The following is a 72,089-nucleotide window of genomic DNA, read 5'->3' as shown; positions in this document are numbered from 1 at the left end:
TCGGATCTGAAAAATGGGCCAATGATTCCTTTGGAAGAAATGGCGGCCCAGACCAGTACTTTTTGAGGATGCAGGGACGATGGGACTGCAACATGGGGCTTTTCGGTTCTCCATATGCGCCAGTTCTGTTTATTGATGAAGCCGTCCAGGTAAAAATAAGCTTCGTCAGTAAACCAAATGCTGCCCACATGCATATCGCCGTCATCAATCCTGTGCACTATATCGTTAGCGAATGTCTCTCGTGCAGCAATGGTAGTGGCGCTGAGGGGTTGCCGCGTTTGAATTTTGTATGGATAGAGGTGTAAACTCTGGAGCATGAGACGATACGTGGACATTGGCGTCATTTGGACCGCAGCTGCAACAGGGCGAACGGAAACCCGAGGCCGCTGTTGGATCACCTGCTGCACTAGCTGCGCGTTGCCCTCTGTGGTTGCCGTACGCGGTCGCCCTATCTTTCCAGCACGTTCATCCGTCACGTTCCCAGTCCGTTGAAATTTTTCAAACAGATCCTTTATTGTATCGCTTTTCGGTCCTTTGGTTACATTAAACCTCCGTTGAAAACTTCGTCTTGTTGCAACAACACTGTGTTCTAGGCGGTGGAATTCCAACACCAGAAAAATCCTCTGTTCTAAGGAATAAACTATGTTGTCTACAGCACACTTGCACGTTGTGAACAGCACACGCTTACAGCAGAAAGACGACGTACAGAATGGCGCACCCACAGACTGCGTTGTCTTCTATATCTTTCACATCACTTGCAGCGCCATCTGTTGTTGAAAATTGTAACTACTGTAATTTCGAAAGTTTGTCCGCCTGAAAATGTACTGTTGTCCCAAGCATATTGCAACAAACGGTGTATTTCTATCGCTGCTCGTTTAGTTTTTATTGCCGTTTCAAATATACCGGTCATTTTTGAAACACCCTGTATATAGTACTCAGGAATTTTTGCTATCTGTTTCGGTGACCTGTTTAGCTTGCTCTGTAGTGTGGTATTCATCATTAATATACGAGTCTTTACCAAAATATACACATTTATTAAGAGTCCGTAGCCACAAAGTGGAGTTACGCCACTCCCTCATCTCATCATTTACATCCCCCTTGATGTATTCTTCTGTGATTGTGTAGACAAGGTCGCCTTTAGCAGGAGATGATATCGATACTCTATGCATAGTCAGGGCATGGAGTAGGATACCGGGTGCTCGTTTCCAAGCCAGCCAACTGAAAACGCGGTTTGACCTTTTCAGAAATTGGCCTTGATAGCTCAGTCGGTAAAAGCAGTGCCCACGGAAGGCCAGTTTCCGTGTTCAAGTCCCCGTTTGGTACACAGTGCTAATCAGCCACAAAGATTAAAACAGCACACGTACATGGCATGGACAAATTTTATCCTCTACAGCAGTGGTTTTCTCAACCTTTCCCTAATACGAAGTTCCCTATTCACTATACTGAGACAAGTATTTTGTAAGTGACATCAAAGATAGTAGGTGAAGGAAATTTGTCATTGCTGCATGGAAACGTGTTACAAATGAGAGGAAATGAAAGAGGCTGCCGTGAAGCAGTACGCATGTCCGAGAAATGTCAAAAACGTTCCATACGTTCTGGGAAGAGCACGAATCGACCTGAAAGGAATGTATCATTTGTTATACACAAAGATTGTATGATTCGTTGCACGCACTAAGACAAAAAATGGCCCACGACGAAGGATCTGTCACAATGGGAGGGCAATTGGTAGAAGAGTTCTGCATTACAAGAGAAACAAAAGATTACAATTTCAGAAAAATTTGATAGTTCATTCAGGAGAAAAAGATTCACAAAATAAGGAAGTCAATAACATGTGTTAGTCCCCCCCCCCCCCTGGCCCCCGATATTGGCTTTGGCATTTAATGATAGTGTTGTCAGATTACTCCTGAGGGATACCGTGCCAAATACTGTCCAATTGGCGCGTTGAATTGTCAAAATCCCGAGATGGTTGGAGTGCACTGCCAGAAATCCTCTGAACATTCTCAATTAGGAAGAGATCCGTTGACCTTGCCGGCCAACGTAGGGTTTCTACTGCTTACCTTCACGCTTACCAAACAGCACGAAAGCAAACAGTACAAACTGTCGCTGGGAACAAGTGGGCGTTCTCTTGCTGAAATGTAAGTCTACGATGGCTTACCATGAAGGGTAACATAATGGGTCGTAGAATATCGTCTGCGTACTGCTGTGTTGTAAGGACGCCGCGGATGACAAAAAAAGGGGTTCTGCTATACAAAAAGATGGCATCCCAGACCATCACTCTTGGTTGTCGGGCCGCATGGTGGGCGACATTCAAGTTTGTATCCCATCGCAGTCCGCGGCGTCTGCAGCCACACCTACGCTCTGGAATCTCATTCACTGGAGTAGAATTGTGTTCAGTGATGAGCCCTGCTTGGAACTGAGCCCTGACGACGACGAATGTTTCTACTACAATGTCGCCAGATCCCGCCCCACTTGAGAACGTTCGGAGTATTGAGGACGAGGCCCTCCAGTCGTCTCGGGATTTTGAGGACTTAACGCGCAAGTTGGACAGAATTTGAGGTGATATCCTTTCTAGTGTTTGTAGACTTAGAGAAAGCTTTTGGCGATGTTGACTGGAATACTCTCTTTCAAATTCTGATGTCAGGGGTAAAATACAGGGAGCGAAAGGCTATTTACAATTTGTATAGAAACCAGATGGTAGTTATAAAGAGTCGAGGGGCCTGAAGAGGAAGCAGTGGTTGGGAAGGGAGTGAGACAGGGTTGTAGCCTATCCCCGCTCTGTATATTGAGCAAGCAGTAAAGGAAACAAAAGAAAAATTCGGAGTAAGAATTAAAATCCATGGAGAAGAAACAAAAACTTTGAGGTTCGCAGATGACACTGTAATTCTGTCAGAGACAGCAAAGGGCCTGGAAGAGCAGCTGAACGGAATGGACAGTGTCTTGAAAGAAGGATACAGGATGAACATCAACAAAAGCAAAACGAGGATAATGGAATGTAGTCGAATTAAATCGGGTGATGCTGAGGGAATTAGATAAGGAAATGAGACGTTTAAAACAATAAATGAGTTTTGCTATTTGGGGAGCAAAATAACTGATGATGGTCGAAGTAGAGAGGATATAAAAAGTAGACTAGCAACGGCAAGTGAAGCGTTTCTGAGGAAGAGAAATTTGTTAACATGGAGTATAGATTTAAGTGTCAGGAAGTCTTTTCTGAAAGTATTTGTATGGAGTGTAGCCATGTATGGAAGTGAAACGTGAACTACAAATACTTTAGACGAAAAGAGAATAGAAGCTTTCGAAATGTGGTGCTACAGAAGAATGGGTAGATCACATAACTAATGAGGAGGTATTGAATAGAATTGGGGAGAAGAGAAATTTGTGGCACAACTTGACAAGAAGAAGGGTCGGTTGGTAGGACATATTGTGAGCCATCAAGGGACCACCAATTTAGTATTGAAGGGCAGCGTGGAGGGTAAAAATCGTAGAGGGAGCCCAAGAGATGAATACACTAAACAGATTCAGAAGGATGTAGGTTGCAGTAGGTACTGGGAGATGAAGAAGCTTGCACGGGATAGAGTAGCATGGAGAACTGCATCAAACCAGTCTCTGGACAGAAGACCACAACAACTACAACATCCATCAGGAAGACAATTAACAACAGTATCAATCAGTGCCATGCCAAGTAGCTGTTTGCACAAGACCCTGGTGTGGACCAACGCGTTATATACTTTCCTTAGTGGCTAGTACCCTCAGCGATGTATATATCGCTTCTCTCTCTCTCTCTCTCTCTCTCTCTCTCTCTCTCTCTCTGTCTCTCTCTTCGGTGCATCTGTTCGTTCCTAGTTATTCCAGAACACCGAATTCGATGACGGATGTGTCACTGAAGCCATGTTGCGATCTTCCATCAAAAGACGGCAGGCATATCCCCTGCAGATGGCTAAGAGCTGCTGCGTAGAAATATTGTAAAACAGTTGTGGCAATGTTCTACGCAAAACGTTTATTACATTGAGGAAATCATTAAATGGGTAAAATATTATCACTGTCCCTGAAAAACCTGTTTAGTATTCGATTAGTAAATGCCGTGTAAAACGGTTAGTTGGGGCATGGAAACAAACTGATAATCAAATTATTTCGGCACACAACACAGCTAGAAACACCTTTTGCACTTTTTCAATCTCTGCGTTCTACACAGCGTAGCATATAAAATTTTATTTATTTATTTATTTTTGACTTTAGAAGCTTTAAAATATAGTACGGTTTTACATAAACATTTTTGTGTGTATTTACGAGTTTCATGATGATTGCAAACATTTTATTACATCCAATGAGTGTTACGTAGAGTGTAGGAAAAAGGTTAACTACCGCAGTTTTTGCAGACAGAATCATGAGTTCTCATACTCGTTTATTTGTGTAACCAAGAAAATTATTACTGACTAACGATCACCGTAAACCAAAAGACACCCAATAACTCAACAATACTGTTATTTCGATGATCCAGTAAACGTTTAAGTATATCGCACTTTGAAAATTGAAACTTTTGGTATAGAGACATATCCCTTCGACATAGAACTCCCTTGCGAATACATCTTTGAGCTAGGTTTGAGTATATTTTAGAACTGTAAAAAATATCTAAAGCAGTATCATAAAAAATTCATATTCAAAGCTGTACAGGTGCTTATATCGCTACGGTGAACAGAGTAAGACCGAAATAACTGTTGTCTACACCAGAAGCAGAAGTGGTTTATCGGCATTAAGACAATACTAATGGGCAGCTGGCTGTCAATCTCACGTCACATTCCGCTCAACTGCTTGACCTCAATTGGAGTAACTGGCACTAATTGCTTGATGGTCCTGAAACAACGTGTAGGCTTTGAAGAGGCGAAACCCGAGCGCCGTCTCGTTGAGTTGTTTCCCAGCTGCCATCTGCGAGGTACTCGGAGTAGCGTCCACTAGGCGTGTTAACTTTGTACAACGGACGTCTAAGACGTTCTCTTATTTACAACGCACTGGTAATTCATAGGCAAGGATATGAATACACATCTATTTTTGTGTCGATGATAGCACTACTGACAGTTCAAAGGTCTCTGCAAGAGCCCGTTTCACGGCACAACCTCAACCTTGAGAGCCGTACTTGTGGCATCCTCTCGATTTCAATTATGTTCTGAATCAAATTCCATGCCGGTAAGGTGGTGCTGTTCTCTTTTTTTCTGCGACAATATTGTGCAATGGAACTCTTTTACATTTGACAAATAAACATAATGCAAGCAACTTGTGCTCTGCACCTTTATTACGAATTCTTTCACGTTTGACAGATTAATGGAACGGACTTGTGCTCTGCATCTTTATTATGATTTATTTTAAGTCACTTTGTGTTGATATGTATACCACGTGCGTCCTATTTAACCCATAGTACTCTCCGTTATCATATTTCCTTCCCCAACCCTTATGGAGCGATTGTGTTTATGGGAATGCACATTTGTCTGGGTTATAAGGGGTACGTTATCTTTGTGCCTTCCGTCTACTATCGCTGCCGGTCTTCTGCTTTGGTGCAGGGTAACTAACTTTGGGGTCCTGTCAGTAAACAAAGAGGTTTATCTTCACTATCCTAGGGTAATCTTTATGTCAAGTAGGTGGTGGAAGACACTTAGATCACTTCCGTTTGCCTGTGGGCTCCATCCCAGCGGCTGTGCTGAAGGCACTCTATCCTGTGCTTCTGGTGAGTTCGCTTCGTAGTCGTTAAACGCGGTTTCGGACTTGTTGATTTCAATTCCGAAATGTGTAAGTTCGCTTCAAACTAACTGAAATGGCCTAATGCTCTCTACAAGTTATTAAGAATGAAGCTTTGTGCTCATCCATTTGAGGGCAATTTTAGGAGTAATAGATTTAATAATTACTTCGAAGTCGCATTGTTCTTTCAGAACAACGTGTCTCGAAGCGCGGCCAAGTACGTTGTGAGTAGGACGGGACGATCTAAGGCCTTCTTCGGTTCTATGAATGTGAGACCAGTTGTGTCTTGGTAAGAATGCGCTATATCTGTTCTTTTTCTGATTTCTGTTCGTGTTTGCGATGCGGATAAGTGTTTACCAGCTGATCTGCTTCCACGTGTGTTTTGTAACGAGCCCTTAGCTCAGAACTCATTTACTGAATGAGTAATCTCTTTCTTGTATTTAAAGATTCCACGAGGGGTGTCTATTTTACAATCTCCCTGGGTGATAATCTGCATGACTTGTTCGCGATTAGCGATTCCCTTTGTTAGTGAGAACCGCGTGACATTCACTCGGCGAACCCTCAGCTATCGGCTATTTAAGTGTAGAAATTCACAAATAGTTAAAAATTAGAATGAGATTTTCACTCTGCAGCGGAGTGTGCGCTCATATGAAACTTCCTGGCAGATTAAAACTGTGTGCCCGACCGAGACTCGAACTCGGGACCTTTGCCTTTCGCTGGCAAGTGCTCTACCAACTGAGCTACCGAAGCACGACTCACGCCCGGTACCCACAGATACTGGCAGAAGTAAAGCTGTGGGTACCGGGCGTGAGTCGTGCTTCGGTAGCTCAGTTGGTAGAGCACTTGCCCGCGAAAGGCAAAGGTCCCGAGTTCGAGTCTCGGTCGGGCACACAGTTTTAATCTTCCAGGAAGTTTCAATTAAAAATTAGTTTGGTTTTCTGTTGTAGTTGGCGTTTGCGCACACATTTTACCGTCTTTTCATTTCAATCGCGTTTTCTTGGATCTGTTGTACTTTCAGCAGGAACTCATATGTTTTTCCCTATGTACCGCATTGTGTTCAGATTATCTTCTTTTCGATTAAAATTTACAGTTAACTCCTCAGTCGGCACAAACTTCCTTGCCGTAGTTCCAGTAATGTAGCTTTGTTGGAGGTCTCCAAGCGTGTCTTATTCTGTATGTCTGTGAATGAATGTGCGATCCGTCCCCTCCATTTACTCACTAGTTTAATGAATAGATTATGAAATTGTTCACGATTAAATTATCGTGTAATTCTGTGTTCAAGCATCAACAAAAATTTTTGTACACATTTTTTTCCTTGGCTTCATTAATAAATAATTTCATTAAAGTTTAATCTCCATGTTTTCCGCGTATCCAGCCAAAGCTTCTTTACTGAATCGTTTTATTTGAAATTATTCCCTTTTATTTACTCTGTGTGGCTTCATGATTTAACCTTTGTTGATCGTTCGCATAAGGAACCTTGAAATCAATTACTGCACCTATGTAAATTTTCCCAGTCCAGATTTCTTTATTTTTACATATAGAGTAGAGTCTGCGGGGGGTGGCGAACGTGCAATTTTAATTTCGATCAAAATGTAACTTTCTTTCTGAGGAGTAGGAACACAGTAGTAGCACCTGCATATAGTATTATCTGTGGGGTCCGCAGCCGTAGCCGACATCAAGAACCAGTTGCAATGAAACGTCAAACAGTTATAACCTTTAACAGTTTGTGACATATTTTGATCTAGTATACCGACAGACATACTGTATGTATGCGAGAGACCCCGACAAAATTTGTTCTGGGATATTTTCTGTTGGCTCTTGCTCACTCGTTGCTTATAAGGTGCCTAAGTTCTCGGGATGCTACACAAAAATTCAAACAAATAACATTAATAGTTTTATTTCTATAAAGCAGCTTGACAATACTTAACTTTGGAATTACATCGGTGTCGAAAGTGACATGCAAACAGTAATAGTCTTTGCTATAGTCAGTCCAAGTAGGCAGTTGATACGGATCACTACGATCTGTCACCTGAAGATATGACATTTCTGTCTCTTTATATACTGCAATTGTTTTACTGTTCGAATATATATATATATATATATATATATATATATATATATATATATATATATATATATATATATATATATATATATATATATATATGCATTTATGGCGATGTATAATTGGTTTGATTTGTAAATATTATTTGTATTTTTACGTTGGGTCTTGACTAGGGAAAACTATGCTATCGAACGATTACATCGATACGTCGTGTGGAGAACCAAAGTGTTTAGGATCTTTGGTAGTGTTAACTCTGCCGCATGGAGCGCGGACAGAGTCTGGCTGGAGTAGGGCGGTGGAGAGGTGTGTTGTGTGACGCTCCCGCGAGTTGCCGCGCTTTCGGGGTTTGGTAACATGTAATTGCGCTCGACTTGCTATGATAGTTTCTGATAAGGTGTCACCGACGGGAAGCATTAGCTGGCGCACATCAAGAGCCCGTTTCGCCTGGTGACCGTGTCGAGAAGAAGGCGCGCCAACATCCAGCTTCCTCAACAGCGACAGCCGACAATGAGTGACTGTCGCCACCTGCCCGATCGACGACAGCAAACCTTCATTCATCCAACAAGAAAGACTAAAAACACGAAAAGTTTTTAGAACTGTATGGCAGACCTCATGTTTTCGAACTGTTACATCACAAAAATACAGCAACTTAGCATGAACCTTTGTTGCTCATTGTCCCAATTGCATTACCAAGCAGGGTTCCTTCCTTTTCTGGAATGAACTCGAGTGTCGTTGAAATTCATACGCCAATATTAAAGTAATATCATTCCATTTCACTGCTTTAATTTCAAAGTTCAGTTAAAGTATTCATAGCTGGCTACAATATTTAGGTTACACAAGCAGAAATTAAGAGTGGGAGTTTTGTTACCATATTTTAGCTTACCTGTGACTGCAGCTCAGCTTGTTACGTACTAAATTTTACTATTGTTAATTGTTCAGAATCATTTAATTCAATTTCAAAGTTAAATCTCTTATTTCTAAATTGAGTAGATTCAAGTAGCTTTTGAAATGATTGTTGAGGTAGCCCAAGACTAGCCTTATTTTATTGAATTTCGTAGTGCTTCTGAAACAGAGTTCACTATTAATTTCAGTCACTAAATTAACTTTCAATTTTCTGGTTTTATTAATTCTTTTGCTAAATTAAGTCAGAGTGTAGCGAAATTTATTACTTCTGGCAAACATTCAGTTTCCACACAACTAGTGTCAACCTTCAGTTGCCACGCTTTTAGTTATTATAGTAGTTGTCCATAGGACTGGCGACCGTAATTTTCCCCAAATCTCAAATATCTAGTTAAAGCCAATTATTTGATACCGTAACGACCGAACATTCACTTTCTTTATTAATTTTAGCCTTTTCTCAAAATTAATTTTCACCAGTTTCATTTGCATTTTTCCTTTCATTTAGATGTAACCCTTTCCTCCTTGTTTACCGACAAATTAACGTCAGTGACGATTGCTTTTCCCAAATTTCCATTAGGTGCACGTGGTTTAATTTTTTCACTGTCATTAAGGTGGATAAGCGAGGGGGAGATTACACGTGGCGACCTGGTGACAGGACAATCTTCACATTTGAGGTTATTCTGGACAGGAATTTTGCATTGTGCAAATCTCGTAACAAAGTACTGGTTACGAACAGGTCGTTACGTCAGCGAGAATAAGTAGTGGGAGGAATCCTAATTATATTTGAGATTTGTCATTTACATTGAAAATCGGTAAAATGAGTGAAGGCAACAAATACCAGAATTTGGTAGACTTGGGTACGGAACAATCGGTCGAACAGTGGGAAACGCGCACTGCGGAACCCATTGTTCAGGGGCAGGCGGCTAGCATGAAAGACGCGACCGCCGAAACGGAACAAAGAGCAAAAATGGAATTCAAACTTTAGAAAATATTTCGGAATCGGAAGTGAAAATCAAATCTGAACCAATTGATGAGGAATACGGGGGTACGATTAAAGAGGAACCCGCTATGGAAGTAAAACCGGTAGTTTCCGTGAATTTAACTGATTTATTGAATGTTTTGATTAACGAAATCAAGGCTCAGTCTAGCAAGATATAAACTCAATCGGCAGAAATTAAAGCTCAGGCTGCCAAGCAAGAAGCTCAGTCTGCCAATCAAGAGCTCAGTCTGAAAAAATTTAATGGAAGCTAGACAATCAGAACAAAGCTATTAATGTTGTTAACAACAATGTTGGAGTTGTTAACACAAAAGTTGATAAAATCAAAGAAGATGTTGTTGTGATTAATACCGAAATCGGTAATCTTAAACAGGAAATGATAGGCGTTCAGGCGGAAATTGCGAGCATAAATACTCGTTTTTATTCCGAAATTAGCAGAATCGAGAAAAGTGTAGGAGAAGCAGTTGCTCCGATCATCGAGAATAAGGTGACAGAACAAATTCAATTAGTGAAAAAAGAGGATCAAAAGAAGGTGGAAACATTAAAGGCTTTAGTATCCGAAGTAGATATCAAAGTGACGAAGCAGGCTAATACCTGCGAAGAGAAAAAGAGGGAAGTGTAAACGCTTGCGACAACCACTTGCCAAGTAATAACGAGAGTTTCGGAATTAGAAAAGAAACTTGAAGAAAAACAGAGCTATGTGCCAATCTGTGCACATAGTTAAGAATTGTTGACGAGAGGAGCGGTTCGAACCCTTGAAAAAAGGCGGTATACACGCGACGGATTTCATTAAAAATTGTGAAAGAGTTTTACCCAGATCATGGACTAATGAGAGAAAAATTAATGCGGTTATTGACGTGTTGGCTGGTGATGACAAGCGTTGGGGATTAAACCTCAACATCACGAACCTGACTATTGACGAGTTTAAAAATTTGTTTCTGGCTGAATACTGGTCAGAGCAAAAACAACAAAGTGTCTGGCGCGGATTTGTCGTATCGAGGCCTTTCGATGCGAATTCGCGTGGCTCGATGAAGGAGTTTTGTGAGGGCTGGATCCGCAAGTTGGAATATTTGCGTGATCGCCGCACGGAATCCGTAATAGTCTGGGAACTCTACAAGAAGCTTCCAGATGATACAAAACGCTACGTAGGAAGCAATTACAAGACAATCAATGAGTTCCTGGAAAGAGTTGAGGACGAGGACAATTGGCGCAATAATCGCGACAGTGGTAGAGGCCGTGGTAACAAAAACGGGAACCACAACAACGATAACCATGGGAGCAATAACAATAAAGGTTCGGACCGTAATAACAATCGGTACTATGCAAATAATAACAGGAATGACGGAAACCAGTATCATACTAACGTGATACGGGCTTCACAGAATAGTAATAACGCCAGAGGGTGCGATAAGCCGCCTCAGCAGCATCCTGGGAGCAGATCTGCTGGGACAAGACAGGGAAACCATTACCCGCGCCGGTGAGGGGCCGACCGGGCGTGGAGAAATATTGGAGGCCCAATAACAGGAGAAAACCCAGGTGTCGTCGTTATGAAAATTCCGTATGGTATAATCAACGGCGGGAGAGTGTGTCATTGTTAGGAGAAAGGAGTGCGCCCACAAGTAGTAGATCAGCTGTAGACATGGCAGCAGAAAATACATGCACTGTCAGTGAGAACAATTGAAGTAGTGTTCCGGAAATCGATTATAAAGTGGCAGCTGTAACACCCACAGCGGAACTCGAGATTGAGTTTAAGAATGATTCACAATTGTTGAGAGAAGATCAGATGTCGGATAACACGCCCGTCATCGAGCGAGGGGATGCAGAGAGGGATGAGGTCTGGTTAAGGCAGTTCGGTCGCTTATACGACGAACTAAGAGATTATAGGAGCCTGTACCGGAGAAGTGTTTATGGGGAGCGCGGGCAGGATTTGTCGCATCTCGTCCCACAGGAAGATTGTGAAGTGATAGAAAGTTCTGGCCCTAACCGGCAGACTTTACCGAAAGTTATAGTGGTAGAAGTAGCCGACCCATCCGACGCAAAACTCCAGTTTAAACATTGCGAAAGTATTAAGGAGAAAGATTACGAGAATTTTAGTGACAGACGGACACGATTGGTAGAAAATCACGTAGATTACAGCGTGTATGAGGTTAGAGCTGACGTTATACGGTCGGACGGTAGCAGTGTGGATTGCGCAGATCCAGAGGAAGTAATTGCAGATACTATTGGGCACATTCCTCCAGGTAGATTGTCAGATGAGATCAATCTGACCAAAGAGGAATCAACGAAGGTGACAATTAGTGAATTGATAGCAAAGCAACACACACTAGTTGACGAGTTACAGGAAAAGGTTTCGGTATTGGAGGCGAAGCTACAGACTAAGCCTCAGAACAAACGTGTTGAAATTAAAACTATATGTGAACAGAGGCTGAATAAGCCGCCAGATAAGCCGGATGTACGATCAAAGGCGGATGGTTTTTTCTGGAATGACCTGGATATAGACGAGGATTTACTGTGGGAAAATAAAGAAATAGTCGCGGACAAGTGTAGACAGATAGTAGTGTCTGTTAATATGCACGGCCTACAACTAAACGTGTTGATTGACACCGGTGTAGAATTGAGTGCTGTATCTGGAAAAATATTTCAGTTACTGAAAGACAGATCTGGTATCGTAGTTATGCCAGTAACGGGAGTGAAAATTATCGGTGCTACTGGGAAGGCCAGTAAACCGGTCACAAAACAGATTTTTGTCAACTTCGAGATATGTGGGGCACGATTTGAACAAGAGTTTGTCGTCGTGCCAGACTTAACTACGGAAGTAATTATCGGGTTAGACTGGCTATTAAAGTACCGTGCAGTGATTAATTGTGAAAGCAAAACTTTGACATGTACGTCACAAGATAAAACAATAGTAGTTAGTTTTGACGAGGCAGGAAATGGTGTGCACAGGCAATACCAGCCTATACACATTGTTAACTGGCCGGATGCCATTGACGTAGGTATGAATTTGAACTACTGTAACGTGAGGAATCTCGGCATTGACAATAGTGTAGAAAGTGAATTGGAAAGTACTGTAGACGGTGTGTCAAACGTAACACACGAACAAAGACGAGGCCTGTATGAAGTAATAATGAGGAATAAGAGTGTGTTTTCAGACAAAGCGGGACTTGTGGAAGAATATAAATGCAAGTTGCATGTAATTCCGCACGAACCATTCTTCGTAAGACCGTATGCTATACCGCTGTCCAAAAAGGAAGCAGTTCAACGGGAGATAGATAAGATGATCGAATGGGGAGTGATTGAAAGAAGTACGAGTGCTTACAATAACGGTTTAGTCATTGTAGCAAAACAGGATGGTAGTGTGCGTATTGTGATTGACGCACGCACGTTGAATAGAGTCGTTCAACGCGAGACAGACAGACCAGAGAGTATGGAGGAGATTTTGCAACGTTTTCATGACGTTAAGTTCATGACTAGCCTCGATCTGACGGCTAGTTACTGGCAAATAGAACCTGAAGAAGAATCTAGACCATACACCGCCTTCTTGTTTGCGGGCAGGTGTTATCAGTAGCCGGCCGAAGTGGCCGTGCGGTTAAAGGCGCTGCAGTCTGGAACCGCAAGACCGCTACGGTCGCAGGTTCGAATCCTGCCTCGGGCATGGATGTTTGTGATGTCCTTAGGTTAGTTAGATTTAACTAGTTCTAAGTTCTAGGGGACTAATGACCTCAGCAGTTGAGTCCCATAGTGCTCCGAGCCATTTGAACCATTTTTTTTATTATCAGTATAAAGTACTGCCATTTGGACTTAATATATCTGTGTCCGTATTCATCAGGGCCCTAGATAAAGATTAACTGTATATGTTGACGACCTATTGTTGGCCAATGCCACTTGGCATGACCATTGTGACCTGTTAGATGAAGTTTTTAGAGCATTGCGCCGTGGCGGAAAGACTCTAAAGCTAAAGAAATGCGAATTTGTGAAGCAGGAACTGAAATTTTTAGGGCATGTAATTACCACTGCTGGTATCACGTAAGACCCAGTGAAACTAGAGGCAATAAGGAATTGTCCTCCACCCAAGTCTAGGAAATAGTTAAAAAGTTTTCTAGGGCTCACAGGATTTTACCGTAAATTTGTAAAATGACAAGCGTTCAGTGATGAAAATTTGAATAACTTCTTACGCAAAAATGTTCCGTTTGTGTGGACTGACGGATGTCAGGCCGCTTTCGAGAGATTACATACTATTTCATCTTGATTTATCGCTACCCTTCCATCTGGGAACGGATTCGTCGAATTACGGGGTGGGGGTAGAACTGTTCCAAGAAGTCGGTAAAGGAGAGGATAAGTAACACCGGACGATATCATTCGCCAGTCGAACTTTATCAAAAAGTGAGCGAAACTACACGATTTCTGAGAAGGAGTGTCTAGCTATCGTATGGGGATTCAAGAAGTTCAAGGGTTACCTATGAGACCATAAGGTGATTATTCATACGGACCATAAGGCGCTCACTTATCTGAAGGATTGTAAACTACTCCACGAAAGACTGACTAGGTGGTCGCTGTATTTACAGCAATTTAATTATGACATCTGTTACTTAAAAGGGACCGACAATTGCGTAGCGGATGCGCTATCGCGGTTGCCCGAGTCTAATCAAGATGTATTGAAAGATGAGTCAGATGGAATGGTTAAATTATACTATTTTAAAGAAGTTGAGGAACGTAAATTAACAGTGAACATCTGTAAGAATCTACGTCGTCATCAGAACGAGGAATGTTCTTTAAATATGGTGAAAACCGGATACGACGAAAGGAGTCCAGAAGGAGAGAAATTAAGGAAGTATTACAAGATATACGATCATATCTTGTACATACGTAAGGGTGAAGATAGTAATAGTTGGCGGGTATGCTGGCCCATCAAATACGTCACGGAAATAATAGACTACTACCATTTGGCGTATGGTCACTGTGGACCAAAGAAATGTACGGAAAAGCTGAGTGAAGTAGTGCATTTTAACAACATGTTAAAACGCGTTACTGACAGAGTGAAAACTTGCGATTTATGTCAGAAGGTGAAGGTTACCAACTGTACGAGTCGTGGTCCTATGCAAAGTATAAGGCCTAAAGACACCATTGAATTACTGTGCGTGGACGTGTACGGACCTTTGCGCAAGTCATCAGGAAACTTTGCCTACATTTTAGTAGTGCTAGAAGCTTTTTCCAAGTTCATCAAACTATACCCGATTAGGAAAGCTACAGCCAAAGGGGTCTATAGCAAGCTTGTGAACGATTATTTTGTTCATATTGGTAAGCCCAAGGCGATTCTATCAGACAATGGGACACAATTTACTTCTAAGTTGCGGAATGAAGGCATGGCAAGTAATGGGGTCGAAGTGATCCATATTTCAGCTTACTGTCCGGCTGGAAATCCCGTTGAGGGGTATATGCGCGAGCTAGGCCGACTTTGCCGTACCTATTGTCACCACAACCGTAGGGCATGAGGCAAATATGTAGCAGAATTTGAGAGAATTATGAACACCTTGAGACATGAGTCTACGGGATTTTCTCCAGGGGAAATCCTGTTAGATGACAGAAGTAAAAGTTTAGTGGAAGAGATAATCAAACTCCATCCACGGATTGACATTAGTATTGGTGTGAAAAAAGATCGTTTCCGAGAAATAATGAAGCTAAAAGCCGATGCTCGCATACGTCGTCATGACGCTAAAGCGCGTTTTGCTAAGTTTGCAATCGGAGACTTAGTACTTGTAAAAGCTCATGAGAAATCGAGCGAGATAGACAATGAAATCTCTAAATTTAAGTTTGTTTATAATGGGCCATATAAAGTCATTGGTATACCTCACACAAATGCTTATTGCTTAGAGTATCCAAGCTCTGGAAAACTATTAGGTATACGGAACATTGTAGACTTGAAATTGTACCAACCTAGGATTGATTAATACCACAGAATGGGTAATTTGTACAGTATGTAAATATAGAGTGTAAGATTTAAGGATTTGCTAGATTGCCATGCTTTTGCCTGACCAAGAGGACATTAAATAAGCTGTAATTAATAAGTAATTAATTTTGACTAAATGATTTAAGAGTAACTGATTATTAATCAATTGAAAAATCCAAGCTGCTAGTTTAAGTTGTCTGCTGAGTCACTGTGGATTAAAGAATGTAAATATGATTTTGTAACTAGCTGTAATATTTCATAAATATGTATTTTACTAGTCATTGCCGATGTACTTAGACGCTGTTTTAAGTTTCAGGCTAGTACATGCGTGTGATGATGGACAGTGTTGAGTTATCCACTGTGATAGTATTAATGGACTCCTTGAGATTACTCGGGAGTGAGTTTTTCCGAAAGAATTCAGTGAAACGGACATTCTGGAAATGCCGTTACACAGGCGAGTGAGATCAAGCGCGCCGCACAGGTGGGCGCAACAGTACTGGCGACGCGGAGCCGCTGTCGTCTCTTGTGCCGGTCGGCATTCTTTGTACTTGCGGGTACGGAAGGCGGAGTTGTTTTTCTTCCCGGACAGCTGATGTGAAAGAATTCTGCTGTCAATATTTATGTTTTTTTCGATTTGCTGAATATTATTTTCTTGTTTAGCTTTAAGTGGACTCTCATGGCGAAAATATTAATTATGAAAAGGTTACATAAAAATGTGTATTCTATGTAATTAATTATTAATTTGCGTATTTTGATCTACCTGTTTTTATAACCATGTACTCTGAATAATTTTGTAAATAGTATTCCATTTCTTGATAGTTTACGAATTTTAATGATTCTGGAATAGCTAACCCATTTTCTATGTTTTCTATAAATTTTAATATGTTGTCAACCTGATTTATTTTGTGCAAGATGACAGAGTGGAATAAGTTTATGAGTGTCTCCACTCAATTATTATGGTCTAAAAATTTATATATGCTTAATTAGACGAATGCTAAATTTTGTTGATGTTTTGAGCATATGCATTTCCGCTGTTTCTATTTCGGAACATTTTCTGGTCCTCTTTAGGTTACACGAACATCCTCAGACAATGTGGGCCCCGTGTAACGCCGGAAATGCATATCCACCTATTTCCATCTATTGTACTATAAATTTTTCCCTTATTTTGTCACCTGAAGATATGACATTTCTGTCTCTTTATATATTGTAATTGTTTCACTGTTTGTATTGAAACGTCCCCTTTTAACAATTTTACACAAGACTGTGCTTTTACTGACACACAATATTTTTTAGCGCAACGCAATCTGACTTTCAACACACAATATTTTGTTAGCGCAACGCAATCTGACTTTCAAAATTCTCTACAAGAGAATGGCCCTGACTAACATTAAACTATACCTTTCACAAATCACTTACCTCACAAAAATCTTCGCTGCTCAAGCTACTGCAATACAGCGAGCGCCACTACTGCCAGCTAAATAAAAGATTCAAACTATGGAAGGCACTAACTACTGATAGGGATAGTTAGCAAATGAAAGATATTAATAGAGAACAAAGAATGTATTTACCTTGATATCATCATATATATAGCAGTTCATGACAAATTACAAAACTCCGCCATCTCTCTCCCCACATCCACCACTGCTGGCGGCTCACCTCCAACTGCGCAACGCTACGCGCTGTTCACAGCCAGCTGCCTAACACTACAATGGCCAGTATTACAACAATGCAAAGCAGCCACAGACTGCACACAGCACAGCCAGTGATTTTCATACAGAGGTGGCGTTACCAATAAAAAAAACCTAAACAGCCTACTTACATAGCCCCCATGCTCCCCACAAAAAATTTTACAAAATTTTTTTGGGCACTGGCCAATACATATTTGTTAAAATTTTTTTTTCACAATTACAATAACAAAGAAATCAAATGCACACACTTATTGATACAATGTTGGTCAAAAGCTCAAATTTTCTCACAGTCCATAAAGACAGTCCTGATCATTCATGACGGTAAAATAGCAGTGTTTTTCTCAAAGTCTGAGCAGTAAAAGAAAATGCACACGGAAGTAGTGGATTTCCATGCAGTCTTGAAGAAGTAGCGTTGTCCTTCCAACGGAAAGACAGTGCTGACTCTTGACATGCTGACAGGTAATGGGCCACAACAGAGCAAACCCACAGCGGAGTCAATCGAAGTTTTGAAGAATATCGTTTGGTAGGTCATCACAGAGCAGACCCACTGTAGTCTTGGTAGAGATTACGGTATTGGTGGGCCACCAGAGGCGCAGACCCACTGCAGTCCTTGCAGAAATAATGGTACTGGTGAGTCATCAAAGATGCAGACCCACTGTAGTCCTTGTAGAGATAATGGTACTGGTGGGCCACCAGAGGTGTAGACCCACTGCAGTCCTTGTAGAGATGGCCAGCAGCCATCTGTTGTGACTGTGCAGGTGCACAATCACCATTGAAGAGTCTTGCGGATAATATAGCAAGTCCATAAACCACCACTTGTGCACTCACAAAGTTTTCTTTATTGTCCTGAGAACCAGCAATGCTGTTAACCAGTCCCTTGCTGAATCATTAACACACGTGCAAACACTAACAGTCCCTACTTCTCACATATTGTCCATATACTATGACCAATAGAAACGTGTGCAGTGAAATGTAACTTACAAGTTACTTAATTTGATGACCTGGTGTCAATTACAGTTTTATAACAGAAGAATACAATTACAAGGGTACAAAATACATCATTAAAAACATAATAATACAGATAACATTTGTAGTAATATGGGCTTTACAAAAGAATCAAAATAACATCAATGTTACAGGAATTATGAGATAAGTAGATACATAAAAGTTCAGAATAACTTTCAAAACATCAACTTCACACATGAGCATTAAAATAAAACAAAATAAATAATGTCTAAGCATATTTACAAGGTAAATAACATATTATTAATGCCAATTATATTTGAGGATAACAGTATTCCTCATCATAGTGAATGTAGCTTTGTATTAGAAGAGAAAAAAATTCTATGAAACTACACAGAGACAGGAAGAAAACAAATACACAAGGGTACACAAACACATAGGGGGATAACACAATGGAAAGGACAGGGTTCGTTTTCAGTGTAACATTTGGTACTGCAGTCCAACCTAAAACTTCATTCCATAGGTCGTTCCTCTTAATTCGACATTTGCACCTGCCAAAAAAATCCTATCCAAGCATGCTTTCTATATTCTGTTCACATATTTCTTACCTCATTATTTATTTACCATTATCTTACCTCATCATTTATTTCCAAGAAAATCCTACCTAAACCTGTTGTCCCTAAACCCTACTTTTTTGGTTCATATCCTCTTTCAAAACACTATTTTGGCCAAACCATTTTCTTATAGCTTCTCAAAGCATTTCTTCCAATCCATCATAGCTAGTTTCTTATATAGTCTACCCCCTCTTAAGCTAACTTAAATCTACTGAGCTCAGATATATATACCAATGGACGAGGCAATGCAGCATCACATAAAACAATTAATATAAACAGCAATGAAAAAAGACGCAGATTTGCGAAGCAAGCTGCATTAAGAAATTAGCAAAGCAATTGTAATATTACAACTAATCTAAGGCAATGTGCAGCAATAAAACAATTAATATAAACAGCAATAAAAAAACGCAAATTTGCGAAGCAAGCAGCATTAAGAAATTAGCAAAGCAATTGTAATATTACAACTAATCTAAGGCAATGTGCAGCAAACAATAAAAATAAATCATTAGTAAAACTGGCTTAACAGAATAATACAAAGTCAAATTCAATAACACTATGCCTGGCAAACAGCAGCAACTTACACCTAAACATGACATAGCTCAAGCAGAAAAAATAGTACACTAAAGTCAACAATTCAGATAAGGGAAATGTATAATCACATCTTAATGTCTAAGTAATTAAAGTGGTGCACCACAAAAACTAATTCTACAAAAAATTACTCAGTAGTTGAAAAGAAAATTCCATATGGAATTCCTGTGAAGGGAAATATGTTTTTATGCTCCTTCGTTTTTTTGAATAGATCATAAAATTATTTACTGGATCTGTAGGCATAAAATATTTATATTAGTACATCTATAAAATTTTATTTTAACCAATGCTGCAATGCAGCTAGAAACTAGATATCAAATGAAATAAGCAACTATGTACAAAGCAAAGCATAAGAACATCGTTCAATAGCCATGTGGCATTTCATAAGTAGTAAAAAAAATATCTCATCTAGAAAGACAGTAGTCGTAATCAGGTGTGTAGACAAACTATTTCTTGTCATTTCATTAGGCATTTCAGTAAATATCAGAAAGTACAATATGTTTCCAAGTAATGAGTGTGTCGCATTTGCGATGCTTTCTACAAAGGAATGTCAATAGCGAGAATAATGGCCTCCCATTTTTTTTTCGTCTTTTCCACCTGCGCCACACACTAATGGCTTTTTCTCAAGGCGGCTGGCACACCTGGCCGCTCACAACGAATTACTTCATGGTCACTTACCTTTCTTAACGAAATATTTACGACAGCCGTTTTCGCTACAGTGACAGTCTCATATAAAAATTTCATAGGTCAAGAATTTGCGTTACAAATCTGTAGAAACAAAATCGTATGAATATAACAGTGTCCAAAAATTTTCGTCGGCATTGTAATACATTCACGCATTTACACACATTTCATAACTCTTAAAGTACGATTCTTGGTTTCCAACATCCTTTTTCACAAGTCAAGAGTCCCTAACCGCTACTCATTACTCCTTACCTATTTACACACACACACACACACACACACACACATATATATATATATATATATATATATATATATATATATATATATATATATTCGTCGACGCTTCCTTAATATTTCATTACATGAAATACGTAGCATAATCAAATTCCTCATATAGCATCAGCTTCTTGACCATAAACATACCTCAGCAGCATAATACACATCGTCGTCGTAAAAATAACATTATAACACCTCAGCCAACTCTCAAAATCGTCGTAGATTTCTCCAATAATTTCAAAACCTAAAAAAAATTCTCTGCTCATTTCAAAAGAGTTATCTACCTCAAACGTACTTCAAAAATCATGATCCCATACCAAATACCTCATTCAAAACTCTCATAGTATCACAATGGTTCCGAAAAAGTATGAACAGTTCACAAAGTACAGACAAAATGCAATTTCATACGTGTGAAATTATTCAACTGTGTAATTACGTAAACATCTGTCACTGATGTAGTAAAAAAAAATGTTTATCTCTCAGTTACATGATCAGATAGCTGTGTAATTTGTGTGTTAGAGAAATATGGTACCGATGTGTAAAGTTGTATAAGCAAATACCATATTAGCTAGGGTTCCTTGTGGTTGCCACACACATGGTACACAAAGTCAGCGTGTACCCCCCTGAGGATACGTGTCCTGTAGCGCTAAACTGTGCGACATGTTGTAAGATAATCTCTGTGGAAGTCTCGTAGTTATCGTCCTCCGAAAGCTAAGTTCTGCAGAAGTCAATGTACTTACCTGATGATACACAAAAGTGAAATGCTTTGCGTATAGATATCTTAGTTATTACACTTATTGTTGTGATGAAGAAAGTACTGTGCTGTAATGTATTGTTGTGCTACAGAAAAGGCTGCCTCATTATTGATATACCACAAAAGTTACTACTAAAACATGTTTTACTTTCCAGAAGAATTCAGAAAAACTGTGCAGATATAAAACAGATACACCGCAAAGGCAACAAGGTGAATTGTGTCACACATTAGTAGCGTCGTGATATAGTCGTGTAGCTGTCAAATAAACTAACCACTGTGTCACCTGGTATCTCTCAGAAAGCACCTTGAATCCATAATGTACTTGCAAGTAAACCAAAATGTTGCATTAAAATCTCATTAACAGTACTGGTCAATGTTCTAAGTATGTGAACCTTATAGTCGTTACATAATCGTGCAACAAACAAGCAAGAATGCACACACAATAACACTGTGTCATCTGTTCACTATAAGAATACATTCGTAACTACTGTGTAAATATGTATCCTAGGTTCTAGATTGAATAATTAACTTCAAACACTGTTGCATGTTAACAGTTTCTAAGTCTAACAAAGCATACTAGTAATGTAAAGTAAAAAATTTTATGGTAAAGACTAAGTTAAAAAGCAGATCATCTCTCAATAAGCGGTTTTATATGTGAAGTGTGGTGAAATCCTTTACTCTTCATAGTACTCAGAGTTTGAACTTTAATGCAATTATCGTGCGGTATACATCAGTAAAGAATACTGGAATTTTTCTCAAGGTTAGCGTCTGTGTTATTTTTCTCGGAGCCAGCCGGCGCAGGTGTCTGCCTGCGGTGCGGGTCATTGTCTGTTGTCTCTTGTTGGCGCGCGTCGTTAATGGGATTCGGAGACCGAACTTCTACAAATTCACCTTGCCGAGAGGGCCCTGCCGTGTTTAAATCCCGCCAGTTCTGATGCAATTCAGGTCTGTCGTTACGAATATATCGTCTGTCGTCATGTCGGTAGATTTCATAATTTCTTCCTTGTCCGTCACGTGGTGGAGAATTTCTCCCTGAATCGTCACTGTGCGCCGAACTGTTGCGTCTGAAGTTATTCTGCCGTTTCTTTTTTTTTCTTTTTAACAGCTTATAGTAAAAATCATTGTGTCGGCGAGTAGCATATCGGTCATTGTTACGTCGTGACGGCCGTTCCATCTCAAAATTCGGTGCACATTGCCAATTTCTTTCATAACTTCCGAAATGCCCTGTGTTATTATGTTGCGGCTTTTCCGTATTTCTATGTCCCTCTTCCCATGTTGGAGCGCGAGTGTCCTCTGAAATACGTAATTCTTGTATTACCTGTGTCAGCTGATCTTGTACTTCCCGGATTTGTCTTTGGTGTTGCGTATTAATTTGATTCAGATTTTGTTTCAGTTTCCTAATTTGTTCGCTCTCTTCTGTGTCATTAAAGACTACCGGTTTTGTGTCATTCAGATCATCATCTACCTTTGTAGATAAATTAGTGACCTGATCCGAAAGTTCGGCTACTTTCTCCGATAGTGAACACATTTCCTCAGTGTGTTTTTCTGAACCAAGTTTCACAGTGTCCATTTGTGTTGAAATCGAATCTACTGTGTCCTTCAAGTTTTCCTGAGTTTTTGCAAGTTGCGTAACCGAATCGGTAGATGCAACTGAGTCAATTTTAGCCCACAAGGTCTCATGATTTTCATGAACAATGGTTTGCAGTTCTTTTATGGCTGCTTCGTGATTCTGTAATGCATTTGCATGCCACGAAAAAATAGGTTGGAAATGCTCACAAATTTGTGTTTTTACGTCATTACAGACTTTTTGACATTTCGATTCAATGTTATGTAACTCAGCAGTTAAATCTTCACGTGTTTGTTCAAGTGTGGTGTGAAGATTTTATTCCATTCTGTCTAACTTTTGTAGCTGTTGCTGTATTTGTCTCTCATTTTGTTCCATTGTGTCTAATTTTTGAAGCTTTTGCTCCATTTGTTTCTGATTTTGTTCCATTTGTTGCATTAATTGCAATAATAATGTATTAGTGTCTGGAATCTGTTTCTCTACGCTTTTCGGCAGTGCATTTGCACCGGCAACATTCACATTTTGACAAGCAGAAAATGTGTTTTGACTTATTTGAGAAAACGGTGATGACCCAGAACCTGAATCTACAGTATTTGCGAAATTGTGTCCTGTCATTTCGGATTCCTGAGGCGAGCTGTTGCCGACCGACCGATCGATAATGCTTCCCTGCTCACTAATTGTTTCACTGTCTACGCCATTGTTTGCCGCCCGCTCCATTTCCGTATGCACAGTTACCAAATTACTACTTTGAATGTCTGTTAATTCATTACACAGTGGTGCTGGCAAGCTACGCTCGTCGTCACTATTATTTCTCAGAAGTAATTTGGAGCCTAGTGTTACGTTTTTCACACGCCATTATTGTCACAGTATTTCACACGATAACACAGAAAGACACAATTTGAAGAGCAAAAATAAGAGAACACATTAACATAACACTGAAAATAATATCTAGTTAATTGCAGCTGCGAAATACTTGGTGCAAATCTACATGCATGCCACAACTGTTTTACTGTACAACAATGAAAGACTGCAACTACAAAGGAGATTTTCTCTACAATTACGTGCTAGCAATAAACAAAAGCTACACTAAATACAAAAAATACAAGAAAAAAACAGAAGATTCCAGTGAGGTATCCTAGGCTAAGGGTCGACATATGAAACGTCCCCTTTTAACAATTTTACACAAGACTGTGCTTTTACTGACACACAATATTTTTTAGCGCAACGCAATCTGACTTTCAACACACAATATTTTGTTAGCGCAACGCAATCTGACTTTCAAAATTCTCTACAAGAGAATGGCCCTGACTAACATTAAACTATACCTTTCACAAATCACTTACCTCACAAAAATCTTCGCTGCTCAAGCTACTGCAATACAGCGAGTGCCACTACTGCCAGCTAAATAAAAGATTCAAACTATGGAAGGCACTAACTACTGATAGGGATAGTTAGCAAATGAAAGATATTAATAGAGAACAAAGAATGTATTTACCTTGATATCATCATATATATAGCAGTTCATGACAAATTACAAAACTCCGCCATCTCTCTCCCCACATCCACCACTGCTGGCGGCTCACCTCCAACTGCGCAACGCTACGCGCTGTTCACAGCCAGCTGCCTAACTCTACAATGGCCAGTATTACAACAATGCAAAGCAGCCACAGACTGCACACAGCACAGCCAGTGATTTTCATACAGAGGTGGCGTTACCAATAAAAAAACCTAAACAGCCTACTTACAATATATATATATATATATATATATATATATATATATATATATATATATGGCGATGTATAATTGGTTTGTTTTGTAAATATTATTTGTATTTTTACGTTGGGTCTTGACTGGGGAAAGCTATGCTATCGAACTATTACATCGATACGTCGTGTGGAGAACCAAAGTGTTTAGGATCTTTGGTAGTGTTAACTCTGCGGCATGGAGCGCGGACAGAGAGAGTCTGGCTGGAGTAGGGCGCGCTCGACTTGCTACGTTAGTTTCTGACACGGTGTCGCGGACGGGAAGCATTAGCTGGTGCACATCAAGAGCCAGTTTCGCCTGGTGACAGTGTCGAGAAGAAGACGCGCCAGCATCCAGCTTCTTCAACAGCGACGGCCGACAATGAGTGACTGTCGCCACCTCCTCGACCGACGACTTCAAACCTTCAATCAATCAACAAGGAAGACTGGAAGCACGTAAAGTTTTAGAACTGTATGGCAGACCTCAGCTTTTCAAACTATTCCATTAGCAAATTACAGCATCTTAGCATGAACATTTGTTGCTCATTGTCCCAATTGCATTACCAAGCAGGGTCCCTTCCTTTTCCGGAATGAACTCGGGAGTCGTCGAAATTCAAACGCCAGCATTAAAGTAATATCATTCCATTTCACATCGTAAATTTACCATCAATCACTGAAAACTACGGAAAGTTCGTCCAAGCTGTTAAAAGATCAGCAAGACTCAGCATACCTAGAGGCTGCAGAACACTCTACATTCCTGGAGTTTCCAACGACATGAAGCAAATATATAACGAATACCTGGAGCAGTACAGCATGGACCCTTTCAGTGAAGAAACCATAAAACTTGGGGATCAGCTAATTGAAACTATAAGCAAAGACAGACAAGAGTCCTGGAAACATACGTTGGAGAGTCTTGACATGAAGCACAGTAGCAGAAGAGCTTGGAACCTCATAAAGCGATTGTCCAGCGACCCGGCAGCCCCCAAGGATCAGGTTTCCGTAACAGCTAACCAAATCGCACATCAGCTCCTTTTGAATGGTAAACCAACCAGGAACAGTAAGACTGCCACCTCATATAAGAGGCCACAAGTGACAGAAATACCACCTGAGCCATACTTCACTTCAACAGAACTGGAAGCTGCTATCAGTTCCTTGAAACCCAGGAAGGCCGCGGGTCCCGACGACGTCATTAATGAATTTATACAGAACCTAGGGCCCATAGCTAAGGAATGGCTTTTAGAACTCTATAATCTCTGCTGGTCAAAGAAGACGATACCTAAGCTATGGTTGAAGGCCAAGGTAGTAGCTATCCCAAAGCCAGGTAAACCAAGAGATGATGCTAAGAACTATCGTCCAATATGGCTGCTGTGCTGCCCTTTCAAGCTATATGAACGTCTTATCTTGAATAAAATAGCACCACAACTAGAAAGGCAAATCATTCCACAACAAGCAGGATTCAGGCCAGGTAAATCTTGGACTGCCCAGGTCCTCTGCCTAACACAATACATAGAGGACGGTTTTGAGAAGGGAGAAAAAACTGGCGTGGTGTTTGTCGACTTATCAGCAGCTTACGACACGATAAACCACAAAATCCTCCTGGGAAAAATTTTCAAAATGACGGGAAACTACCACCTTACTGAAGTTGTGAGATCACTGATCTCCAACAGAAGATACTATGTGGAATTTCAAGATTAAAGAAGTCGCTGGAGGAACCAGAAGAACGGGCTCCCACAAGGTAGTGTTTTGTCCCCCCTACTTTTTAATCTGTATACAAATGACCAACCAGTTGGACCGACGACAAGAAGCTTTATCTATGCTGATGATATAGCCACTGCATGCCAATCTAGATTAATCAAACAGATTGAGAGAAACCTAACAGATGCCTTAGAAGAACTAACTGAATATTACAACGGGAACCAGCTTCGACTTAATCCAGCAAAGACGCAGACTTGTTTATTTCATCTAAACAACAAGGAAGCAAACAGGGAATTACAATTGGAATGGAACTCAGTTAAACTTCAACACTGCCCAAACCCAGTTTATCTTGGAGTCACGTTACATCGAACATTGTCTTACAAGAAACACGTAGAGAAAACTAGAGCGAAAGTCAACACACGGAACGGCATAATCCGTAAACTTACCAACTCACACTGGGGAGCAAACCCTGAAATTCCACGTGCATCATCCCTGGCATTGTGCTTTGCTCCAGCTGAATATGCATGCCCCGTCTGGAGAAGATCTACACATGCCCAGAAGCTAGACGCAGCACTGAATGCCTCATGTCGATTAATCACGGGATGCCTGAAGCCTACAAACCGTGATCTCCTTTATATGTGTTCTGGAATAGCCCCCCCACAGATCAGACGGCAAACGTTGGCGATGGCCGAACGAAGCAGGCAGTGCGAAGATAGAAGACATCCCCTGTACGCACATCAGCCAGCGGAGGCAAGACTTAAATCTAGGAAAGACTTCATAAAAGCTGAACGTCCACTAACCGAAAGTCAGTCTACAACTAGAGAATCAATGTGGAAACAGAAATTGGATAAAGGCAGTCTGAAAAGTTGGAACATTAAAGAAAAACTTCCTGCTGGATCACAATTGGAATGGAGAGTCTGGAAGAGCCTAAATAGACTTAGATGTCAAATGGGAAGATCACAGGATAACCTGATCAAGTGGGGATACGCCGAAGAAGAGCCCTGCCAATGTGGAGGAAAACAAACCATGACACACCTGCTGACCTGCCCATCTTTGCTGGCCCCATGCACTTTCCAAGACCTGTGGTTGGCCAACGACGCTGCAGTGAAGTGTGCCGAACACTGGAGAGAGATATGAGCCTTGCTTTAGACAATAATGACGACTTACAATATGTGAAGATCATGAATGTATATATGAATGAATAACTATCATGTACTTTTATTTGTAATCTAGCATATATAGCGTATTAATTAATTACAGATGTAGCTCAGACACGATTAAATAAATAAATAAATTCCATTTCACTGCTTTAATTTCAAAGTTCAGTTAAAGTATTCATAGCTGGCTACAATATTCAGGTTACACAAGCAGAAATTAAGAGTGGGAGTTTTGTTACCATATTTTAGCTTACCTGTGACTGCAGCTCAGCTTGGTACGTACTAAATTTTACTATTGTTAATTGTTCAGAATCATTTAATTCAATTTCAAAGTTAAATCTCTTATTTCTAAATTGCGTAGATTCAAGTAGCTTTTGAAATGATTGTTGAGGTAGCCCAAGACTAGCCTTATTTTATTGAATTTCGTAGTGCTTCTGAAACAAAGTTCACTATTAATTTCAGTCATTAAATTAACTTTCAATTTTGCGGTTTTATTAATTCTTTTGCTAAATTAAGTCAGAGTGTAGCGAAATTTATTACTTCTGGCAAACATTCAGTATCCACACAACTCGTGTCAACCTTCAGTGGCCACGCTTTTAGTGCTAATTATATGTGCATAAATCTTTCATTTTCAGTTATTATAGTAGTTGGCCATAGGACTGGCGACCGTAATTTTCCCCAAATCTCAAATATTTAGTTAACGCCAGTTAATTGTTAACGTAACGACCGCACATTCACTTTCTTTATTAATTTTACCCTTTTCTCAAAATTAATTTTCACCAATTTCATTTGCATTTTTCCTTTCATTTAGATGTAACCCTTTCCTCCCTCTTTACCGACAAATTAACTTCGGTGAAGATTGCTTTTCCCAAATTTCCATTAGGTGCACGCGGTTTAATTTTTTCACTGTCATTAAGGTGATAAGTGAGGGGGAGGTTACAGCTTGTTGCAGGGGGCGCACCTGGCGCGGTGCTGTTCTTGTCACCACGCTACTGGCTGACCTTTCCTCACCACCTTCTCTGGTCTTGCGTTTTGCATATTCGTTCCGGCTCCTGCGCTTACGCCAGGACATTGTCTGATATAAGGTAGTCGTGGTCTCCTTAGGCGTATTACAGAGTAACACACTAATTCTGTTTTATTATTTTTATTACTCTAATTATGCGAGAATATCGTCACAACAGTGAAAAATTCTTTGCTACACTATCATCAAAACGTGCAGTACAAATCAAAGTGTTATACTAACAATCGTCAAACGTATAAACACTCTTCATCAGCATATCTGTCCATGCTACATTGTGTGTCCGTTAACGTACAATTAATATCACAAATCTGAGACAGAAACGAGCAGTAGGCTTACGGGATGCAAACTTGTGAGAGAGAAGTGGCCAACGCTACTGTCGAAAGTCAAAAGCACGGGGTGTGTGTGAACAGAACAAGTTTTATTTTCAGACTAGTAATGCAGTGCATAGCGTAGACGTTTGCACTATTGTGTAATTAGTGTCTGTACAGTCTTGTTGCAGAGATAAATGAAGTAAGAAACAAAACGAAATGAGACTACTCTTGGACCTCGTGTGCCACTCAGACCGTTATCAATAGATCGAATCATATACGCTGAAGTGTTACAATATTTAAAGTGTTTCTGTATATTTAACCACATATACTAATTGCCATATTCCTCATTCCAGCCACCCGAAGTTTCAACTCGACTTAACTCTATAGTCATTATAAGGATACATTGGAACTAAGATTTCAGAAGACAGCAAGGAGGTAGTGCAGCCCCCTGAAGGCTTCACTTCTGTAACAACAACGATACTGCACACCCAATGATTGTCTCTAGGTCTTTTCTTACATTCAATGTAATTAAATATTCTTCATGCACGTACAGTACAAATATGTTTATTGCTTACAATGTCGTCTCTTTTCATCGGCTCTAATAATAATCATTGGAAGAAACAAAACAATATCAGCATTTTCTTTGCGAATTTATTTCCTATAGACAGTATATCATCAAGCACGAAGAACGTAGTTACGAAGACAGTCTTATGCCTGGGTTTTCTTGTACTTATAATCTTGTAAAACGCATTTTGGAATCTTCGTATTTCATACCAGCTGCTGATAATCACATTCAGTATTCGGCATCGAAGAATGTGCACGCAGTGGCGATGTTGCCTCAGTCTTTAGGCTGCCGTTTAGTGAAAAAAAAAATACAAGCTTACCGACTATCAGACAAGATTTGCGACTTGATTCAAGAGTTCCTTGCTGATAGAACTCAACACGTTGCTCTTAACGTAATAAAATCAAGAGATGTGAAGGTAATTTCGGGAGTGCCCTGAGCGAAGGTGATTAGACCGTCACGCTTTACCTTGTTTATAAATGATCTGGTAGCAAGCGGTGGGTGCTCTTTAATCCACTTCGCAGATGATGCAGTTGTCTTTGTCTATAAGAAGCTAGAAACACCAGAAGACAGTAACGATTTGCAGAATGGCCTATAGAGGATTGGCGAATGGTTCAGGGACTGGTAGGTGACGCTGAACGTGTAACACACCGCAAATACGGAGGAAAAGAAATCGACTACTGTAAAACTACACTATTGATGATATCTGCCGTAAAATAGATAGGAATAACTATTCAGAGCAATCTTAAATGGAATAATCACAAAAAATAAATAGTGTGAATAGCAGAGGCCAGACTGTGATTCGTAGGAAGAATCTTAGGGAAACGTAACTCCACCAAGGAAGTGGCTTATAAGGCGTTTGTTAGACGGGTCCGTAAATATTGTTCATCAATCTGGGATTCTTACCAGGAGGGACTGATAGAGAGAAGATCCAACGAAGAGCGGCGCGTTTCTTCACGGGATCGTTTGGTCGGAACGAGAGTTTTACGAAGATGCTCAGCAAACTCAAGTGGCAGACGCGACAAGAGAGGCGTCGTGCCGCACGGAAAGGTTTACTACTGAAATTTCGAGAGAGTACTTTCCAAGAAGAATCGGACAGCATATTATTTACTCACACATACGTATCATGAAATGACGACGAAGAGAAGATCGGAGAAATTGCAGTTAATACAGAAGCTAACTGACAATCATTGGTCTCACGTGGCATTCACGAGTGGAACAGGGAAGTAGGGATCAGTTAGTGGTACTAAGTGGTACTACTAAGTGGTACTAAGTGGTACTACTAAGTGGTACTAAGTGCTACTACTAAGTAGTACTAAGTGGTACTAAGTGCTACTACTAAGTAGTTTTATTCGACATGGTGCCACGGTACTATAGGTTTTAAATTTAATGTTGACTGTGCCTTACTCTGGCATGTTATAGTAATTTTATACTTCTGAAGAAGGCTAGTTTAATTTAGCCGAAACCTGGTAAAGACCAGAAAATTTGTGCAACTGAGGCTGATTCCTCAAAATATTAGTACTAGAAGTACCCGCCACCAAAAAGCCGTTAGTGGCTTTCGGAATATGATGTAGATGCAGACGTAACTGTGAACACAAAGCTATCAAAGCGACCAAGTGTGGCACTCGCCGTCACTCCAGTTTTAAAACCCATTGTTAGCCAGTAAGCTTATTATACGGCAGGAACGACCCATTAATAGTCTTTCGCTTCTCGTAGCTTAAATACTCGCACAAGGCTATGAAAATGCCGTAGAAAAACCTCTGAGAATTTAATAGCAGTATCTGTCATCTTCGGGCAGTAGGAAACTGAAATATTCATTAAAAGCATTTTTACACAGAAGTGGCTTTTTTTAAGGACAACCGCACCATATCTACCTCTTCAGTGTCTTGCACTCATCCAACGCGTTTGAATGCCAATGCATTTAATAGGTATTTTCGTTGGAAATTTGTTTCATTTTGCAATCTCATTCAGTGAAATGTGTTTTCTTAGATATGGCAAATAATCAAATGTCAAAGCGGCGATCATTTTATTTGTGATTTGTAGCATCAGATGCAACACCTACTGTTGTCATTGCGTGATAATTTGTGTTACTGATGCCACATTTTGCAATCTCATTCAGTGAAAGGTGTTTTCTTCGATATGGCAAATAATCAAATGTCAAAGCGGCGATAATTTTATTTTGTGATTTGTAGCATCAGATTTGATGAAATATCTGCTTCGTCTTCACTTGCGACTTCTAAAGAGTAAGCCTGGCGTGCTTGCTTGATAACTTTCATGCATTTCCACCTCACTTTCTCCTCTCTGTCTCTTTCCTTTCTCCACATACTTCCACATTTCTCCCTTCAATCCTGTTCTCTATGATTCTACAGCGGTTTCCTACTTTGTTCCAAAAATTTTTGTGGTTCTGTACATTTCGATATTATCACTCAGACGAAACTGCGTAAGAATTTACATAATAAATGGTATTTCGCCAGTTACTTATTAAACACCTGTGTCGGTTGTGGCACCGAAGACAGACATTTATGCAACACCTCCTGTTGTCATTGCGTGATAATTTGTGTTACTGATGCCACATATAGCCGTCATTTCTGTTTTACTACAGAATCACTTTATTTATAGAAGATACAAATCAAGCAATAATGCGACAACAATAACAACTTTGAAATTATTAAATCGTCTCTAAACTATGAAATTTCACTCCTTTCACTGAACCTTATGAAAGTGAATAAGACATCCTACTCATTCGAACCGACTGAAGTTCGTACACCGGTCCATCCAACTCCTTCTGTTTTCTCGTAGATTCTCTAAATCATTTCAAGACAATAACATATCAACTCCTTCCTCGGTGACATCACATCCGTTTTCCACTGACATCGATTTCCAGTGGAGGCCTATCGAAGACCTCTGTCATTGGAACGTAGTGCATGAGGCCAGCAAAGCGGCGTCTTTTTTGCTGTCAAATAAGTTCTATTTTGTTTAATGCTGATTGGTGAAGCACTTCTCTGCAGAAAGAGGGACACGTATAGTATCGTAGCTTTTGTTGAGCATATTGAGATACCGAAGTTTCTCGCAGAAGTGGACAAAGACCATAAACGTTAGACCTATGGACTTCCTAGCAATCTGCAGAGGGCACTTGTTGGCTTCGAGAGGGACACTGATCGCCTCACATGCTTTTTTGCTTCTTTTCAAGTAATACAAGGCGTCGAGTGCACCTGTGAGGCCATGGGGCACTTTAACCGGCGTTAGTAGAGTGTTGAGTTCAGGACGGAGGCGATTATGTGGTTCTGTTATTCATTCACACTTCAAAAATATCACTCTTCGGTAGACAGATCAAGTTTTTCGCTTTTACGTGATACCAAATACACACAAGGATTTTAACGGTTCGATGGCTGTCCTTATGCTTTGTAAATCTTCACTCCGTATTTAGAAAATTCTCGGTTACGACGACGCAGCAAACCCCGCGAAGTTTAGCTTCTCGAAAATAATGTCACAGTTTGTACAGATGAATCCGGAATTTTGAAAAAGTGAGCTAAATTCGTTCTCAGACATTTCCGATACATTCCATCTCCTAAATTTCTCAATCACTCAAAATTAATACACTTTTTGTGGCGCTCATGACGACACGAACGACCGTCGTCAGAGCTCAAAAGGGACCCCCCTCGACTCACGATTGCAGTCCCGCTCTCATTACTCAGTACTTCTGGCGGACCGAATCGCAACGTATCCAATCAGCTTACGAGTTTGATCCTTACAGCCTGGTATTTTACCACCTCCCAACCAACCCCGTACCGAAATTATTTTCCCCTAAATTAACAAATAATACATTTCAGAAGAAAAGTAACAGCAAATTAGCCCTATCTCTAAATGTTTGAACTACAGAAATACGTTTTGTAATTCCAAGTTCCGTAAATCAGTTTCTTTACAATTTGCTGTTTGCTCCATCTATGTGACTCACATCAATAACACATACTCAGGTCCCCATGCTCATATACTCATACAGTTCGTTACTCACAATTAGAATGATTCGTACATCACAAACATCCCATATTTATTCTGTTATTTACTCAGAATGACTATTTGGTAGTTCTATCTCATCCAATCGTTAATGAGTGGCTCCAGCCAGATATGCAGTAACTGAAGTATTTTGTACTCTCTTTCATGCAGATTTCAGACTATTATTAAGGCTATGGCTAACGTCTTTGGCCAGTAATCAAAATGTTCTTGGTTATGAGCTCTATTCTAGCCAACGGCTACATTAAAAAAAAATCATCACTAGCGCCGGACGAGGATTTCCATTTTTTTCGTTCTACCACTGGCCTTGTCAGAGACAGTAGAGGAGTGGACATAAGACAGATGTTCTGGGCACATTCTTGTCCTTGGGATGGCAAACTGTCCCTAAAGGCGGAAAAATCAGCAGTGACCAACATCACGAGAACGCAGATGCAACTGGACCACTGCATTAAATACACATGGGGAGTTACCACAGGAGATGTGGCACGTAATAGAAAAACTGTTACAATAATTTCTCGACATGGAAAAGATTACGTATTAATCTCCCATTCGCATATCCGGCAGGGGACGGGCAACGGGAAAGTGACTGAATAACCAACGAAAGGTTAACATTCTACGTGGCCGACCTGGAATAATGACAGATGCCTGAATGCAGCAGGGAACCTAGAAAATCTAAAATGGAAATGAAATGGGCACAGAGCAAACAGTGTGGCTCAGTTAAGTGAAATGGAAAGTGGATAAGTATCTCTGGTCAGACGAGTATAGTGCCATGTAAACAACAGTAAATGCTATCAGAGAAGTAGGATTACTTTTGAGTGGGAACGTAGGACAGAGAGGGTGTTACTGTGAACCGTTTAAAAACAGTAACATTCTCAGAAGAATCGATAGGAACCCAGCTCTAACAACAATTACCTCAGGTATCCATGCCAACAACACAAGCAGGGCGTGAAGAGATAGAGAAATGATATCTGGATATTGTTAGGTAATTCACAATCTAAATGATGACAATAATGTGATAAACATCGGGAATTAGATTACTGTTGTTTGGGAAGAAATAGGAGACAAAGTTACAGAATATTATAGCTCGGTTGTAGAAATGAGAGAGCAGAAAGACTGAATTTTTCAATAATATTCAGATAATAACAGCAAACACATTACACTAAAATCACAGGACTATAGGTGGACAGAACCTGGAGACACGGGAATATTCCAGGAGGATTACATCATTGTAAGAGAGGTATTTCAAAGTCACATATTGGATTGTAAGGTGTATCCAGAAGCAAATGTAGACTCACATCACAATTCCGTTATGATGTTGACTGACGTTTGAGAGAATCGTCCGGAAGAATCAATGCTGAATGAAGTGGGATACTGCAGTGCTGGGGAATGACGAGTTGCATTCCAAGATATCTAAGTCTGCACACACTGCGATAGTGAGTACCGCAATAACCAGTAATATCATGTACATCTTAAAAAAATTGTAATCACACAAAATGGACAGACAAACGTACATTGAAGGGAGGTAGCTGCGAAGAAATCATTTGTAAGAGAAAAAAATATTTCGGTCTTTCGAAGAAAGGAGGAAGTACGAAAACATTCAACTAAAGACGGAAATACAAGAGTATGTCATTCAGTAATGAAATAAATAGGACGTGTATGAGAGGCAAAAACGTTACAGATAAAAAAAAAGAAGTGCCCGGATCAGAAATAGTAGAAAAGAGGGATACATGTTCTATTTCGCAAAGAGGAAGCAACATATTTGCTGATTATTCTAGGAAATTACGATCTGGAAATTTTAACAAAAAAAAAATGAAACACAGTCATGCAGGGCGCTTATTTTACAGCGTTTCCCAGTGGAGTTGTTCAGTCATCTCTGGGACACTTTGGTGGTTGCTGAATGAAGCTGTAATGAAATGCGTGGCTATTCTTTGGATATTCTCTATTTCCTCTATAATTCTTATCAGGTACGAGTCCCATACTGACTAGCAGTATTCAAGTGTTGGTAGAAAGAGTGGTTTGTAAGCTACTACCCTTGTTGATGGACTATATTTCTTGAGGATTTTTCCAATGTTTCTGTCTGGTATGTGCCTTACTCTCGATTAATTTCATGTGGTCGTTCCATGTCTGCATACTCCCAGATATTTTGTGGAATTACACTACTGTCCATTAAAATTGCTACACCAAAAAGAAATGCAGGTGATAAACGGGTATTCATTGGACAAATATATTATACTAGAACTGACATGTGACGAATTAACGCTTCCAATGTGCGTTCACCGTGATGCCGCCGAACACGGATGCGACCATTATGATGCTGTAAACAGAACCTGAATTCATCCGAAAAAATTACGTTTTGCCATTCGTGCACACAGGTTCGTCGTTGAGTACACCATCGCAGGCATTCCTGTCTCTGATGCAGCGTCAAGGGTAACCGCAGCCATGGTCTCCGAGCTGATAGTCCATGCTGCTGCAAACGTTGTCGGACTGTTCGAGCAGATGGTTGTTGTCTTGCAAACATCCCCATCTGTTAACTCAGGGATCGAGACGTGGCTGCGTGATCCGTTACAGCCATGCGGATAAGATGCTTGTCATCTCGACTGCTAGTTATACGAGGCCGTTGGGATCCAGCACGGCGTTCCGTATTACCCTCCTGAACCCACCAATTCAATATTCTTCTAACAGTCATTGGATCTCGACCAACGCGAGCAGCAACGTCGCGATACGATAAACCGCAATCGCGATAGGCTAGAATCCGACCTTTATCAAAGTCGGAAACGTGATGGTACGCATTTCTCCTCCTTACACGAGGCATCACAACAACGTTTCACCAGGCAACGCCGGTCAACTGCTGTTTGAGTATGAGAAATCGGTTGGAAACTTTCCTCGTGTCAGCTCGTTGTAGGTGTCGCCACCGGCGCCAACCTGAAAAGCTAATCATTTGCATATCACAGCATCTTCTTCCTGTTAGTTAAATTTCGCGCCTGTAGCACGTCAACGTAATGGTGTAGCAATTTTAATGGACAGGAGTGTAACTTCTTCCAGTCGCTATTCTGCAATCTTGTGATCATATATAAAGAAAGATCTTTCTCTCCTCTCCGTTCACAATGACTAGCCTCTGCTTCATGCAAGAAACTAACGCAGTTTGTCCGGTATTTTGTCCGCTCGTATTTTGTTCATCAGTCGGCAATACGGAACTCTATCGAACGCCTTTCGGAAATCAAGGAACATGGAATCTACCTGGGCGCCTTTGTCTGCTGCTTTCTGGATTTCGTGCATGGACAGAGCGAGTTGGGTTTCACACCATCGCTGTTTTCGGAACTCGTGTTGGTTCTTGCAGGGGAGATTTTCGATCGCCACAAATGTCTTAATAAGCGAGCATAAAACATACTCCAAAATTCTCCACCTCACCCACATCACAGGTATAGAGCTCCAGTTTTGTTCATCTCTTCAACGATCCTACAGCAAACCGGGAATGACCTGTGCATTTTTCCAGTCGTCAGGAAAACTTCGCATCTCCAGACCTGCGCCACGCTATTGCTAGAAGAAGGGCTGTTCTATGCCATACTGTATGTAGAATTGCATTCCTATCCCATCATGCCCAGTGCCCTTCCTCTGTTGAGCGATTTCAGTGGCATTTCTGTCCCATGGTCACTTATTTCGATATCAAGCATTTTGTCGTTCATGCGACAGATTAAAGGAAGCACTATGGTACGCCTTTCCTCTGTGAAACAATTTTGGAGAAAGACGTTCAGTATTCCGGCCTTCCCTGTTTCGTCTTCTATGTCAATGCCATTACGTTCACATGGTCTCAGGACAGATCCCGCGCGGCATTTGCTTTAGTGTAGCTAAATAATCGGTAGTATGTGGAAGTCGTTGTTCTTACGCACTAGATGCCGGCGAAGATGACGATGTAGCTGTAATATCATCGCGTGATGAAAGGCGACACTATTTCAGCAGACTCTGCCTAACTGGACCATTCACCATCATCACAAAGTCATTGTAGTTAAGAGCGGAAGCTCTTTACAGTAACAATACCCTCTGCTTCCAAAGCATAGCAGAAGCATGTTAACTAACACATCACTGACCTATACTCTCTTGTAGATATCCTTCCTGTCCAAGCTGTTATCCTTTATTATTTTTCGCTGCTGCATCCACGGCTGCCGAGCAAGCAAACGAGATTCTTGAAAATTAGTGGACCGGCCACAATCCTGGTGGCGTTCAGCTATAGCTGATCCGCTGTATGGCCCTTGGCGAACGTAGCGTTTACGCTCCAACACGCGACTGCCAGTCGGTCTCCCGGTTCAAGCAACAAACTTCTCTGCGTTCACATCGAAATTCGTAGACGGCTGCAAATTGCAGAGGATCTATGGAGTCTTTCATGGCCCCTAATTGCTCTCAGGTCTTGCAGCCACTCTGGAATATTAGCTTACAGTGAGGTGACAGAAGTCATGGGAGAGCAATATGCACATACATAGATGGCAGTGATATCGCATGCACAAGGTATAAAAGGGACTGTGCGTTCGCCGAGCTGTCATTCGCATTCAGGTGATTCATGTGAAAAGGTTCCTTACGCGATTGTGGCAGTACTACGGGAATTAACAGACTTTGAACGCAGAATGGTAGTTGAAGCTAGACATGCAGCATATTCCATTTCGGAAATCGTTAGGTAATTCAGTATCCTGAAATCTACACTATCGAGAATATTCCGAGAATACCAAACATCAGGCTTTACCTCTCACCACGGAAAACACAGTGGCCGACGTCCTTCACTTAACGACGGAGAGCAGCGGCGTTTTCGTAGAATTATCACTGCTAATAGGCAAACAACACTGCGTGAAATAACAGCTGAAATCAATGTGGGACGTACGATGAACATATCCGTTAGGAGAGTGGTGCTGAATTTGAAGTTAATGGCCTTTGACAGAAGAGACCGACGCGACTGCCTCTGCCAAAAGCACGACATCGCCTGCAGCGCCTCTCCTGGGCTTGTGATGATATCGGTAGACTGGAGAAGGTGGCCCGGTTAGAAGAGTCGCGATTTCGGGTGGTAATAACTGTTGGCAGGGCTCGAATATGGTCCAGACCCTGCGAAGCTGTGGACACATGGCACTGTGAAAGCTGGTGGTGGCTCCACGGTGGTGTGGACTGTTTCTACAAGGAATGGACTGGGTCTTTTATCCAGCTGAACCGATCATTGACTGAAAATTGATATGGACTTGGAGATCATTTGCATCCATTCATGGACTTCATATTCCCAAACAATGAAGGAATTTTTGTGGATGACAATGCGCCATGTCTACGGGCTACAATCGTTCGCGATTGGCTTGAAGAACACTCTGGACAGTTCGAGTGAATGATTTGCTCACCCAGATCGCCCGAACGATCCCATCGAACATTTATGGTACATAAAAGGCTCAGTATTTCTGCAGGAGACTTCAAATGACTTGTTGACACCATGCCAAGTCGTGCTGCTGCACTACGCCGAGGAAAAGTAGGTTCGGAACGATACCGGGAGGTTTACATGATTTTTGCCATATCAGTGTAATTCCTCTTTCGCACAGCATCTTGCCTATACGATCGCTGGCCAAAAATCAAGCGAGTAAGAGGGAGACTTTCTTCAGTTCCTTTGTCTTATCTTCAGTATTCATCACAGCTCGTTGTATGATGTTGTTACTATATCCATTTCCAGGAGTATTCTCTGGAGCTCATTCAGTTCATGCTAGGGGTGGTCAGCGTAGGTAATCCAGTTTACTCGGACTGTCAGCGTACGCAGTACAACGTTCTTTTGTGCTGGGTGCGGGTATCTGTTGGTGTACGTCGGTTACCTGTTCCCTTTGGCCGGCCGGTGTGGCCGTGCGGTTCTAGGTGCCTCAGTCTGGAACCTCGTGACCGCTACCGTCGCAGGTTCGAATCCTGCCTCGGGCATGAATGTGTGTGATGTCCTTAGGTTAGTTAGGTTTAAGTAGTTCTAAGTTCTAGGGGACTGATGGCCACAGATGTTAAGTCCCATAGTGGTCAGAGCCATTTGAACCATTTTTGAACCTGTTCCCTTCAGGACCTAGTTTTCTCTTAAATCATCTGTACAATTCTGCATACGAAAGAGGGATCGCCCCGCTACGTTCTGTTTCTAGCGCGAACTGTATTTTTTAAGTAAGCTGTCGAGTGGTGATAATATAGCTATAAAAGGCCTTTTCCGTTCTCCACTTCACCATGTGCAATTAATTTACAGTTGTGCGGCATGATTTTCGTCAAGTGTCTGTCTGTGCACGTCGTACAGCTCGAAGTATTTTACAGGGGAATTAACGGTTTCAAGGCACTGGTTGTTACAGAAGAGGACATCCACGTGTCACGCCCTCGTTCATGGCCTAGAACGCTTTCAACAGTATTTTTCTGCACGATGCACAGAAGTCTTCTCATCGTGCCAGTCTAAATTTATTCATCCATCGTGTCTCTGTCTGGCGAAGCTGGAGCTTCAAACAATGAGGGATTCAATAGCTACAAGTCCTTCATGATGGTATAAGCCAGATGGAACAGAATTATGCGAATTCAATTCTGGGAATGGAAGATAAAAATTTCACATTTAGTGTTCCATAATAAGTCTAGGTTCAGTTTAAGTAGTAAACTGAACCATCACAACGCAACAGAATGTGAGGAACAAAGCAGCCACGCACCTTAAGTGAATAGTTAGTGCTGCTAATCGGAAAAATATTTAGAGATTCTTCTTTGCTGAATGAATGATACAGAAAACATGCACCTCGACGTGTCTGACAATTGACTTTTATCATTTATGCAAGAGTAACCCACTAATTTTATATTTTTAGAGCAGCTGTGGCCGGGCATGGCTGTGTGTAGTGTCCTTAGGTTAGTTAGGTTTAAGCAGTTCTAAGTCTAAGGGACTGATGACCTCAGATGTTAAGTCCCATAGTGCTTAGAGTCATGTGAGATAATTTTATTTTTGAGCGGGATGCTGCACTACCGCATCTACTACAGGGCCTGCATGTAAGGGAATAGTTATTTCATCAGTGAGCTGCCTCACCGATGTCCGCATGGGGATCTTTCACTGCACCACTGGACCTTAAGGTCTCCTGATCTTATAGTCTATGCCTGTTTTGAGTAAGTTTGTGAAGGAATTCACGTGCCTCCTCTTGAAACATTGGGAGAATTGCGACACCGAATACCAACAGCAATGAATGCAGTAACTCCAGACTTGTTCGCGGATGTGTGAAACGAGCCTGACTATCACCTGAATGTCTGTCGTGTGTCCGGTGGAGAACATATTTAACGTTTGATGAAAGTAAATAACATCTCTGATTTCAAACGCATGTATGAAAATCATAATGTTATGCATGCAATTGTGCATGCATGGAGAAGAAGTAATCTTGTAAAACTGGGCAGTTCTTTTGAAAGTAAAAATTTGTTTTGCCCTATGTAAAATCCACTACAATTTCCTATTTTCGTATATAAGATATAGTCTTGTGGCCGGCCGCTGTGGCCGAGCGGTTCTAGGCGCTCCAGTCGGGAACCGCGCTGCTACTACGGTCGCAAGTTCGAATTCTGCCTCAGGCATGGATGTATGTGATGTCCTTAGATTAGTTAGGTGTAATTAGTTCTAAATCTAGGGGACTGATGACCGCAGATGTTAAGCCCATAGTGCTTAAACCCATTTGAATAGTCTTGTGAAGTAGGATGAATTTGTTTGAAATACCCTACACTAGGTGCCTGTATACTTTAACAAATGATGTACGTTTATATGTCTACGTCTACATCTACACTGAAACTCTGCAAGCTACTGTACGGTTCGTGGCAGAGGGTACACTGTACCGGGGCAAACTAGCGACTTAGTGTATCGTCTCTGTATGGAACAAGGTAACTTCGAACTGTCTAATATATGACTTTTGAAAACATTACTGGAAAGTACTAATCAGTCTTGATCTCAAGGATTTATTATAAATTAGTAATCACATTTACAAATAGTAAATGGTTTCGATTGTATGAAATCTCATCAGATGGTGAACACAGATGACGTCTAGAGCATCGGTAAGTGTCGGAGAACAAGACTGGTACCTTATGATGGTTTCTGATAAAATCGAAACTAGTTACCACGTTGACATGTGATTATTGATTTTTAATAAATCCTTGCGATCAAGACTGATAAGTATTTTAATTATCAAATGTATCTTTACCAACGTGCCAACAGCTAAAACCATTAACAGGTTGCAGGAGCGAATAGCCCAGAAATCTACGACTTGGTGCAAAGGTGCTTGTCATCAACATATTTTAGTTCACAGGGCAAATTTTATGAGGAAACGGAGTGGCAACGGCTCCTTTCACCTGAAGCAGGTGACTTATTAATGAAGGCACTCGAAAAGAGGAAGTTCAGTTCTGTACATCTTTGCCCAACAAGTTGGCAGAAGTATGTGGAGGACACGTTCAAATGGCTCAAATTGCTCTGACCACTATGGGACTTAACATCTGTGGTCATCAGTCCCCTAGAACTTAGAACTACTTAAACCTAACTAACCTAAGGACATCACACACATCCATTTCCGAGGCAGGATTCGAACCTGCGACCGTAGCAGTCGCGCGGTTCCGGACCTAAGCGCCTAGAACCGCTAGACCACCGCGGCCGGCAGGACACGTTCAGCTTATGCCGCTTGGGAAATCAGAACTAAGCTAGGGCAACAAAACGTGGCGAACAATATCGTCAGCGTACCCCTGTGTTGTAAAGGCGCCGCGGATGACAATCAAAGGGGTCCTCCTATTAAACAAAATGGTACCCCAGAGCATCACTGCCGGTTGTCGGGCTGTATGGCGACAGTAAAGCTGGTATCCCACCGCCGTCTGCGAAGTCTCATTGGCTAAAGTAGAATTGTCTTCAGTGATGAGTTCTGCTTCCAACTGAACCCCGATGATCAGTGAAGACGTGTCTGGAGACGCCACAGACTGCGGTGGGACATCAACTTCACTGTCGCCCAGGAAATTGCACGACAACCGGGAATGACGCTCTGGGTTGCCATTTCATCTCATAGCAGAATCCCTTTGTTGTCATCCGCGGCACTCTTGCAGCACAATTGTACGTCGACGTTATTCTGTGTCCCGTCTTGTTGCCTTTCACGGTAATCCATCCTGGGCTTTCATTTCAGCAAGATATTATCACACTTCTGTCTGCTACTACTATACCTTAACCTTAAAGTTGAAGGCAGGTCGAGAAATAAAAGTATCTTTTTAAAGCAATTATGGTATAACGCAACAGAGCAGTGTTACCCTCTGAGAGGAATTTTGTTATGTTGACCGTGTTGTACCTAACGGAGGTGGCATATCGGAAGTGAAAGTCAGAATTACGTAAATATTTAAACAGTAACTAACGATATTTTATCTATCTACACTGTTCAAAGAATAAGGAAAACGGTTGCCAGCCTAGTTAAGCAAGAGAATGATTGACATTCTTGTTGAAGAAAATAAGTATGAGTAACTTTAACGGACAATCACAATCTATACTTTGCCACACGTGAGTGCAATGAACTCTGACACCTGCATCTGTTCACGGTAAGGTTGGAGCTGACAGATCAGAAAAAACTATTTGCATAAATATAACAGATAACAATACACACTATTACTTTTCACAAATTTTCCTAGCTGACATAAATTTGTAAATGTAGTTCACTGCAAAACTATGAACTGATCACAGGTCAAGTCTCTCTCAACTAAATACTATTCTACTTAGAATGAAAGTTAATTGGAATTCACTAACAGGTACTTCTCATTGTCTTTTGAATAAAGAAATTATTGTTTTCGTAAATAGAGGTCTTTCTATTAATTGTTATTTATCATGAGCATAAAGGATAACCTGTGGATCCTATTACACTATTAATATGCACTTTCAATATCCAAAAGAAACAAGTGCTTAGCACTATTGCAGTTTTCCACTTTTACTACAATGAGACACAAAATTAACATATTTGTAAGATACTGACTCACCTTTTGCGATTTACAACAAGCACCAATGTGATCATTTACTAAGAAAAACTTTATAAGCCTCGGTCTTAAGAACTTTTAATTCTTAAGTTGGCAACAACATATTAATAAGCAGTTTTAATAGAAAAATTATTTTCTGCAAGCATCAATTACTTTAGTTCACTCTCTTGCCACATTAACTTTAACTTTCTTTTTACTATGTTCAAGAGGCATTAATTAGTTAAAACACTAGGCTTTAATGTTCTTTCAATAAGAACACTCGGTAATCACTTTAGTTCAAACGGGGAGGAACCTGAGAGGTGATATGATAAGGAAAAAAAATCGAGGTAGGTACATAAATTCAGTTATAAATTACCTTATATTTCAGCACACTAACACATCCAATAAGCTTATCCTTCACTGTACATTACTATAGTGTTCCATTACAGTGGTTGCGCGATGTGGTTGCGATTGCATGTTGATAGGTGGATTTGCAGGTAGAATTGATGGACTGTCATTTCTTGATGGCGATGATAGATACCAATTTTAGAATATTTCCAGCTCTTTGTCCATCCATCCCAGGCAGAGGAAAGCGTCAGGAAAAGCCTCTCTCGGAACCGGCTCAATATACAACTTTTACATGGGCAGTTCACAGTTTGGTAGCTCGTCCCCGACTGACTCTTTGTTCCACATTTTCTACCTAGGCCAACCACAATTTGCGCGCGCTACTCACTTCCGTTCCCTAGAGGAACCACAACACCTTTTACATATGACATAACTAAGAACTCTAAGTGAAGGTCAGCAGTTTACATAACCACAAACAAACATTTTAAATAAAACAGAACCTTCGCACATATTAACATTTCTATAAAATTTATTTAAACAATTTTACGATTATATACAGTAAGTTTTGTCTCCCTCCAAATGAGACAAAGAATTTAAATAACAGATACACTACACTGCAAAGTATCAAACTATGACATCAAAGTATTTTACACAGAAAAGAATAAACACCCTCATGATATCGATTCAATCCAACAACTTTTACAGATACTCAATGTTATAACATTAAACCAAAACATAAGGGAAAATAAATCCGTACAGCATTAGAGCTATGGTGTTACAATATTCCCGCCTGCACACGTCGAGAGTTTCTGCAGCTTGTCTTCGAGCTAGCCAAACCCTCTCTTGTCCAGAAACGTCACCGGATCTCTTCCTTAGTAAGACCGGTTGGAGCATTAAGGGCAGGGCCCTCCAGCCAGCTAGGTATTTTGATGGCCTAACGCGCCAATTGGACATAATTCGGTACGATATCGCTCAGGATGACATCAAACAACTCTATCGATCAATGCCAAGCCGAATAACTACTTGCATATTGGCCTGAGACGGACCAACTTCTTACTGGCTTGCTCAAATTGTGAAGCTATTTCTCTTGAATAAATCATCCAATTTTCTCTGATATTGTGATCGTATGTTGGCCTCCACATGCCCATCACATATACAGATTTCCGTCCAATTCGAATAATTCCTTGTTGGTGCATCGTTTTTATTTTTTTTCCCTGTTTACTACTAAAGAGGGTACTGCGTTTAGAGATTACCATAGAGCAGAAGGAAACCAGTAAATTTTCGTTTCTGAGAAACAATACGATAAAGACAAATTACAGGAAGAGCGATTTTAACAGAGGGGTAATAGCAGCTATGGACATGAGAGAAAGTGTTGAATTGGGTGAGAAAGAGGAACGTGGTAACACAGAAATAATGAATAACTATCTCGTAATATACGAGGTGCATTCAAGTTCTAAGGCCTCCGATTTTTTTTCTAATTAACTACTCACCCGAAATCGATGAAACTGGTGTTACTTCTCGACGTAATCGCCCTGCAGACGTACACATTTTTCACAACGCTGACGCCATGATTCCATTGCAGTGGCGAAGGCTTCTTTCGGAGTCTGTTTTGACCACTGGAAAATCGCTGAGGCAATAGCAGCACGGCTGGTGAATGTGCGGCCACGGAGAGTGTATTTCATTGTTGGAAAAAGCCAAAAGTCTCTAGGAGACAGGTCAGGTGAGTGGGGAGCATGAGGAATCACTTCAAAATTGTTATCACGAAGAAACTGTTGCGTAACGTTAGCTCGATATGCGGGTGCATTGTCTGGGTGAAACAGCACACGCGCAGCCCTTCCCGGACGTTTTTGTTGCAGTGCAGAAGGAATTTGTTCTTCAAAACATTTTCGTAGGATGCACCTGTTACCGTAGTGCCCTTTGGAACGCAATGGGTAAGGATTACGCCCTCGCTGTCCCAGAACATGGACACCATCATTTTTTCAGCACTGGCGGCTACCCGAAATTTTTTTGGTGGCGGTGAATCTGTGTGCTTCCATTGAGCTGACTGGCGCTTTGTTTCTGGATTGAAAAATGGCATCCACGTCTCATCCATTGTCACAACCGACGAAAAGAAAGTCCCATTCATGCTGTTGTTGCGCATCAACATTGCTTGGCAACAGGCCACACTGGCAGCCATGTGGTCGTCCGTCAGCATTCGTGGCACCCACCTGGATGACACTTTTCGCATTTTCAGGTCGTCATGCAGGATTGTGTGCACAGAACCCACAGAAATGCCAACTCTGGAGGCGATCTGTTCAACAATCATTCGGCGATCCCCCAAAACAATTCTCTCCACTTTCTCGATCATGTCGTCAGACCGGCTTGTGCGAGCCCGAGGTTGTTTCGGTTTGTTGTCACACGATGTTCTGCCTTCATTAAACTGTCGCACCCACGAACGCACTTTCGACACATCCATAACTCTATCACCACATGTCTCCTTCAACTGTCGATGAATTTCAATTGGTTTCACACTACGCAAATTCAGAAACGAATGATTGCACGCTGTTCAAGTAAGGAAAACATCGCCATTTTAAGTATTTAATACAGTTCTGACTCTCACCGCTGGCGATAAAGTTCCATCTGCCGCACGGTGCTGCCATCTCTGGGACGTATTGACAATGAACGCGGCCTCATTTTAAAACAATGCGCATGTGTCTATCTCTTTCCAGTCCGGAGAAAAAAAAATCGGAGGCCTTAGAACTTGAATGCACCTTGTAGGTCTACAGTGTCTACAAATTTTTTAAATAGTTTCATTTTGCTTTTAGCTGTTTACAACTAGCTGTACCTGGCCATAGTTTGCTGCGATTCAGTCTGCTTGAATGGAAAAGAAAGAAAAGAGAGAGGACACGTTTCTAATATGTGTGGGAAACATATACGTCCAGCCGGTCGGTGTGGCCGAGCGGTTCTAGACGCTTCAGTCTGGAACCGCGCGACCACTGCGGTTGCAGGTTCGAATCCTGCCTCAGGCATGGATGTGTGTGATGTCCTTAGGTTAGTTAGGTTTAAGTAGTTCTAAGTTCTAGGGGATTGATGACCTCAGATGTTGAGTCCCATAGTTCTCAGAGCCATTTGAACCATTTGATATACGTCCTAGTTTCTATCTCTCTCCTGTCTCTGTCCGTCTGCCCCTTCCCTTCCTTTTGTCCATCACCTACATCTCTCTCTATCCATCACTTCCTCCCCTTTTCTCTACCCATCTTCTCCTCTCCCCTCTCTCTCCGATTCCCTCACCGCCTTCCCCTGTTTCTCTTCCCATCTTCTCCTCCACCCTCTCCCACCATCTTCTCCTGCCTCTCTCTCTGTCCACTTACTCCTTCCCGTTTCCTATGTCCATTTCCTCCCACCCGCCTGTCCATCTCCTCTCTCCATCTATATCTGACCTTGAACATTGTTCATTGTTAATGCAAATTCAAATTCTGTAGTAGTATTATAATCATCAACCAATAAACCATAAATCCAACTTCCCAGTTTGCTAACAACATTTCAGTGTTGTGTATTTTATATATACATTTATATATTAAAGAGTATGAAGTCTATATGTGTCTAAACTTTTTTTGCTATAAACTGTAATAATTTGAAGCAAATCGGAAAGGTATATTTTGAGATTTTTTGTTACAATGTTTTACCTTTATAAACAATTAGATACCTAAAAACACACCTGTATTATAATTCAGTGTTGTATCAACATTACAAAGTAATCCATGAAGAACGTTCGGAGAGTTGAGATTTGAAGAAACGAACATCTGTGTTTGTACTTGCGTATAAAATGTAGACTTCCTAATCGCAAACCTCCGTACGTTTTTGATCGATTGCTTTGAAATTTTTACACAACGTTAAACTGCTAAAAGAGTGTGTTTTTATTTAACTATATTTAAATATTGTGTTGCATCCAAATGTATATATATTTACTAACAAGGAAAAGTTTTTACAAAAATCTGAAAGATCTACATACACATACAGTATAGATTATATATTAAAGAGTTAGGTACTTAAAAACACATCTGTATTAGAATGCAACGTCAATAGCTTTCGGAAACGCATGATTTAGAACAAACGAACATTTGCATTTTAATTTATATAGAATGAAATTTTGACATTCGTGCCATTATGAGGCACCTACAAAACAGAATACAACCTACTGCGAATAGCTTAGTATTGGACTGACAGTATGTACAATTGATTTTCCAGTTTGTTAACGTTCATATACTTACAAAGCCGATCGAAGTGGCCATGCGGTTAAAGGCGCTGCAGTCTGGAACCGCAAGACCGCTATGGTCGCAGGTTCGAATCCTGCCTCCGGCATGGATGTTTGTGATGTCCTTAGGTTAGTTAGGTTTAACTAGTTCTAAGTTCTAGGGGACTAATGACCTCAGCAGTTGAGTCCCATAGTGCTCAGAGCCATTTGAACCATATACTTACAAAATTTTGACGTTAGCTTGAAATTAGAAAGTAATATGTGTCCACATCAAAGAACAGTCAGCGACACTAGTCAATTATCTCCCATTCCATTTTGTATACTGTAAGTTTGAGTACCTTATGTACATCACAACAGGCAGATACACCGAAAAGTATGAACTTTTAATACATTACAATAAATGCATGGAACAGTCGAGAAAAGTTTTAGTCAGAGTCACCAGTCAATTACTCAGGACAACGAAATTTTTTTTCAACTTTTTTACTTTGATAGCTGACCTTTATAGATTTTTATGAGCTGAATCCAAATCTATCCTTAGTTTTTTGTATCATCCATAGTTTTCGAGCATTATTCTTTTTATTAGGTAGTATAAATATCCTATGCTATACGGTAAACGGGGAAAGTGATGAAACGCTTTGTTACAACATAAGCATGGTTTGTATTTACAGTAAGCTACTTAAAACAATGATATATGTTAATAGAGGTTTCCCTTGTCAGCTGGAATTGGTTTGTATTTTCTTTCTCTTTTTTCTTTGAAGCTTCTTGTGTAGCTTCTTCTACGATGAGTCGCTTGCTAAACTTCTGGGTTAAGTTGGTTGGTTGGTTGGTTTTGGGGAAGGAGACCAGACAGCGTGGTCATCGGTCTCATCGGATTACGGAAGGATGGGGAAGGAAGTCGGCCGTGCCCTTTCAGAGGAACCATCCCGGCATTTGCCTGGAGTGATTTAGGGAAATCACGGAAAACCTAAATCAGGATGGCCGGACGCGGGATTGAACCGTCGTCCCCCCGAATGCGAGTCCAGTGTCTTACCACTGCGCCACCTCGCTCGGTTTTCTGGGTTAAGTGACCAACAGTAGTTCCCCATCATGTCCTTCAGTTCCAGCGGCTTTGATAGTGTTTTTCCATCACTTTAATGTCCTGATGAAAACGCTCTCCTCGCTCCTCACTAACATCTCCCATATTGTCCGGGAAGTAATCAAGTGTACTTTCAGGCTCATTAAACATCCTAAAGTTTTAAACTTCTTTAACGTTGTAGCTATAATAGAAACATATTCTGTGACTTTTCATGTCCTAAGAACTTTGTAACGACTTGCTTGAATGATACCCATGCTTCTTTCTCATTTGAGGTCATTTTGGATTCAAAGTTAAAATCAAACATCAATTTTCTAATGTCAGGTCCGACTAAGACGCCTTCTTTTAAAAATCTTAGGCATGGCTGAAGCAGCAACTGGTGAGAATCTTCACGGTGAATGGTAACAGCCAAACAGTTGCAGAATAAAGATTTATTGAAATCCAAGACACAGTTTCGGTATATCTAAATATACCTTCATCAGTAGCAAAAATACACTGAAATCACATACTCCAGTGGAGATATATAAAACAATCGTGCCAATGACGTCGTCAGTAGTTAAAATATCACCTCCATTTGTACAGCATAATTGTGAATAGAAGGTCGATGCCAACACGGCATATCATCAGTGCTTAGCCTGGGAGGGCTGTAATGTTTCTTTGGAGTTTTTTAATCACAAATTCACCACACATATAACAAAAACTGCCAGAAGAGTTTTTACAACCACGGTTAGACATTGTGCTGACCACATGTACAAGAAATGGGGAAAGTGAAGTTAATACCATCTGTTAACACAAAAATAGAATCGACCTTTTTCTTGCCAACAATTGTTTTTCAGCAGTGCTACCAACGTCATCTACATTCAACACACCTCCTTTTTAAATTATTTTAACTAAATAAAAGCAGTTAAATTATTTAAAAATGACTAAATTTAATAAATTTAACTGTATAAAGTGAAGAAATGGTGGGTGATAGAGTTTTTTAGGTATCATATTTGGATTTCCCACCCTAAAAGACATAAGAATAAGGTTTTTTCAGCAGAAAAGTTTCCCCATCGTTGGCCTGTGTTATCGATCATGACATTCCATTTCATATACTATACGTTTGTGTCAATTATGTATGCCATGACAGACAGATACATCCCAAAGTATGTGTTTATAATACATTACAATAAACGCCTGAAACAATCAAGAAAATATTATTTCTGAAGTACGTGTGTTCACTGAATATATATTGTCTTTGTTCTTTGAAGACTCTGTAAATCTCAGTTCTATAGCGTCCATTAATCTGCCTTTCTCTAACCCATGTACTACCTATAGAGGCACCTGAATGCCGCTGACATTATGACTATAGCGTCGCATATGGGTACCAATACAGTAGCCGATGATGTTCGTTCCACATAGAAACTTTTCACATTCACATTTGAATTTATAAATTCGTGATAGCGTAAATGGTTTTGTTTTATGGCTGCTGGTATGTCGGACATAGTATACATTAGAAAGCTGCAGTACAAAAGCAATAATGTAAAGAAAGAAATAACTTTAAGACGAGAAACAGAACCACAGAAAACTACATACACTACTTTACCTCATCGTCCAATATGAGATAAAATACCCCTTAATTTTCGTAAAACCATTGTACGAATCCAGTTCCGCACTACAAAAATCAAACAGTCTGAGCAGTGATCTTAGATTTTTGCACATGATACTATCTATCAACGTCGTCAAAAGTGCCAAAACAAAATACAAAATGATACAGGCAAGATACCTGCTCTCTGAGAAACCTGGCAATTGACTTCAACCAATAAAAAGTCTGATGTTCTACACATGAGTACCGGAGGTGTATTGTTAAACTTCGATTACACCATAAATCAGACAAATTTAAAAGTTGCCGATTCACGTAAATATATAGGGACTACAGTTACAAATATCTTAAATTGGAACCATCACACGTAACATATTACGGGGACTGAATTCTTTTGGCAGCGTACTTAGAAGATGCAACAAAACTACTACAAGCTTTAGGCTTGTCTGTTCTGTTGCGGAGTGTCGCTGCGCTGTATGGGTCCTTGCCAACTAAGACTGAAGGAGAACATCGAAAAAATTTAAAGAAGGGCACCTCGTTTTGTATTATCGCGAAATAGGTACGAGAGTGTCACGGGTATTATAAACGAGGTGGGATGGTAATCATAAAACAAAGGCGTTGCGGCGAGATCTTTTCACGAAATTTCAGTCACCAGCTTTCTCCTCTGATTGCCAAACGAATAAAAATAGGCCAGGTGCGAGTAGACTCGCGTATTGAGAGTTCCGTACAAACTTAATTATGTATACAGAGAGTTCGAGGATGTCTTCGATTTTTTCCTGTGTTCGACATTGATACTAGAAAGATATTCGAGAAAGTATTAATTTCAAGTTTTCAGTCGGATAGTAAATGACAATTTTATTTCCATCTGATGTACCCATAAATCAAAGATTTTCTGATTTTTCTTGTATTTTTACTGTGAAATTTTTCTTCTCACCAAATATCATTATTCTACGTCAAGGAGAAGTATCATACCCTATAGGTTTTAATTAGTGAGTTTGCGAGTATCAAACTACGTGACATAAATGGCCGTATCTTTTGATTGCATTGACTTAGAAGCTTAATATTTTTACTCCACCACAGGACTGTAGACCTAAAAAATGGTTCAAATGGATCTGAGCATTATGGGATTTAACATCTGTGGTCATCAGTCCCCTAGAACTTAGAACTGCTTAAACCTAACTAACCTAAGGACATCACACACATACATTCCCGAGGTAGGATTCGAACCTGCGACCGTAGCGGTCACGCGGTTCCAGACTGAAGCGCCTAGAGCCGCATGGCCACACGAGCCGGCACTGTAGACCTAAGTATGTGCCAAATTTAAGCTTGGTACGTCTACCCGCTGCTGAGGAAAATGGGCTTAAAAGACAGACGGATAGAAACAGAGTCTCAAAACAAATGACAAAAGTTTATTTTTCGCTAATACAGTTACAAATCAACAATTTCCGGATTTTTTTTGTCATTGCTCGTACAATGAAACCTTACTACTTGGCAAATTTCTTAATTCTATATCAAAGGGATGACTTAGTTCTCGAGCATCAAATATGTGACATAAATCACGGTATCTTTTGGTTGTGTAGGCTTAAGAGCTTACATTTATTGTGGCGCGAAGTGACTGGAGATCTTAGAACGTGATTTAAGTTTAAACTTCATACGCTGCCCGTTGCTGAGAAAAAAGATGGGTCAAAAGACGGGCGGACAGACAGATCGTCAGATAACATCTTGAGTATTATTAAATCTCTTCAGCTGTATTTAGCCCCTTATTTGTAGATCATTACCGGATTCATGGCACTAAAACCCCACCTCTTCAGCTGAACATATCACTAAAACATTAGAGCTCAAACGCTCGGAACTTTGTACCCAACATTCTTTGTCCGTCAGAACAAAACAAAGCTAAAAAGGCGACATGTCACAGAACGACTCTTTCGTTCCCTGTTGGTGACTGCGTATAGACCGGAGAAGCGGGCTCATTCACCATATTGAAACCGCTATTTTATTCGAAGACAAATCGCCTTATAGCGGTGTTTTGTTCTGACGGACAACGAATGTTGGGTACCATGTTCCGAGCTTCTTAGCTCTATTGTTACAGTTATACGTTCACCTGAAGTTCGTTAGTGGCACGAAACCGGTAGTTATCTAAAAAATAAAGGAATAAATAGAGCTGAAACGGTTTACTAATACTCAAGATGATTGCTCAACAACGTTCTCCGTCAGATAACAAATGACAATTTTTTTCATGTATTGTAATTACAAATATATAATTCTGACATTTTTTCTTTACTTGTACAGTAAAAATCTTGTTTTTTGCCATATTTCACGATCTTAAACCAACGGAAAGTTCCATGTAGGTATTGATGAGTAAGTTTGCGAATAGCAAGATATGTGACGTAAAACTGTTGATATTAGAACGTTACACAGATTTCAACTTGGTGCACCATAAACAGTATTTAACAGTCGGACAAACAGACGGGCAATCAAGTGATCCTGTAAGGCTTCCGTTTATTACAGGCTGAGGTACGGAATCTTAAAAACATTTTGTTCATTCCTATCTACATAAGGAGAAGAGACCATCAAAACAAAATAAAATCTATCACGGTTCGGCCAGGAAGACTCAGATGTTGGTTTTTCCTGTGTGCTACTGGAGATCTGGAACGTCTGAAAATGGTTCTGACAACTCCAGTGACAAATGCAGGGTGTTTCAAAAAGAATATGCATATATTTATTAAAATTTAATACATACGAATATGAAACTCTACACATATATTTACGAACCTCCCAAGTTCAGATTACAGATGTGCAATGAGTCCTCCATCAGTGACACGAACTACATCACATCGATACTCAATTTTCTCCCATACTCGGGCAAGCACGTCCTTCGTCACTGATGTTATGGCAGTATGGATCCTGTTCTTCAACTGTTCCAGGTTCTGTGGGAGTGGTGGTACATAAACGTTGTCTTTAACAGCCATGAAATTGTCCAACGCAAAAATGTTGGCAATCCTGGCCTGTGGGATGGAGGTTATGTGGGACCACCTGACAGAAAAAAATCTAGAAACACTAGAAAAGGTAAAATCGACTTATCTAAAAAGAGGACTAGGTCTCTCAAAGACTATAAAATCTAGACTAGTGTACCTGCTAGCGAAAGAGACATTCCTAATTGAAGACATCAAACTTCGAAATATGATGCCACACACCAGGGCTTCCAGAAATCAACTGAAGATCATGGAGGACGAACGAGAAAAAGTATGGCCGGAGTTCTATGGCACCGAAGCAATGACGAACCGCTCATGGACAGCACCAAACTTCGAGATGTCGTAACTATGTATTCACGGCTTTCATCATCTAATTTTCAAAAACCTAACTTATCACGACCCAACCACAACATGTGTATGTTAACTGTGTAACGAACACTGTGAACGATGTCACATACAACTATGCAGTAAAAGAGTGAAATCCATAAATTAATATGCAAAAAAGGAAAACGTAAATGTAAATGTAAAATGTTAAGCAAAGTAACTGTATATGGCTATTTGGCTGAAATTTTATTAAATAAAATAATAAATGTCTTTAACGAAACCCCACAGGAAGAATTCAGAGGGTGTCAAATCCGGTGACCGTGGAGCAGAGACATGCTAAGTCGCCAGCTGCTTGACGACCAATCCAACCGGTAGAGTTTCATTCAGATATTCACGCACTTGGCGACTCCAGTGAGGGGGTGCCACGTCTTGTTGAAAAATGAAGTTGTCTTCGTGCAGCCTCGGAAACAACCATTTTTGTAACACAGCGAGATACTGGTAACCATTAACCGTGTTTCCATCAAAGAAGAATGGACAGTAATGGGCTGCGGAGTAGTCATTAAAACATATGAGTGTTACAAGCAAAATAGAAGACAACTGACATCTAACGGCCATTAATATGAACTAGACCAGGGGTCTCCAAACTACGGCCCGCGGGCCGAAACTGTCCCGCGAGGGCTGGCAAACCGACCCGCGTTAGCTGCCCGGATATCCCCGATGTGCAATGTCATCTATTCTTCGAGCCACACAGTGCTTGCCGACAAAGTTATGTTTTTAAATAAATTAACTTTTTCTGGACACATTTCTTCTGCTGTTGCTATAATGCAGTTCATAATTAATTCACCGTCGGTAAATGGCTTACACTGTTTCGCTACAAAATGAGCCACACGAAAACTAGCACGAGTTGTATCATGTTGTTCAGCATTTACTTTCTTAAACAGTGACTGCTGGGTTTTTAGCTGGCGTTTCAGAGACTCATACATTTCCAATCGTTCGCATTCTGTAAACTTGGAGTAATTCTGAGAGTGCTTAGTCTCATAATGATGTTTTATATTGTATTGTTTAAAGACCGATATTGCTTCATTGGAAATAATACACATTGGTTTGTTGCTTGACTCCACCACGAAAAATTGTCATCCCCACTGCTCTTTAAAAATTCAGCCTTTCGTTTCTTTTCCATATTTGTACAGAACTTCACAAAAGACTGTAACCTGAAAATAAAATTGTGCTATTTAATAGTAATAAAACTAGGTACTTCAATTACTAAATTAAATACTCACAGTTACATTGTAGTTTCATTAAAAAATACAGTGAAAAAATACTCAAGTCGTGCTATACGCATATCGATTTTCAGATTTTCCTTGTCTCTTCGAATTCAAACTTTGAATTGTCCCACACTTCGTCGTCTCATCTACTAGTACAGCGCAGAAAACACTAAAGAACTCGTGAGACACTCGCAACATAGACACAGTCACGCAACAGAACTATCAAATATATGCTCTGGCTCTGTTACTCACTACAAGACTACATAACTAAACTTATTGTTGCACCGCTTGAAATAACAATGCGTTGACATACTCTACCTGTGTTACGTCTTGCAGTAATAGTGTTGCTAAAAACGATTTTGGGATTTCGTTAACTTTGCAGGACGCTTTCGTGAAGAATGTTCAGTGACATACTTCTTTGTCGGTGAAATTCGCCAGAATAAAACACGCCAGAATTTCGGTCAGGTACGTCCTCCAATCAAAATTATGTAATTATATATAAATCTTAGTTCGTTTCAGTGCTAGCTATTCCCAAAATCTTAGATTTTTGGGATTTCGTCTTTCCTTTAGCCTCACATTACGGTGATCATGGAGTGCTAGGGAGCTTTAATCCCACTAGGTAGATCTTGGCCCTTATGACTTCGTGGAGGAGTCAATGTGGCCCGCGGACTAAAAAGTTTGGAGACCGCTGAACTAGACAGTGTATTCGTTTCTGCAATAGCCGAGCCGAGGCGCAGCGTTCGATAGCCTGGACGAAATAATACTTTGCAATCCGTATATTCTTTTTAAAACATCCTGTACTTTACTGTGTATTGCAGTGTAAACATGTAGATGTAAGTGCAGTCTCGCACAAAAGTTGTTAGACGCTTAATTGAATAACGCCGATACCGGCTGGATTTGACCAATCACGGCGCAGCTGTTCTACGCGACGTGAGAGTGGAGCGGCCGCCGGGTGGGCCACAAAGGGTGCGCGGGCGAGGCTGAAGCGAACCGTCGGGGGAGCCCTCCGCTCGACAGACAGACGGCGGCTAATCGCCGTGGGACAAGGGATTCGATATGCCGCAACGCGGCCGCTGAATAATTGACGGCCCGCCTGGCGACACGCCGGCGCCGGCACGGTTCCTCCGCTCCTATACATATACACGCTCTATTCCTGGTTGCTGCAGTGTACCTCAATCACTTCCGAGTCCCCGGGTATCAGCAAGTGAACAGCCTTAGTTCTCCACTTCTATTTTGCCCTCCCGATGACGCCAATCTAGTCCTTAGTATTATTCTGTACACAATTTATTACTTGAAAATTAGCTAAAGATCAGTTTGGCTACCGGAGAATTTTGGGATCATGAGAAGCAATAGCTACATTATGACGTAGAAGGTGGATTGAAGAAAACCATCTATACCAATTGCAAATTTCAATATTTTAAACGTAGCTGCACAACAGCAACGGTTCCACGTAATAAAATTATAAACGTAAGGAAACGTATTCAGATAATGTCATCTCTGCTGACTCATCCAAAAGCTCATAAACTGTCGTTTCTTCATTCTGCCATTCACCGTATGGTAACTACTCCTTTATCACCTGACGATCAACAAAAAGAATTGAATGTCATCAAAGTGATTGCGGTTAATAATGGGTACAATCAGAATATGATTTGTGGTGTCACCGCTAGACACCACACTTACTAGGTGGTAACTTAAATCGGCCGCGGTCCTGTAGTACATGTCGGACCCGCGTGTCGCCACTGTGTGATCGCAAACCTAGCGCCACCACAAGGCAGGTCTCGAGAGACTGAGGAGACCTCGTCCCCAGTTGTACGGACAACATAGCTAGCGATTGGACGTGCTAAGCCTTGCTCTCATTTGCCGAGAGATAGACAGTAGAATAGCCCTCTGCTAAGTTAACTGGCGACCACCTAGCAAGGCGCCATTTGTATCAGTGCCTATAGCTTACTAATATTCAAGAGAGATGTATTCCAAGGACTAATTAAAAGTTAAGTAACAAGCATCTACGTACTTTTCTTCTTATTCATTTATAAGTCTCATGTTCCAGACTTCACGCCCGTCTGCGTTAGCATTGCGTGCCCTATCGGCTACAGCATTGTGTCTAGGCTGTATGGTCTAGACACAACATTATTGGCGACGAGAAAAAGAGTTTGTATTAATTCGTTTGTGCCATGGCTTCGCCACAATCTCCGGATGTACTGTCCGAATTTTTTCGCTTGCAGAATCAGCAGACGCAGGCGTTATTGGATGCACTTGGACAGCTCGTCCAGGGTCAACGTGCGCTGCAAACCGATGCGGCAGCCGCCGCTTCTTCGCTACCGCAGCCACATAACGCTGTTGCACCTCCCTTTAGGCCATACGTGGCGGCCAAAGAAACTTGGCAAGAATGGTCCCGCCAGTTCCAGTTTCATCTAACAGCCTACAGAATTCAAGGTAATGAGCGGCAGCCGTTTTTGCTTTCTTCTGTCGGTGTCTGCACCTACCGTGTGATAGTGAAGTTGTTTCCCCGGCGCGACGTAGCAACTCTGTTCTACGAAGAAATTTTGTCGGCGTTAGATGCCTATTTCAAAGAAACAGTAAATGTTGTTGCAAAACGGTATACGTTCTTTCGTACAAAACGTGCGGCTGGTCAGACTAATAGGGAGTGGGTTGCAACTTTGCAAGGACTTACTAGGGAGTGTGCATTTGAATGTGACTGTGGACTTCCTTATTCAGATACAATGGTGCGTGATGCAATAGCACAGAACGTTTCTGATGTTCGCATAAGGGAACAGATTTTGAAACTCGTTAATCCCTCCCTTCAACAAGTGATAGACATATTGGATAGGCAAGACACACTTGACTTTGCTCAGGACTCATTTGAAACTTCGCCAGCAGTGTGTCACATTCACCGGCCCGCCGGGCCCGCTGCACGGGACGCTAAGCAGCCCTCGCGCCCGTTACCGCAGCGGCAGCCTACCTTGCAAACACGTGCGCCGCGTAAGCAAGCAACTGCAGTGAAATCATGCCCGCGGTGTGCCACTAGACATTCGCGTGAAAATTGCCCGTCACGCCAAGCTATTTGCTTTTACTGTCAAAAGAAAGGACATGTTCAAAGTGTTTGCCAGACAAAGCTTAGATCAGACAATCACAATAATTCCAGGCCCTTTGCTTCGCGCCGGAATCGAACCCAGGATAATCAGGCTCGTGGACCTTCGCCCATGGACATTCATGTAGTTCATTCCCACCCGTCCAGTGACACTTTAGCTAACAGTGACTGTGTTAGTCCCACAAACAGAGTGCGTCGACGTCGCCGAAAATCCCGTAAAGTCGCAAGTGCTTCTGTACCTGTATCAGTTCAAATTGCACGTGACAGTCGCTCTTGTCGTCAGCAGGACAATAAACTTTTTGTGGACTTAGACTTTGAAGGCAAAGTGATACCATTCCAGCTCGATACCGGAGCTGCAGTTTCATTGCTCAATCACGACGCGTACAACCAACTGGGCAAACCGCCATTGCGTGCCGCAAATGTTAAGTTACATAGTTACTCAGGGCAGCATATCCCTGTGTTAGGACAGTGCAGCCTTCTTGCAACATACAAGGGACAAACGAAACTTGTTTCATTTTACGTTCTTCGTTCTTCTACTGCAGTGAACTTGTTTGGTTTAGATTTGTTTCAATTGTTTAATTTGTCTATAGTAAATCAGGTCCTATCAGTGAATCAGACTGTGCCTTCCGCCAGTGTTTCTAGTCTTTGTGAAGAATTTGCAGACATTTTTGCACTGGGCCTTGGTTGCGCTAAGGACTATGAAGCGCATTTGGAACTGAAAGAAAACGCTCAACCGAAATTTTTCAGAGCGCGTAATGTTCCCCACGCATTGCGTGATGAGGTCGCAAGAACATTACACGATTTAGTATCACAAGGTGTAATTGAACGTGTGCAGGCTTCTCTCTGGGCCTCACCCTTAGTAATTTTACCAAAACCTTCCGGAAAATTGAGACTTTGTGTGGACTTCAAGGCAACTGTGAATCCTCAACTTGTGACTGCTACTTTTCCTTTGCCCCGCCCGGAAGATCTTTTTGACAAACTGTGCCCGGGAAAATATTTTTCAAAATTGGACCTAGCAGATGCGTACTTGCAAATACCTGTGGACGCAGAATCCCAGCGCGTCTTGGTGGTAAACACGCATCTTGGCTTGTATCGCTTCAAAAGACTGCCATTCGGGTGTGCATCCGCCCCTGCTTTGTTTCAGCAATATTTACAAACTGTTTGTGCGTCGGTCCCTACTGCTGCGAACTATCTGGACGATATTGTGATCTCAGGAAAGACAGAAGCCGAACATTTGCAAAATCTCCGAACATTATTTCAGGTCTTGCGTCAGAATGGTCTTCGCTTGAGGAAGGACAAATGTGTGTTTTTTGCTCGGGACTTACCCTACCTGGGGCATGTCATAAATGCCCAAGGTATACATCCGAGTCCAGAGCACCTCCGTGCCATTCAGGAGTTGCCTTCGCCACGGGATGTTAAACAACTACAGAGTGTGCTGGGTAAAATTAATTATTATGCAAAGTTTGTGCGCAATGCTTCTTCCATTTCAGCTCCGCTTCATCGCTTACGCCGTAAAGGTGTTCCGTTCGTCTGGACGACGGAATGCGAACGCGCCTTTCGCCAGTTGAAATCGGCGTTACTTTCAAATACTTGCCTTACGCCATTCGATCCCCGAAAACCCCTTTTGTTGATGGTAGATGCATCGGATTTCGGGATCGGTGCTGTGCTTGCGCACAAAGATGGCTCGCATGATCGCCCTATTGCCTTTGCGTCAAAATTGCTCTCCTCTGCGCAAAGAAATTATTCACAGATAGAGAAGAAGCTTTAGCTCTCGTGTTTGGTGTTACAAAGTTTCACGATTTCTTGTATGGTCGTCACTTTACAATCGTCACGGACCACAAACCGTTGACATCGCTTTTTCATCCGACCAAGCCTGTACCACCACGTACAGCGCAGAAATTCATTCGCTGGTCACTTTTTCTCTCGCAGTACCGCTACGATATCTTGTATCGGTCCACTGCTAAGCACGGAAACGCTGATGCGTTGTCCCGTTTGCCTGTTGCTGAGGATAAAGCATTCGATTCTTCCGAACTTGCTTGCATGTTCATTGATTCGGAAACCGATGACGTGGTCGAATCGTTTCCGATTGATTTTCGTCGTGTAGCTACAGCCACAGCTGCTGACCCTGTCCTTGCTACTGTTTTGCGTTTTGTTGCTACGCAATGGCCCTTGTCCAAGTCACGGATCGAGGATCCTTTGGTTCGTCGTTTTTTTGCTCACAAGGAGAGACTTTTTGTCCGACGTGGTGTTTTGTTGTTGCGTTCCGATAATGATCAGTCCAGAGTCGTGGTCCCACGTTCGCTACAGTCCTCTGTCTTAAAGCTTCTTCACCAAGGACATTGGGGTATAGTGCGTACGAAACAACTTGCTCGTCAGCACTGTACTTGGTTCGGAATCGATGCGGCGATTACGAATATGTGCTCTTCTTGCGTGGCGTGTGCCGAACAACAATCCGCACCGCCGCGGAAATTCTTTGCATGGCCGAAAGCCACTTCCCCTTGGCAACGCTTGCACATCGATTTTGCTGGTCCATTCTGGAATGCTCGATGGTTGGTTGTGGTCGATGCTTTCAGTAATTTTCCTTTTGTTGTCCGGATGTCTTCCACGACGTCTTCTGCCACAATCCAAGCCTTGTCTGCTATCTTTTGCATTCAAGGTCTTCCGCAGACTATTGTTTCTGACAATGGCCCACAATTCATGTCCGCAGAATTTCAGTCCTTCTGCGAGGCCAATGGTATTCAACATCTGACATCCGCGCCGTTTTCGCCTCAGTCAAACGGTGCCGCTGAACGATTGGTCCGGACTTTCAAGTCACAGATGCTGAAATTGAAAGTGTCGCATTCTCGGGAGGACGCTTTGTTGCTCTTTTTGTCTTCGTATCGCTCTCAGCCCCGCGATGGTCGCTCGCCGGCTGAATTGCTCCATGGTCGTTCTCATCGCACCTTGATGTCTTTGCTGCATCCGCCACATCAGGTTCCTGTGCAGCGGCAGACTCCTGCTTTTGCTCCTGGCGACGTTGTCTATTATCGCACCTATCGCGGTTCACGGCGTTGGCTCGCAGGGCGCATTCTTCGCTGCCTCGGCCGCGCGATGTATTTGGTTTTGGGGGCCTCTGGTGAGGTGCGTCGGCATCTCAATCAGCTGCGCCTCTGGCGTCGCCTGGGTTCTGCCGCTCCCCGTCTGCTTTCAGCGACGGAGCCGTCCGGTCAGCGCCTTGGGGACCCATCTACTGGCTCGTCTCATCCCCAGGTGTTACCGACGCTGCCTTCCCTTTTGCCTCATGGCGTCGCGCCGCCGCCGCAGCCGCCGCCGGCGCCGCCCGCAGTGGACGCTTCGCTGCAACCGCCCGGCACCTCCCAGGGTCACGCGCCGCCGCTCGCTTCCCGTGACCAGCCGTCCTCCGCCATGGACCTCTTGCCCGCTCCGGACCAGATGTCGTCATCGCGCGTCGGATTCCCCGACGCAATGGAGGTCGACCCTTCGGCCCCTCCTGTCTCATTACGTGCGCATACACCGCATGTTGACGTGCACCCTGGACTAGGTTTTCAGGCGTTTCCTACCTCCCCTCGGACCGAATGGCCGGGTGCGGGTGGCACAGCCTCGCCTGTTGTTAGGCTCCCCACCTCATCGCATACGTCAACATGCGGTCCTCCCCACGGCGGGCGGAAGCCTTATCTCACGACCGTTCGCCGATTTGCGGGGGAGGAATGTGGTGTCACCGCTAGACACCACACTTACTAGGTGGTAACTTAAATCGGCCGCGGTCCTGTAGTACATGTCGGACCCGCGTGTCGCCACTGTGTGATCGCAAACCTAGCGCCACCACAAGGCAGGTCTCGAGAGACTGAGGAGACCTCGTCCCCAGTTGTACGGACAACATAGCTAGCGATTGGACGTGCTAAGCCTTGCTCTCATTTGCCGAGAGATAGACAGTAGAATAGCCCTCTGCTAAGTTAACTGGCGACCACCTAGCAAGGCGCCATTTGTATCAGTGCCTATAGCTTACTAATATTCAAGAGAGATGTATTCCAAGGACTAATTAAAAGTTAAGTAACAAGCATCTACGTACTTTTCTTCTTATTCATTTATAAGTCTCATGTTCCAGACTTCACGCCCGTCTGCGTTAGCATTGCGTGCCCTATCGGCTACAGCATTGTGTCTAGGCTGTATGGTCTAGACACAACATGATTGATTACATGTCCAGTAAGAAAACTTCCCAAAACTGTTCGGCTTCGAGCAACAACCTCCCCACTGACAGCAAAGAAGCTAAAAAATTTATTTGTATACTTTTCTTGGGTAATATATCGTATAGGATAAAACGTCTTCTGATGAAAAAATATAACTGTAACGTCTCCTTCTCTACAGATAACAGTTGAAAGAGAAATCTCGTACATTCAGTAGAGATCGCCGGCGATTTGTTTACCAATTCAGGAGTTTAGAAACTAACCTGTAATAACTGTCCTTCGTATTATATTGGTCAAACAGGCAGAGCTGTGAAAACAAGATATAAAAAACACCTATTAGGTAAAAAAGGAGCGAATACACGCAGTTCTACTTTTGCTGAACACCTCCTGATAGCCAGTCATACGCCTAAACATTTAGAAGACACTGTTATCCTACACGGAGAAGTTAAAGGGCGTAGATTAGATCTGTGGGAAGAGTTACAAATTTTCGAACATCTTGAGCTCAAGGACGGTAATATACTAAACGACCAGCTGAATCTTGCTTGTAGACAATCTTTCGAAGGCTTTAAACCTGTACTGTTTATGGTATAACATTAATGCTGGTAACCTTAGTGGTTTATTTCCTCAGGAAGCTATGATGCACCATAATGCTTTAAGCTCACTGCCCCTTATGTAATGGTGGTTTTCTCACGACGTATATTTGCTACTACTTCGGCCCTTATGTGATTTTGCTTGCCTCTAAAATTTTGGTTTTTCCTGTGAATGTGTATTAACAGGATCGTGTACCAGTGTTCGTAATTCTTTCTTGACAAGAGCCATTATTGTCAATTTTAAAGTTCTGAAATATATACCGTTTGTGGGCTTCACTAATATAGTAACGTAAATTTTATATTTAGGCTGTATATGCCACTGGGCGTAAGTTTCTCGTCGTAAGCGCCACCTGCTTTTTTGATGTATAACTACATTATTTGTACCAATGCTCCCATACTATTATAACGGAAGTGTTAATTTCCTTCCTTTTTTATTGTTACTTTACCTAAGGACGTTATTAATACTGATAATTTACACGTTGCCTTTGTACGCCAATTGGCACATGTTTCTCGGCACGAGCGCCACATGCCCTGTTTTCAGAGTAACTACGCTCGCCGATTACACTCAGTCGGTTGTGAGCTCTGCAAGATCCATGAACTATTTTATATTTACTTGACAAACCTTAATGCTAAGGCTACATTTCATTTTTGACAAATGGATCTATGCCAACAATTGTAAAATCGGCGATGGTACATTAATCCTTACTAATGTAAAATTGTAAGTACCAGGCGCCGTTATCATACTTCTGTAATGCAAGAGTTCTCTAATTTGTGTTAAAATTTATTCTTGGCTTGTTTCATACTTTTCTAATGTAAGCTATGATGTTCATTGTCCTTATGCTACCTTCTGAAGAAGACAAATTTATATTTGTCGAAACCTAGGTAAAGAATTTCTTTATCCATTGCAACTGGTCGGCTGTTTATAATTTTATTATTTGCAAATTTATTAAAAGCTAAATGAAAATCAATCGCAGTTAAATTTTTTTAAAATATTTGTTACATAAGAGATAAAATAGATTAGAGGAACACCAGTAAATCCCTGAACCTGTAAAGAATCTAGCTCCCACGTGTAAAACAGCTTCAAAGTTTGATTACTTTACAAACGAGTTAAACTGTTAAATATTTGACGTCAAGCATGTAGCTGCGACAAAGTTTAATAAATAGTTAGAAATTATGTTTAAATTTTTTGAGAGGTTATTAAGGGCTCTCATAATGAAGCATTAAATGAATTCAGTCTGGGTAATTTGCTGTCCATTTTTAGAAAAACAATAGCCTTTCACGCATCTCAATATTTATGACGTCATAGCTCTTGAACTATGTGTCGTAAAATGATACATTTCTGCAGGCGCGTTCAGTGGTATATGTGAAATTTTCCTGTAAAATATTTTCCACTTCACTGCGATACTGAAGTTTTATTCAAAAACTGGCACAATTATAACAGGCGACGAACATTTTCCTAATCATCATTTTCTGGGAGATGTCAGCGAGAAAAATTTTCATATGGATTTGATATTACGTTTAAAATTTGTCGGACGTCACCCAGTGCTCTCATCGTCAAAGAATTAATGAACAGAAGAGGCGTAATGTGTGCTATGATGCCTCAAGACGTATACACAGTTTCTAACTGTAATACTTATCTTTACTCCTCAATCCTCGCAAAACCGAAGAGGGTGGGAGGGGTTTTTAATGCCCATATTTTAAAAATACGGTAATCTAGTCACTAATTTTATATCTCAAAACCTTAATAAAATAACTATTGTTTTTAGTGGATTCTTCCAATGGGCACCACACACTTTAAGTTTTTCGGTTACACTTAAGTCAAAATTTTGGCCTAGCAGTTCTAGGCGCTTCAGTCTGGAACCGGGGACTGATGACGTCAGATGTTAAGTCCGATAGTGCTCAGAGCCATTTGAACCATTTAAGTCAAAATTTATTTATCAGTATTAGATGTCGATTTTCACCCGTCAGGTCAGCAGAGAGCGCTAATGCACTTCTTCCTGGTCTCGGGTAGGCGCGCCGGCCCCGGATCGAATCCCCAGGCGGATTAACAACGTGGGCCGGTGTGTCGGCCAGCCTGGATGTGGTATTTAGGCGGTTTTCCACATCCCGATAGGTGACTACCAGGCTGGTCCCACATCCCGTCTCAGTTACACGACACGCAAACATTTGTAACACCTCCGCACTGTTTCATGGTTTACAGTAGAAACAAACAGCTGGGGCACACTGATTCCATCCTAGGGGGTATGGGATGGCGGCAGGAACGGCATCCGGCCACCCCTTGCAATTGACCTTGCCAAATCTTTTGTAACCCTGCGACAATTGCAAGACAAAGGCGCAAGTGAAAGAAAGAAAGAATTAGATGTCGATTTTCCTAATGAATGTCGTATTCATTGTTTCCAGGTTTACGCCCATTCTTAAGCATCAATATCTCTTTAAAAATTATCTTGATAGTGAAACCCAACAACAATTAACAAAATTTTAATTTTTTAATTATTTGTGATGGTCATAATATCGGTAGTACACATTACTGAAAGTGCGTTGATATTAATAAGAGTTTCTTGTTCAGGACTATTTACACATCAATATCTCTACAATAAGTGTATTTTTAACACAATTCAACAACAATTGACGAAATTAGTTTTTTTTTTATTTTTGTGGTGGGCATAAAGTACCCCCACTAGGTAATGTTATGGAAAATGTCTTGGTATTGCTGGGTTTAGTGAGCAGATTATGAAAACGTTTTAATTGTGTTTAAATCGGTCAATAATTATATGAAATACTTACAAATAAATTTTGGTGGCTTCTGCAAGCCATTAAATAGGCAATCGGTCTGGGATAGTGAACCATAAACCATCCACACTGAATCACCGCTTAGCAATACAGATTTGAAGAGCCTTTGAATTATGCTCAAAATAATGTAAAGCAAGTGAGGTGCTCACTGAGAACTCTTACACCTTTGGGCATCAATGAAAGAGCTAGATCAAAGCAACACAACGGTAGACTGTTATCCTACACATCTACATAATCCACCAGACATATACATATCCTCTAGTAATCTTTAAATTTATAAGACTCTACGATAAACATTGAACGTCAAATTCTCAATCGACACCTCATTTGCTATATTTGATTTCGAGTATCATTGAATGTCGCGTCAAATGAATCACTAATTTTTTTACTTACTGGTATACAAATAATTTCAGAAAATATTTCATTGTTTTTCTTGCATTTTCTTTATTTTCACTGTTCAGAAGGAAAGAAATCAAAAATTTTTTTAAACGTCACTTATCTTTCTAGTGTTTGTTGTACTCGAAATGTACTAAATGAAGTACTTCAATCGAAGGAAGTCATTTTCTAAGCCAAATATCACACCAGCGCTGCTTTCTGTAAGCAAAATAGCTACACCTAGAACAGATGAATTTTGTGTTACGTCATTTACTTTCCTAGCGTCTCATGTTCTCGAAATGTTATGAATTCAGTACTTACTTCAAAGGAAGTTATTTTGACAGTTAAATATTGTAATGTTGTAATTTTTAAGAGAATATCCACAGCTCATAAGTCTCTTAGGAATACGCTGAACAGTTCTCAAAGATGACAATGCTGTGATGAAGCAAAAGGAGTTGGTGTTAAAGACACCTTATGTGTAGGTACGTTTTAAGTCAAGCGAATCACAGCTTACAGAAAATTTGAAATAAAGAAATATAAATATTGTTGTAATACTACAAAGAAGAAACAGACAGGAACAAAAGATTTAAATAATTACACATTAGTTTACCGTGGACATTAAAAAATGCAAAGAGGAGTGAGTGGAGTTACTATTCTTCTAGATGAAAAATGAAGGAAGATATACAGACTTTTATGATTTTGTGAAAGAATTGACAAAAGACATTTAAGTGTCATTGGAACACATTCAACAGAAGAAAGAAAAGGCAAAGACTGAAATATTTTATGAACAACAACAATAACAAGTAAGTGAATATAACTGATTATTTGTTAATATTAGGAGCCTTAAATTCCAGAATCTAGCAAATACCAATAGTAGATACATTAGGCATATTTGGTGAAATACATTTAAATGAATTTTTTATTTAATTTTTTTTTGTAGCTCTCTGACGAGGCCCGCTACGGACTAATCCCCTGTGCCTACCTCTTTATCTCAGAGTAGCCCTTGCAACCGATGTCCCTATTGCCCTATCATCCTGTCCGTTCTTGTTGTCAGTGTTTTCGACGTATTCCTTTCCTATTCGATTATGCGCAGAACCTCCTTACTCCTTCCTTATCAGTCCAATTAATTTTCAGTATTTGTCTGTAGCAAAATATCTCAAATGCTTTGATTCTCTTCTCTTGAGGTTTTCCCACAGTCCATGTTTCACTACCATACAATGGTATGCTCCAAACGTACATTCTCAGAAATTTTCTCCTCGAAGTCAGGCCTATGCTTGATCATAATAGACTTCTCTAGGACAGGAATGCCCCTTTTTCCAGTGCTACAATGTGGTTGATGACCTTTTTCTTCCCTCCGTCACTGGTTATTTTGCAGCCTAGGTAGTAGAATTACTTGACGTCATCTACTTCGTGACCATCAATTCCGAGTACAGTTTCTCGCTGTTCTCATTTCTGCTACTTCTCATACTCTTTCGTCTTTATTTGATTTACTTTCAGTCCATATCCTGTACTCATTAGACTGTTCATTCCATTCAGCAAATTTTTTACTGAGGATAGCAATGTCATCATCAAATCATATCATTGACATCCTCGCACCCTGAATTTTAATTGCATTCCTAAACCTTTCTTTTTTCATCAATGATCATTTGACTCTGTGGAACGTTTTTTCCAGGTCGACAAATCCTAAGACCGTGACTATTTTTCTTTAGTCTTGCTCCCATTATCAACCGCTACGTCTGAATTGCCTCTCTGGTGCCTCTACCTTACCTAAATCCAAACTCATCGTCTCTAACACACCATTAATTTTCTCTCCCACTCCTGTGTATATTATTCTTGTCCAAAACTTGGATGTATGAGATGTTAAGCTGATTATGCTATAATTCTCGCAACTGTTAGCTCTTGCAGTCTGCTGGATTGTGTGAATGATATTTTTCCGACTGTCAGATGGTGTACCACCAGACACTTACATTCTACACACAAACATGAATAACCGTGTTGCTGCAAATTCCCACAATGATTTTAGAAATTCTGATGGTATGTTTTCTGTCCTTTGTGCTTTATTTAATCTAAAGTCTTACAAAGCTATTTTAAATTCTGATTGTAATACTGGATTCCCTAAGTCCTCTAATATACTACTATTTCTTCTTCTATCATATCAGGCAAATCTTCCCCCTCATAGAGATCTTCAATGTACTCTTTTCACATATTTTCCCTCCCATCTGCATTTAACAGTGAAATTCCTCTAGCACTCATAACGTTACCACCTTTGCTTTTAATTTTACGGAAGGGTGTTTTGAATTTTCTATATGCTGAGTCAGTCCTTCCAACAAACACTTTTTTTTTATTTTTCCACATTTTTCATGCTGCCATTTCGTCTTAGCTTCCCAACTCTTCCTATTTATTTCATTTCTCAGCGACTCGTATTTCCATATTCCTGAATTTCCCAGAAAGTTGTTGTACTTCCTTCTTTCATCGATGAAGTGAAGTATTTCTTATGTAACCCAGCTTTCTTCGCAGTGACCTTCTTTGTACCTATATGTTTCTTTCCATGTTCTTCGATTGCTCTTTTTGGAGATGTCCATTCCTCTTCAACTTTAACGACTACTGAACTAGTCCTTATTGAACAATCTATAGCCTTAGAGAACTTTAAGATTATCTCTTCATTCCTTAATACTTCCGTATCCTACTTCTTTGCGTATTGGTTCTTCCCAACTAGTCTTAACAATCAGCTAACTGTTCATGACTAGTACATTGTGGTCTGAGTTTGTATCTGCTCCTAGGTACGCATTACAATCCAGTATCTAATTTCGGAATCCCTGTCTGTCCATGATGTAATGTAACTGCTATCTTCCCGTATCTACCACACTTTTCCAAGTATACCTCCTCGTCTCATGATTGTTGAACAGAGTATTCGTTGAGTATTCGCTACTATTTGCTGAAATTATTTACAGAACTGAGTTAGCCTTTCTCCTCTCTCATTCCTAGTACCAGGCACATAATCTCCAGTATCTTCTTTCTTTTAGTCCTTCCCCTACAACCGCATTCCAGTCCCTACCGTCTACTGGATTCTCATCCCCTCTCACGTAGTGAATTTCCCGTTCGGTACTCTCATACCCTTTCTCTATGTCTTCGTCTTCAGCTCGTGACGTCGGCATGTATACCCGAACAATCGTTGTCGGTGTTGGTTTGTTGTCGATTCTGATGAGAACAAACCTAACTGTTCACATTAACGCACTCTCTGCCGTAACTTCACTACGAGTCCTACTCCTGATATATTATTTTCTGCTTCTGTTGACATTACCCTTTACTCATATGATCTGAAATCCTTGTCTTCTCTCCATTTCACTTCAGTATCTCCCGCTATATTTAGATTCAGCCCTCGTATCTCCATTTTCAGATTTTCTAGCTTCCCTACTACGTTCAAGCTTCTGACAATTCACGCGCCAATTCGTAGAACGTATTCTACAGCTGGTTATTCAATCTTCTTCTGATAGTTACCAACCCCTTGGCAGTTCCAGCCTGTCGATCCGAAGGGAGGACAATTCCTGAATCTTTTGCCAACGGAGAGATGTTCATGACTCTTTTTCAATTACTAGCCATATGTCCTATGGATAGACATTATGTGTCTTTAATGCAGTTGGAACACGTGAGGCAATACTAACCTTACGACTTATCTTAGAAGCTAGATTAAGAAAAGGCAAACCTACGTTTCTAGCATTTGTAGACTTAGAGAAAGCTTTTGACAATGTTAACTGGAATACTCTCTTTCAAATTCTGAAGGTGGTAGGGGTAAAATACAGGGAGCGAAAGGCTATTTACAACTTCTGCGGAAGCCAGATGGCAGTTATAAGAGTCGAGGGGCATGAAAGGGAAGCAGTGGTTGGGAAGGGAGTGAGACAGGGTTGTAGCCTCTCCCCAATGTTATTCAGTCTGTAAAGGAGTTTTGCTACTTAGGGAGTAAAATAACTGATGATGGTCGAAGTAGAGAGGATATAAAATGTAGACTGGCAATGGCGAGGAAAGCGTTTCTGAAGAACAAAAATTTGTTAACATCGAGTATAGATTTTAGTGGCAGGAAGTCGTTTCTGAAAGTATTTGTATGGAGTGTAGCCATGTATGGAACTGAAACATGGACGATAACCAGTTTGGACAAGAAGAGAATAGAAGCTTTCGAAATGTGGTGCTACAGAAGAATGCTGAAGATTAGATGGGTAGATCACTTAACTAATGAGGAGGTATTGAATAGAATTGGGGAGAAGAGGAGTTTGTGGCACAACTTGACAAAAAGAAGGGACCGGTTGGTAGGACATGTTTTGAGACATCAAGCGACCACAAATTTAGCATTGGAGGGCAGCGTGGAGGGTAAAAATCGTAGGGGGAGACCAAGAGATGAATACACTAAGCAGATTCAGAAGGATGTAGGTTGCAGTAAGTACTGGGAGATGAAGAAGCTTGCACAGGATAGAGTACAATGGAGAGCTGCATCAAACCAGTCTCAGGACTGAAGACCACAACAACAACAATGCAGTTGTTTCCATTGCCTTCTGCATCCTCATGCCGTTGATCATTGCTGGTTCTTGCGCGTTTAGGGGCTATTTCCCACCCCGTGTGCAGTAGATTGCCTTGAAACTCTGTCTGCTTCTGCGCGCTCTTTGACAAGGCCATTGCCAGAACGAGGGTGACTACTTATGCCAGAAGTCTTCGGCCGCCAAATACGATTTTTATTCAAAATTTAAGCGGTGGTGGGTTTCGAACACGGGACAGGGGACGTTTTGATGTTAAAATTTACTGATAACTTCCTTAGAAAGAAATACAAGTAAATACATCTGGAATACGTGAGGTTTACACTAAATAGTTGATTATGTAATAGGAAATTTAAAAAATAAGCTCTCAAATTCGAGGTACTCAAGCGTTTTAAGGTAATGATATAAGTACTGATCACTTCCTAGCTACTTCAACGAGTAAAATGGGAAATATGGTGAAAATAAAGAAATGTAAAGAAAACTCCAGGTCAAAACTGGAAAGTGAAAGTTCATCTTCTACCGGAAGAAGGCATTAGCAGTTAATATCAAGGTAAACTCACACATTAACTGAAAATGGTTAGAACTAAAGAGAATAATATAATAACAGAACATCAATGAATATTACAGAAAGTAATACTATGACGAAGAAAGTTATTCTATAAAAACTGATCACAGGTGTGTAAATGAAATAGACATACAATAACCAAAAACAAACCTAAAGGTAACGAGAAATAGTAAAGCTACTGGCCTAGCTGGAATTATGCTTAAAAACTCAAATATTTTACAATCTTTCTTTCTCTCTTTTTAAAAATATATGTCGGAATACCTGTTCCCTAACTGGAGACTGGAGCACAGCTAAAGTTATTTCTATATTTAAAAAGGTAATAAAACTGACACAGAAAATTATAGAGGAATAAGTTACATAAATGCAGGTTACATAATTTTCACTCAATGATTGCAAATTATACTGACAATAATTTTTTTACGAAGAATTAGGTTTCAAGAAGAGATATTCATATAATGGTAATATACAGTATGTTCAGAAATTCCCGTTACAAACTTCAAGGCCTTGTAGAAGGGAATGAGTACACAGTATTTTGAACAGAAACTCATGACCAGAAACGCATCGCTTCCGTTCTACGACGGTTTTAATATAAATGTTTAACTCATTCTCTTCTGCTTGAGGAATCAAATTAGTTGTGACGCGGTACAATTGTTAGGTAACGATTCTAAAGGAAACATAATGAAACATCCATTTATCATTCAAGTACGTTTGTTTGTATTAACACTTAAGCGTTACGTTTTCACACAATTCCAGAACAAAAAAGAACGCAGCACACTGTGAGTACAGAACTGTAGTGATGCATTACAACAGCGGCTCGATGTGGCGACCACCAGCGTTGTCACTGACATTGCAGCTACGAATCATGTTCTGGTACACACTCTCCATCCCACCACCTGGTGCTCTTCAGTATCTAGTACAGCGGCCAGAGCTCGTGCCAGCAAAACTTCCTCTGTCTCT

Source organism: Schistocerca nitens, chromosome 2, assembly GCF_023898315.1.
Source record: "Schistocerca nitens isolate TAMUIC-IGC-003100 chromosome 2, iqSchNite1.1, whole genome shotgun sequence".
NCBI lineage: Eukaryota > Metazoa > Arthropoda > Insecta > Orthoptera > Acrididae > Schistocerca > Schistocerca nitens.
The sequence above is the reverse complement of the archived record's forward strand: the minus strand, read 5'-3'. Positions refer to the sequence as shown.